The sequence below is a fragment of the Danaus plexippus genome, assembly GCF_018135715.1.
Source record: "Danaus plexippus chromosome 3 unlocalized genomic scaffold, MEX_DaPlex mxdp_25, whole genome shotgun sequence".
Taxonomy (NCBI): domain Eukaryota; kingdom Metazoa; phylum Arthropoda; class Insecta; order Lepidoptera; family Nymphalidae; genus Danaus; species Danaus plexippus.
In genome coordinates this window covers 4,103,649-4,175,737 of record NW_026869844.1, presented here as the reverse complement: position 1 = coordinate 4,175,737, position 72,089 = coordinate 4,103,649, and the positions used below count along the sequence as shown (strand labels likewise).

The following is a 72,089-nucleotide window of genomic DNA, read 5'->3' as shown; positions in this document are numbered from 1 at the left end:
TACATTTTTCTATTGAATTGTAAAGTATAAAGCTTCTTTCCAGCAAATATAAAACAAGTTATCTCTAAAGCTATAACTAACGAGTAAAGAAAATGTCAAACGCTCAGAAAATACCTCATTAGTATTTATTTTTTTATATCTTTTGTTATATTTTTGCTAATACAGATTTTTGTGGCTCTTTCATTTATAAGTATTATTATTAATAGCTGTTATAGTTTAAGGATACTAGAACAAGAAAATGTTTTTTAAATTTCTTGCTTTTAATGAATTTTTATTACGGCTCTGAAAAATAAGTTGTTTAAAACAATACGCCGATTTTACTTCAAAAATATGTTTAATAACTTCACTGTATATATAGTAAAATTAAATGATTGTAACCTCCTGCACATTATTTAATAGGTTTTCCCTTTGAATAATTCAGTAAGGAAGGTTAAAATTACCAGTTTCAATTGAGCTCTTCTCATTATTGAACTGTAGCTACTAGTCGGAACTAGTTACTGTTTGAAACAATACAAAATAACAAACGTGCCCTTAGTATGAGAGTGTGAGAGGTGAAGGTGGGAGAAAAACAAAAAGATTTATAAAAATAGTGCGTTCAATAAACACAGCGAGCAAAACAATGATTTACGGCAGCCATTACTCAGCGAGTCGATAGTTTCAGGAAAGCCCATGACGGTGACAAAACGCCTCCTCTGACCTTCAGTCGACGAATTCAAGTTGAAAAACGAAAAACGCGAACATTATATACATTAAGTATCCTTATTTAAAAAATATATATTTTGCATTAAAGTTATTTCTTTTCTCGTAATGTTAATACAAAGCAGAAATAAAGATTATATGTATTTATGTTTTGAAATAAACAAAGTCAACATGTTGTCAACAGCTTCAGTGACAGTACAACACTTAATATAACGTCGCGTCCAAAGATTCCGTCATTGTGTGTTAAGAAAGTGGTTATTAGTAAAAGTAATCATTAAAACGTATCTTTATATGTCTAACGTAAATTGACTTGATTAGTTTTAATGCTAAATCCTGCTCCAAAACTGACAAAACGAAGTGATTATTAGAGATCTTTGTTATGAAGCTCAACCGTTAAATAAATTTCAAAACGATAACTAATCGGAAAGATTTACGTACATTTGTTATTGAAACACTTTCTTGCTATTGATTGTCGTTGTATAATGGAGTCGGTCTAGTACAAATCTTCCAAATGTATAACAATATATATGTGTATATATTAGGTGGTAATTGATAATTATAGATCATTAATTATAATAATAGGGACTGTGACCAATGAGCTGTAGCTAACAGTTGTCTGATTTCATCTACATACAGCATGTACATATTATAACCGCTTTTCTAGCTTGTTGTAACAGAAAAATTATTGGTAATTTATATGTTTTTTGAAGAGACTGGTGTCCTAAAGAAAGGAGGTGGGAGCGTACTTTAAACCTACTTTTTATACGGCAGATCGTCATAAAGTGCAAGCAGCACTTTATGACCAATGGCTTTTATTAAACATTCTCTAATAAACCAATAGAAAAGTTTTGTATACGTGATCGGTTTGAAAGATTGCTGAGCTGATACTTATAGAAATGGTCTCAAACATATTATACCTGTATGTTTACTGAGGGGCTGCACGGTTGAACTTTTGTATTTGAATACTTTTTAAATTCTATTTAATTCACTTTTATTACTCAACTCAAAGTATAGCTCTATAATGATATAATTTCCGTTACGCTTTAAGACACTTCTAGTCGCTTTGAGTCCTGCACGTAATAGTGATCCTTCATTAACACAAGCGTGTAAATTTAGCAGTAACTGAGCGAAGAGTTATTGTATCGTTTGAAACATCTCCCGTGTCATTAATTACAGGCCTAGAGTTTTAAGACTCAAACGTTTCTTTCCTAGAAAGGATACATTTTATTTATATCCTCACATAGTATAAATAGAATAAACAAGAATATTAGAATGATATCCGTCTTGTAGTCATCAAAGAGCTTAATACGAGTTTGCTTTAAACATACAGAGTAGTTTTAAGATTACACGCAGATGAGGATATAATAATATATTAAGGAAACATTACGATATAATTGAACGAATGGTCATTATCTTTTTACAAATACCTCTTATTTTCTTATATAGATTATTTGAATTACAGCGTCTTGTTTCATCTTTTTAAAGTTAGAGTATTTATTCTTCGTGTATAAATCTTTTTAACTTGAATAAAGTCCTACCATTTGTCCTCTTTAACATAAGTACTCAGTTAATTCAACTTATATATTATTAGTTTCTGTTATTTAAACGATGAAGGGAAATTTAAACTACAAAGACCTATCTCTGAGATCTCAGCTTCTCCAGTAATTGACGTTGTTTGTAAAATTTGCATTGCTTACAGCGACAATGCCTTATCAGGCTTCATTGTCAGTTAAGAGTTGACGCTCGCTTGGAAATGATTTAACGTTTTGAGAAATGTTTAGTTTTAAATTTTATGATTTATGTCATGCTTTCAAATATGATTGCGAGTTCGCTTTGATACTTTCCAATAATAGTATAATGTTGATTTGACATACATTACTTAGGGTCTCGACCTCGGGTTGCTAATGTGTTGTCTCAATTCTCTAGAGGATCGGATGAAGAGATTTTTCCTATACTCGTTTTTGTCTGATAAGCGTATGGCTGGTTAGACTTATGTTTATATTTGTTTAATTAGACTTTCAGTATGACAGCAATATACAAATATTATACAATGCTGACTCCAGGTAACGAAACATAAACATTCCCATAGTAAAACGAACGTGGAAGCAGCGTGACACTATTTGATAGTGAATATAAAAACAAATGTTTATAAATTAACATGACTTTAATATAAAATGAATTTTCTTTTCATAGACATACATTATGCAGAAAAAATTGGAATCTTTATATGAGATTCAGGTTGTAAGGTTCTTTATAATAAGTAGGATCTTTTTTATTTAGAATACGATAGTTTAATGTCGATATGGAATAATTAAATAGACATATTTTGATAAGAGACTACATGATTATTTCGAGGTCAGTAGAGCAATGCCAGCACACACTTGTGTGGTATCAGGAACTTACTGCTTCACACGTGATGTTCGGTCCGAGGAGACAGCTGCGTCGATAGTTCTATAACATTCTATCAATACAACGCTCTTGTCCTGACGATTTTCATAAAAAAATTTAATATATTTATTTCGTGCGTAACAAAGGAAATATTTACTTCACAATCATACGATTTACTTTACTCTACTTTTCACTTACAATGTCTTTAAGAAGACATTTATAGTTTGTAATAAAACCTTATAATAAAATAGTTTGTAATTCATACCTTTACATTGATTTAAATATTAATATATAGTTGAAGTTTTAGTATTCTGTTAACATTTTTAGAGAATTCCAGCAACAAATTTCACGCGTGATAAAATAAGTTGTTACATTTGCTTCCAGTAGGATGTAAAGGAAGGCACATATAAAGTGTAAAGTGTAACAAATGTTCAAGAGTACACAAACTCGTATGAAGTAACTTGGAAAAGTGAGTCTCTCAAACAAACTGCCGCGCCGTCGTAAGGGAGACTAATCTAAAAACTCAACCAAATCTTTACCAACATCACACAGCAGACGTAACACGAGTCTAAAGCTATATACTTTACTATAAGTTTATAAATTATTACATTTTAAAATTACCGGAAGGTTTTGTTGTTATAGGTAAAATTCAATACGAGAAACAATAACAGAGATGACAGGTCACTGCTGCTGTGACAATAATATTAGAGAATCTTTCGTTTTCAGCATCGTCAGGAGCATTTTCAAGAAGGAAAATTTTGCAAGATATTTTCAACGAATCGACTATATTCTTACTCTTATTATTATCTGTATATATATATGTATATATAATTTTTAGAAATAAGTATAAAATTCATATGTTTTTTTGTATAGGTGTTGTAATAACTCGGCTATTTAACTTTCAAAGGAATTAGTTCTAGCAAAATTTGTACAGAGTTTATAATTCGACGTATCTGTTTACATAATAAATCAAATAGAATTTTGAATTTTGTCTGAGATTATGGAGATTTTAAATATTTGGATTTGTGAGAACATGACTTATCATCGTCGAAGTTTCACTTAAAGTAAACATTCTCGAATTAAATTTTGCCACGGCTTTATTTGAAATGTTAAGCAAATCATTCTAAATACACACATTATGTTACTTTGGATTCAGCTTAAGGTTTATTACCTTACCTTATTATTACCTTAGACCGCATGAGATAAAGTTTTGGAAAATTAATTTAAAATTTAGATGATAATGAGTGGGTACGAAAGTGCTTTCGCTCTAAATGTGACATAGGAGGACCAGCTGTTTGGTATTGATTTCGATGAAATGGTTAACAAATGAAAGAGTTGTAAATAATATTACAAATATGATTTCATTCTAAATCCATCGCGAGAGAGATTTAGCCAACATATTTCGTGTAAATCAGTTTTGTGTCCTCCTAGCTCAGCACCAAGACACATTAAGAAGATAGGAAACAAATTCACTAACAAAGTATAAATACATTAAAACGAGCTTTTATTTAAAGATTAAAAAATATCTTGTTATCGTTTAAGTGAGGCCCTTTAATGTATAAAATAAGTGACATAAAACTACTAAATGCAATTTGTATATAATGAGTTCCTGTGAGGCGTGTGATGTGATGAGTATATTCAAGAGAACCTAAGATATATATTAAAATTGATATAGCCTTGAGAAATGTATTGGAAATATGGAAGCAAAAATATATAATATTAGAGGGATAGACGCGTTTAGACACTTACGGATGTTAAACAAGAGTCTTATAAATATTACAGCTTTATATTAACCGTTGGAGTCAACTCTCCCGACATGGAATTCTTGTCTGTTATTTTCCCTCTTTATATAATACATATATACATTTGTTTGAATTCTATTGTATGTGTATTTATGACATATATTTTATAACAAAACAATATAAAAGTAATATGTCATTGTATTGTCAAAACGGGCATAAATTTATGATGCATGATCTTCGAATAGGAAGGGTCATTAATTTCCATTTATTTACACTGACAAGGGATCGCGAACTTGAGGCGCGGCGTCATAAGGCGAGGAACATTTCGTTTTGTTACAAGCAATTTCAGAAACCTCATTGTTTTGTTTGGAATCAATGAAACTAAGGCTCATTGTTTCTTCACAGGATTTTCGTTATGTTTAGTTTCAACTCGTTTTGTACGACTATATGACGCTATATTAAAAATGTTTTCAATATTAATGACTTCGATGAACCCCATCCTATCTCTGGCAGCCATCCAAACCAATCAGTGGATTCGTGGCTTGAATGGTTTATGAAATTAAATTTTATGCAACACAAGACCAAATAAATAGATTACGGAGTTCATATATAGCTACTATATGTCCTTATCTGTTTGAACAGAATTAATTAAACAGTTATAATCACCTTCGTTAATACAAGTTGTGGTCAGTCACGTTTTATTAATTGTTAAATCACTTAACATACTTACCAGCAATCTTTGAGGTTGATCTAAATCTTTATCAGACAAAGGAGGAAAAAAGTTTATAAATTCTAGTATCATTACATCCAGTCCGAAACAATTTCTCTGAGCACAAATGAAATTTAGTGAATTCCCAAACCACAAGACGAGGAGTTTGTTTCAGAAGTTTCTTTCTAAAAGTTTTCAAATAGAATCGTCAAAAATACATAATATTATAAACTGAATCTTTTATTGTAGCATTCTTATTAGAATTCTCAATTTTAATAATACTCTTTCATCTCCTCTCATTGATTTGCGTCCGATATAAATTGAAATGTCAGAACAATATTATTATACGATTCGACCTTTTCACAGTCTCATAGATTTTTGTAATTTAAATGTTGAAATTAAATTCACGCCTTTTACAAAGAAATAACCACTATATTTAAATTTATTACTCATTATATCTGCTATGGAGGAATGGATCTTGATAAATTTGTTTTTTTTTTATACACAGATATAATAAACTTAATTTTAGACATGACCAAATACTATATATATATTAATATGTTAGCTGATATAATAGTGAAGACTACACAGAAACCCTTTGCTATTAATACTAGGCTCAGTCTATTTGCTTTCCAAATTTATGTAATTAGAATACCCTTTAAGGTAATGAGTGATGACGCTTTGTTTCTAAAACTGGTCATTAATTTGATAACGTCTGGAACCTACAATTACTTGAACAAAAGACAATAATATTACAAATTCATTGAACAATGTAAAAACGAAATTGAATTTTAACTTGGTATATCATAAAGAGTTTGTGCCTTTCAACTTAAATTGAAATAAAGCAAACTCTTCCAATTAGCAATATATGTTTTCTGTTTGAAAAAGGTAAGAACATTGTTGATTTCATCATAAAAAATGAAGTGTTTTGTTTTGTTATCTGTATAATATGTGTAAAAGTTTTTTTTTATCTGTATCTGCATATAATATGTGTAAAAGCTTAAAGGCCGGTTAGTGTGTAACTGTTGCGGAATGAAGTTCGCTCAATTGTTTGTTAAATTTCCACTTCGTTTTATTTTAAAACCATTTGGGCATTTTTGTTTTTTGATAAACTGTCCCTGCAACCTACTAAACAATGTTTAACATGCTTTAAATAAATAACCCACCTCTTAATAGTTCAGCTTTAGCCCGTGGAATAACTTAGCGAGATCAAATATGTGAGACGATATTAGCTATTCAGACTAGACGTGCGACGAGCGTTCTTGACACTGTTTTAAACGGGTAAGATGTATTAAATAATGCATAACATTTTTGAGTAGTAGGTCATACGCGTGTAGACAGTCTGTAATACTTATGTTAGTTCAACGTAACATGTACGAGTTGAAACTTTAATATTGAGAGTAAAGTCTGAAAACGAATCAACAATTTCTATCAAACTTTACATCGTTAGATCAAATTGCATATCGTAAAATTTAAAATTGCAAATTGCGTGATCCGGGCAACAGGCGAGGTTTGAATGTGTCATTGCAATCCTAGGTTATAAATAAAAATAAATGTCTTTTTAATATTTAAGTCATAAAATAACAAAATGGTTCTATAAACCAAAAATGTTCAGAGTTACTATAAAATATATATTTAGATAGTTACTGATACTACTGTGTTGTTATCTCCATTTAAATATTACGTTTAGTATATTCTTTCCTTGTATTCACAAAGTACACCTAATTTAAAATACGTTTTAAAATAAGTTAAAATAAATGGATCCATCACTAATTCTACATGTTGAAAGAAAAATGTGATTGTTGTGCATAAGTTACACTTGCTCGGTGTTGATAGATAATATTATGATGTCAGATTTCATTATATGAGGCTCCGTCAGTCAGTCTCGCTACCGAGCACAATACATACATACATTACGAATTGAACATAGTTTTATTGGATATTACAGTTATAATATGTTGACAGAACTTGCTATAGTTGATATATTTATGAATTTTTGGGTTCGACTGGACAAAAGTGTTTATGTCTAAGTTGTTACTTACTCCCATTAAACGATTGTGTGTAACTGTTCAAGATATTAAATTCATCGTGACTGATAAGTATGGGTGGTTAAAAATATGAGAAGCACTGTAATTGATGCATTATGAGATCTGAGACTTTCGCGACTCATTTAAACAACCGTGATGATCTCGTCTGACCATGAGCACGGTTGCTAAAAAGTAACCGAAACATCGGGATTATGTTGCTTAAAACAATAAAAATTCGCGTAATAAATCCGAAAAGGTATTAGTGTTATGAACATGCATTGTTGTTGTTGTCGTAGGACCCGGGTCAATTTGAGGTTGGATACTGAGTATATTCAATTGGAAGTTTCTGGTTTTCGCTTGCGTTCGTTGTTTTTAGGTGTTTTTTTTATTGAGTGTGGTTGAGTGTTTGGAGATGGGTGATAGAGAGTATGATGGTGGGGGGGGGTGCCCGGGGGGGAATACCGGGTATTCCGAGTGTAGGGAGTGTGGCGGCGGATGATTCGCTGTCTTCGCGTCCGGGATCGGAGTTAGGAGCCAAGCGACTCTTTTCGGAGATGTCTGGCTCCGATACCGAGACCGGGGGCGGGATAGTTAGAGGGCTGGATCTGGCGGGAAGGCGAGGGCGGGGTAAAAATCTGGCTAGAGCCAGGAAATTCTTGCGCCAGCGGGAAGAGGAGGAGTCGGAGGCTGCCTTCGACTCCTGTATGGAAAGGAGTTTTGCGAGAGAGAGGGACGGTGCGAAGATGAGATCGAAGGGGAAGGAGGTCCCGCTTGAGCTGGAGGCCATGGGGGCGAAAATGATAATGGTCGAGGCTGAGAAAAGCCTCGACCATATCAAAAGTTTGGTAGGAAAAAGTACCAATTTGAAGGGAGGGTACGCCTCAAAAATAACGAAGGCTTCTGTCTTCCTGAAGGAGGTCCTCGACGTGCTGGTGACGCGCACGGAAGCGGTAGAGACCCGCCGTCTTAGAGCCGACATCGGTAGGCTCCAAAGAGAAAACGCGGGTCTGAAGGAGGAAGTGCGCGCTCACCAGCAGCAGTTTGAGGAGATGCGACGGGAGAGGGTGACGGCGGCTCAGGAGGCTTCAGACGGCCAAACCAGCCGGGACCAGTTCCAGGTGCTGGAGGCCAACATCGCCAGGATGGTGGGTAACCTGGTGGATGGAAGGCTTGCAGCACTGGAGTCCCGGCTGAAACGGGAAGAGGTCTCACGCCCCCCCCTGGCGGGTGACAACTCGGCCGTCGCCGTAGCTGCCAGAGCGGCGATCCGCCGTGCGGGGATGCAAAGGGGGGCCGGTAAGGCGGCTCCTTCACCGGCGTCTTCGGCGCCGGTGCTGGTGGTGTCGGAGGATGAATTTCCCTCCCTCCCTCCACCACCCTCCAAGGGAAAGGGTAGGGGCAAGGACCCCAAGAGAGGAAAAGAGGTGGCCTGGACCGCGTTTGGCCCAGCCATCTCTAGTGGAAGCGTCGAACATGCTGCAGCTGGGGCCGGGGCTGTTGCGGCGGGGTGGACGGAGGTGGTCCGCCGCAAGGCCCCCAAAAAGAGGGAAGTGGTGCCGGTAACCAAAACAACGGCGCCACAGCCAAAAAAGAAGGCGGGCCCTAAGGAGGGCCCCAAGAAAGTGGCGCTCCCACGCTCACAGGCCGTAATGTTGAAGTTACGGCCTGAAGCAGCGGCTAAGGGGGCGTCGTATTTATCGGTCCTCCTCAGGGCCGAGAAAGAGGTCGACAAAAAGGAGCTAGGCATCGGGCCCCTGAAAATCAGAGCGACGGCTACAGGGGCCCGCATCATCGAGGTGCCCGGCTCCACCAGTGCGGACAAAGCTGACGCTTTGGCCGCAAAGCTGAGGTCCGTACTGGCGGAGGAGGTGGAGGTGTCGAGGCCCGTGAAATTCACGGATGTAAGAGTAACGGGCCTCAACGACGCGACGACTGCGGACCGGCTGATAGCCGCGGTCGCGCAGGAGCGGGGCTGCACAGAGGCCCAGGTCAGTGTTCGTAGCGTGCGACCTGGGCCTCGCGGCACAGGCTCCGCCCTGGTGGAGGTGCCGGCTGCGGCGGCTAAAAAGCTGCTGCAGCTGGGCAGCCTGTCGGTCGGGTGGAGCCAAGTGCGGCTCTCGTACATGGAGGCACGACCCAACCACTGTTTCAAGTGCTTGGGAACGGGGCACGTTGCGGCCGCGTGCCCCAGTCCAAAAGACCGCAGCGGTTTATACTACCGCTGCGGCAAGGAGGGCCACAAGTCCGCCCAGTGCTCCGCGTCACCGCGCTGCGCTGTGTGCGCGGACGCGAGCAAGCCGGCGGACCATGTGATGGGGGGTCATTCGTGCCGCCCCCCATCCACCCGTGGGAAAGTCCCGGCCCAGCCACAAAGGGCGGGGGTTTCGAGGCGGGCGTCGGGAGCTGAGATGTCCGAATAATGGCCGGACATCTCAGTTTCCTGCAGGCCAACGGTAACCACTGCGCCGGGGCTCAGGATCTCTTCCTGCAGTCCATGGTGGAGTGGGCCGTTGACGTGGCGGTCATAGCGGAGCCGTACTATGTCCCTGCCCTACCTCATTGGGCGGGAGACACGGGCGGCTCCGTGGCGATCGTCACGCGGCCGGGCGCCGTGCCCCCTCTCGCAGTCAAGGCGAGGGGCCACGGGTATGTGGCGGCGGTTCGGGGGGAGATTGCCATAGTCGGGGTATATTTCTCCCCGAACCGCGACCTGCCAGCCTTCGAGAGTTTTCTCGACACTCTGGGGCCGGTGGTAGGGCAGTTAGCGCCTCTCCAGGTGGTTGTGATGGGGGACCTCAACGCCAAGTCCACGGCGTGGGGAAACCCCCTCACAACACCCAGAGGGAGGGAGCTGGAGGAATGGGCGCTAACTGCCGGGCTGTCCCTACTCAACACGGGGACAGTCCAGACGTGCGTGCGACGGTTGGGAGGTTCAGTGGTGGACGTCTCGTTCGCCACTCCGACCATCGCACGCAGAGTGGAGGGATGGAGGGTTGAGGCAGGAGTGGAGACGCTTTCGGACCACCGCTACATACGGTTCGAAGTGTCTGCCACTCCTGCCGGTCGCCGGAGTCCAACGTCGAGTTCCTCGTCGTCCCGGGGGAGAAGTCGGTTCCCGCGTTGGGCCCTGTCAAGGCTCAATAGGGAACTGGCTGAGGAAGCGGCCGTTGTCGGCCGCTGGAGTCTCCCGGGGAGTGCGGAGTTGGGGGTGGACGAGGGGGCTAGTCGCTTTGGGGACGTTCTTCATAACGTCTGCAGAGCGGCGATGCCCCCCGTTGGACGTCCACCCCCGCGGGGTGCGGTGTACTGGTGGTCGGACCACATTTCCGACCTCCGGGTCGCCTGCAACGGGGCCAGGAGGGCATATACCCGGAGCAGGCGACGCCGCCCCCAGGACGAGGAGCGTGATGGCCGGCTGTACAGGGTCTACGTGGCGAAAAAGTTGATCCTGCAGCAGGCCATCTGCCGAGCCAAGGAGGCAGCCTGGCTGGAGCTGGTGGAGGGGCTCGATCGAGACCCCTGGGGCCGACCGTACAAGCGGGCGCGGAACAAAATCTGCGCCCAGTCGGCCCCCATCACGGAGGTGCTCCAGCCGGCTGCTATGAGGGGGATCATCGGGGAACTCTTCCCCGACGCCCCAGCGGGATTCACTCCCCCCAGAATGGCTCGGCAGACGCTGGAAGAGGGCGACCGCGTTCCGCCCACCGTCACGGAGTCTGAAATGGAGGCGATTCTGGCTCGCCTCCAGAGTAAGAAGAGCGCACCGGGTCCGGACGGGGTGCACGGGAGGGTTTTGGCCCTCTCCCTGGTGCACCTCGGAGGAGCCTTCAGGGAGCTGTTTGACCTCTGTCTGAGGTCCGGGCAGTTCCCGAGGGCCTGGAAGGAAGGCCGGCTATGCCTACTTCCGAAAGGCAGCCGGCCTCCGGACTCGGCTTCGGCGGTGCGACCGGTGGTTGTGCTGAACGAGGCGGGGAAGGCTTTTGAGAAGGTTATAGCCACCCGTCTCGTTCGGCACCTGGAGGAGGGCTCGGGACCGGGACTTTCAGAGTCTCAGTTCGGGTTCCGAGCCCACCGGTCGACCGTCGATGCCCTCAAACGCCTGAGGGCGGTGACGGAAGAGGCGGAACGCAGAGGAGAGGTAGTGTTGGCTGTGTCGTTGGACATCGCCAACGCCTTCAACAGCCTCCCACACAGCGCGATACAGGTGGCACTCGAATACTTCGGAGTGCCCCTGTATCTGAGGAGGCTGTTAGGCAGCTACCTCTCCCAGAGGAGGGTGGCAGTCGAGAACCGGAGGGGGTCCATAGAGTGGTGGACAGTCGACAACGGCGTTCCACAGGGTTCGGTATTGGGACCTGTCCTTTGGAACGTCGGGTATGACTGGGTCCTGCGGAGCCGCCTCCTCCCCGGGATGGGTGTCATATGCTACGCTGATGACACCCTCGTCTTATCCCGGGGACGGAGCTACAAGGAGGCGGCGCGGCTGGCCGAGGTCGGAACTGATCTCGTGGTCAGCCGCATAGAGAGGTTGGGGCTTCGGGTCAGAATCGACAAGACCGAAGCCCTTCTTTTCCGCGGGACTGGGCGGAAAGGACCCCCGCCGGGTGCCACCCTCCTCATAGGAGCCCTACCATGAAATATCTGGGGCTCACCCTTGACGGAGGGTGGACCTTCGTGCCCCATTTCAGAGAGTTGGGGCCGAAGGTCATGAGGACGGCAGGTGCGCTGGGGAAATTCCTCCCGAACCTCGGAGGTCCCAGCGCAGCTTGCAGGCAGCTATACTCTGGGGTCTGTCGGAGTATAGCCACGTACGGTGCTCCCGTTTGGGCTGATCGCCCGATGAGCCGCGGGGTCAAGGCCCTTCTGCGCTCGGCGCAAAGGGCGCCCGCGGTGAGGGTGGTTAGGGGGTACCGTACGGTCTCCTGGGCCGCAGCGACGGCTCTTGCCGGCGATCCGCCTTGGGATCTTGTGGCGTCGGTTCTCGCCGAGGTTTTCTCTTACGTCTCGGGTAGGAGGGCTCTCGGAGAGAACCCTTCGACAGAGGAGATCCGGGCGGTTCGCTGGCAGGGGGAGTCGCGCCTTATGCGGGAGTGGGGGGAGGACCTGGCGGGCCAGCCGTACGGTAAACGTACAACGGCTGCGCTCCGTTCGGTCCTAGAGCGTTGGATGAGGCGGAAACGCAAGCCCCTCACTTTCCGTCTGACGCAGGTTTTCACCGGGCACGGCTGCTTCGGTGACTACTTGTGTCGGGTGGCCAGGAGAGAGCCGGAAGGAGGATGCCATGAGTGCGGCGCTGCGGTGGACTCAGCCCAGCACACCCTCGAGGTGTGCCCGAGATGGGCTGCGCAGCGCCAAGACCTTGTGGCGGCACTCGGCGGAGTGGGCTTGTCGCTTTCGAGTGTCGCGGAGAAGATGCTCGAGAGTGATAGGTCCTGGATGGCGGTGTCCTCCTTCTGTGAGACGGTCATGTCCACGAAGGAGGCATCTGAGCGGGAACGGGAGGTTGCGGTCGATGCACCCTCCCTCCGCAGACGACGGACGGGGGCGCGCCGGGGGCGATATCAACGCCTCCTCCATTAGCGCCCCTGCGCCCCGGGCTGGGGTCGGGCTGGTAACCCGGCTCCTGTGAAAGCCCGGCGTCGTCGGGGCGGTCCTAATTGCCGGGATCACCCCCTTTCACCGAGGGAGTAAGTCCGGTCTTTGCCAGGACCGGCCAGTCGCAGGTGTGCCCTGTCGCTGACAGATCCGGGGTGCACCAACATAGCGGCCGATGGCTCTCGCAGTGGTTTTAGTGAGTAGGGACCTGCCCAGGTCGAGTCTCACACATCCTCTCCGGCCCCACCAAGGCCGGTGAGACGGCTCGTAAAAAGAGTTTCCCTGCGTCATCAAAAAAAAAAAAAATAAATAAATAAATAAATAAATAAAGGACCCGGGTCAATTTAAGCGTTCTCTTTATATGAGCCTCAAACAGTACTGAGACGTGTAATGGAAATCAAAAAATCCTTGAAAATTGAAGGATATTATATTGTTAACAAAACCATGAACGTAGCACAATAAAAAAATCTTTTTCCAAATTGGAAGAGACAATACTATTTAATTTTATATAGTATAAGTTTAAAGTGTTAAGCTTTTTATACGTGTCTTTTTATTGTTGAAACAAATTCATATAAAATATGCATTGTAATTATAATCAAAATAAAATCATATTTTTTTTTCTTATTCTATAGCTTTCTTTAATGAGACCAAAAAAAATCGTTGCTATGTCTGACGCGGCCTCAATAATAAGCCAGAAATGACATAGGTTTTATTTATTGTTAAAAAAAAACAATTGTAGAAAAACTTGGCAAGCGTTTTATTGTTGGACACTTCTGTCACGGGTTGATTTATTATTGTGTGTTTGTTTATTGGATCTTGAGCCGCCCGAGGCTTCATTACATACCAATTGACGTTCCTTTCCTCTATCAGGTTAGCACGGAGACAACAAATACACTTAGAAATGTTTGTCTAATTAACTTTAATATTGTGTTATTTCAAATTATGTATCCTATTTTTTAAGATATGTTATTTGTATTTAAGATACATCTATTATTATTTATGTAATTGTAAAATGATGAGGATTAAAATTACTCTTTCATTACATTGAAGAGGACAATGATTCCTGTCTTTTTTTTTTATGACAACGATAGCAAACGAGCAGAAGGACTACCAGATGGAGCTAGTACCGTCGCCCTGGGACATCCTCAATAATGTTTAGCGGATGCATTGCCACCCTTATTTGGGCTAGAGGGAAAGGAAAGGGTGGGAAAAGGGAAAAGGTAACCGCTCTCTCACGAATCGGACGAAATGCAGCCGTATAAGACTACGTCACGCCGACCTTCTCTGAGAGGGCGGTACTTCCCCGGTCGAGTCAGCCTAAGCCCAAGGTCAGTTTCAGTAATTTGACCACAACTAGCCTTTATCACTTATCCGCTTACAAGCAGTCTAAGAAAAATGTAATCTACAAAAGGTCAGGCATTTATTACTTCATAATCGGAGAAAAGCTTCATATAATTTGTTTCAGGTATTGCTCTTAGATTGTGCTTATACCATTCATCTATAAGCAAATATTAAGGGTGGTGGTTTTATATTAAAATAAATTATACAAAGACAATAACTTGTAATAACAATAAAGGTACCCTTCGAAAATAACATCTTCATCCGATACGTTTTGGATACAGACAGATGAAAAGCGTGCATCCTAAGATTATAGAAATGAAATAAAATAAATAATAACAAAAATGTGTGAATGTAAAGAGCTAGCATTCATCATTCATCATTTAGCCACTCTTGGTCCACTGCTGGACATAGGCCTCTCCCAATTCCCAGTCCTCCGCCTTCCGCATCCAGTCCCCTCCAACGACCTTCTTCAGGTCGTCAGTCCACCTGGCAGGGGGGCGTCCTACCTTACGGTAGCCGAGTCGTGGTCTCCATTCTAGGACTCGTCTGGTCCATCGGCCAGTGGCGTAACTACAGGGTGGCAAGTCGGCAAAATGCCACGGGCCCCCAGCCGGATGGGGCCCCTGGTCAGATGAAATTTCCCAACATTTATATTAACACATCCATACTAATATTATAAATGCGAAAGTAACTCTGTCTGTCTATCTGTCTGTTACGCTTTCACGCCTAAACCAGTGAACCGATTTTGATGAAATTTGGTACAGAGATAGAATAGACCCTGAGAAATAACATAGTCTTTTATTGCAAAAAATAGGGGAGAATGGGTAAAAAGAGGGGATGAATGTTCATATGGAAATTCGTCATTTTTAAAGCTGTAACCCTGAAACTTTGTATTTAGACACTTTATGATAAACCAAAGAACATACGCTACTTTTTATCACAAAAAATGGGGGAGAGTGGGGTTTTTAAATATATATATATATATATATGTGCGTGTGTGTGTTATATACTAAAATTATTGGATATTGTGGTTATTCTGTAAGAACTAAAGGTAAAGGCCTCCTCCAGTGATTAAAGTCTACCAAATAAAAGTGTATAAATGAGTATTATAAAATAAAAAATACTATTATTACACGTTCGCCTTTTTTATAACTGGGAGGGGGGGGGACATCCGATGAATTTTGCCACGAGCCTCGAACAGTGTAGTTACGCCACTGCCATCGGCTATCGATCCTTCGGCAGATGTAACCAGCCCATTGCCACTTCAGCGAGCTATGTCGGTAACATTGGTTCTTTATCGGATGATCTCATTGCGAACTTTATCCTTCAAAGAAACTCCGAGCATAGCCCGCTCCATAACCCGCTGTGTGACTTTGAATCTAGGGACCAGTCCAACCGTTAATGTCCACGTTTCAGCACCGTAAGTCATGACAGGTAGCACGCACTGGTTGTACACTTTTGTCTTCAGGCATTGCGGTATAGGCGAAGAGAAAACTCGACGGAGTTTTCTAAATGCTGCCCAAGCCAACTGAACCCTGCGATCGACTTAGCTATCATTGTATATATTTAAAGCTATCTTTGATAAATAAATTCTTAGTTTCGTTATTACTGATGACACAAAGTATATATTGTTAAAATGTAAAAAATATGGTAGGTAATTAATTACATAGTAAATATCTTTTCCTTTATTTATTGAGAACATATCTCATTATATTAATCAAAAGTTTATGTTCACCCAGAAATATATTTATTATAAAGAAAACAAAGAAATTAAAAAAAATCAACGTAAAAACAAAGTCGTATTTCTAAAATAATATGCAAAATTAGTGTAAAAAAAAATTTGAGCTACTAACTTCATACTAATAACATTTTTTAAAATTTAATATTGCTTTCAACATTTTAATTCCATTGAAGAAAATGTATTTTCAATTTAAAGTCCTGAAACTTTGTAATATTATAACTTCAAGACGTGTTGACTTAGCCATTTGATAGCTGGTGATTCGCCTTCTTTTTAATGGCTGAAGTAAAAAAGTTATAATAAATTAAATTTTCTTTCAACCAAGCTGCCAAATCCAGCTCCTCTATTATAAAGCACTAGCCAAGGACGGCTGTTGTGTTCAAGAGACAAACAACAGTATTTAGCTAGAATCAATTAGACGAGAAACGTCTTATTGTGCCAACTTTAAGTGACGTAAGGAACTAGGACGTCTTTTGTTGGAACATTAGATAGTAGAATAAAAAAAAAATATATCTAAACTCATTCTTAGAAAAGGTTTTATGTAGCAATTAAAATACTATAATTAGAAAAATGTATACAACAATCTATTTATTTTGCATTTTTTAAAATGGAGAAAAAAAGTAATTATTATCCACTAAGTCGAATGTATTACATAGATTACATATTAAAATAAGATTGTTTTAAAACATAAACTTAAATGTTTCACTCCGAAAATCTGCCTGTGTAGAGTTAAACCCAATATTTTTCTTTTTACTCATATCGTGCGAATGACATTATGTTAAATGACAACCTGATGGAAGGTTAAAGGTATTATTACAATCATAACATAGACAGTTTGCTCTGACTGTACTTTAACTCGGTCTGTTTTCACAAGATAGACGACAAACCAACGACTGTATGTGTTTGACCCAATAATCCACAAAGACATCTTTTCACATTTGATCAAAGGTTTTTTGTAAGTTATAAGGTCACTTGTTACATTCAAGCATTTAAAATTGATTGTTTTAATTTGGTATTTATTAGAGTTTTATAGTTTTATAAAACCACTGAGAATCTATCAATAAAATATCTCTCAGATCTCAGCTCCTTTGATAAAATTGTAGAGAAGTTGAAGACGGAATTTATAACAACGACGACGCGTTATTAGGATACTTTGTTGTCTGGGAGATGTGAAAAACTGCGCTCCGAGGTTCGTTTGTTAACCTTAAATTATGTAGTAAATCTGAGAAAAGTTTTATTTCTATCTGTGAGACTATTCAGATACAGCAGCTGTGAAATATGTGACTTGTAATAAGGTTTTTCCAAATAACATTCTTTGTAAGTAATAGTATTTTAAGACATTAAATAAAGGCTAGCTTTTAGTAAAATAGGAAATGATTTTCTCAAGTAAATTTATGAAGCATCAATCGATAACAAAGCTCAATATTCAATTTTGAATTTGATGCACTAATTAGTATTATATTATTATATTTGTTGCTTTTCTTTGATTTCTTTTATTTTCTGTAATCATACCACCTGACGTTCCTATTCCCATGAACGAATCTCGTCCGCTTCCATCGAGTCAACATCGATAAGTCCAATTTCCTTTCATCACGTTCACTCCGGAGTGACCTTAGAGCGCATCGCAATTAAAACACGTATATTTTAATTTTATCACCCTTAATATTTACAAGGGAAGTAAGTGCTTAGTCTTATCAAGTAAAATAATGTTTGGCAGTAGTGTAGTTTCATTTGAGAGGTCTTATTACTTATATTTTTAATTTTGCATCCAATACTATCTGATTTTGTGGGGTTATGTTTACTATAAATCAATAAAACCTTTTTAATACAATCCATAGTCTTTTATATTTCAATATCATTCAGTTATTTATATGCAGATCGCAGATGCATTTTATTATAATAGAAGAGGCAGTTGGCGTGTGATTACAGAGCTCCGCTTCTTATAATCACGTCCTGTCATCAACGCTGCGGCGACGACTCAAATTAGCCGTCAAATAGGAAACGGCTAATAAAATAATATATACGCCGTATCTTATAAAAGAGAAATAAAGTCGTTAATATCCTACAATCGGAAAATGATATCCTTTATTTCTTTGTTAGTATATAACCTTATAAAAATTTACAGGTAATAATGGCAGTTACAGTGAGCTCCTTAACGTGAATGGACAATCGCCGGCCTGGTAGAAATAGCCCTTCTTTTAGTTAAACTCACATAAAACTGTTTTACGTTACTGATTGTTTAGTAACCAAAGGGGCACAACATACTGACAGATATCGATGGAGCTGTGACGGGATTGATGACATTTTTGAAATCCAGTTTGCCAAGTTATTGTCATCTACATGTTTTAAGTTTAAGCCATTGATAATATATATGTTAAAGTGTTGATTTACTGATCGAACTATGAAATAAAATAAAACTTTATAAACTTTTTGTACCGAGGGATGGCTTTTATTTCATTAGAGTTGAATGTCAGCCTAATTAAAAAAAGATACGACACAGAAAGTTGTTTTTAAATCATTGACTGATAAAACCTTAGATCTAACATATTTAAATCTCACAAACTATACAACATAAATTTTATTGAGGTCTAGTTTTAAAACAACAAAATAATTAATTTATCATGTTAAGTATATTTTGCATAATATAATACAACTTCAACAAAGCAGCTTCACGCTTACGTAACAAAACCCTGTAAACGAAGTATATCTTACATAGTTAGCAACTTTCCCAGCAGCAAAGTATAAGCGAAACGCCTCCCCTGTGTGTGTGATGTTCAAATTTGCAACACAACAGAGAGGTGATTGCTTGTCGTGAAGCACAGGCGAAGTTGCGGCTATGTTTTATATATGAAACAAAATAGTTTATGTATAATGCGTTGTGTAGGAGCAATTTTATATTTATTCAATGAAAACATCAAAGAAATCATATTAAAGCTTCCAACAAACTTTTAATAACTCACTAACATGTATCCTCTGAATATAACTACGCGGTTTAAACTAAAAAAATATTGATTATACAAGGTAAAAGAGTGGAGAGTATCGGATATGTTACGGCTTACTTACGATTTTTTTTCTATCATTAATCTTTGATTATAATCCTAGAGAAAGCATCTTTGTTTCATTAATGATACATCTTTAAGACAGCAGCACTAGTTTTTTTTATTATTTTCCACATCCAGACACTATAAAATAAAAAAGACTTTGTCACAGACTTGCAAATTTATAAAACGTCTTTGTTGTCATTACTTGTGATCTTCTTTAATTTTTTTTTTCCTAATAAAAGTTACACTCAAAGGACACGTTTTTTCAATTCCAACCAAAGAAATGATGAGACACTTTTCTTCCTTTAATATTGTAATATTGATCTCAGACATATAATATTCAGACGAAATCATTTCTGTTATTATTTCCAAGAATTATTATATAAAATGTAATTTTACTACTATATACTTTTATTTCGGGTTTCTATTTAATTTGAAATGATAGTACGGATCTTTTTTTGTTGCTGGTCCTAACTTTACAGTACTCGCTGCAACTGGTTGAGATTAAATTATACTTACACATAAAGTTGAATGTTGTAGTATATAAGTAAATTAAATAATACGAACTAACACATTCAGTAAGTTGCTATTAGGTCCTCGAGAATAGTTTCATGTTGAAAATTATCTGATTTAAAAGTACGATATTGATAATTAATAAATTGCAATGAACTATTTTATTTATAATAGCCAATAGAAAATCTTCAATGTGAAGAAATACACACGGTGTAGGGAGAAATAAGCATAGATATTGTGCTCACGAGTCAGGACCAATTTTTATTAGGTAAAACTTAAATGAAAAACGGTGGCCGGTGTGAGTGTACTCTCAATAACTCTATATCTTCAGTAGTGAATTTATTTAGTCTCCAAATTATCTTTAAACTAAAGATCTTGTGATACCTTTTAATGCTAATGGTTGTATAGTTCTTGAATGTTATTCTACACGTCGGTAGGTAGTACATTTGATGTTTTTGTCATCTCCGGAGTCTTATATTTACTCAACGAAGTGAAAATCTGTCTGAAAATTTTGCACGTACTTGTGACGCATTACTTTACACTTCTCCGCATAAAAGCTTTAACTCTCATAATTCTAAACACTTCAACTCATTATGCATCGAGTTTTTTAACGAAAGATTTAATTTGAAAACAGTACGTAATACAAAATTTTAAAACTTTTCTTTTTTCACTCACTTATTTTTATTTTATGTCGTCAATAACGAGAAATAAGTAAGTGTAATTAACTGAAGTCATTAGTTTTAACGTACTCTTACACTGACATTGAAGCAACGTTGAGTTTGTATGAATGGCTTGTTACAGTGTGGTTCATCAGTCGCCGCCGCCTTGATTTGTTTCGATATTTGTATTGAATATCGAACGAAAATTTTATGTTGTTATAATTAAAAATTTGATTCAATACTATTTTATTCATTATACTAAAAGATAAATTTATAAAAACAGATTAAAAATTCCACCTAAAATATTGTCCGTTAACAGAAGTAAAGTTCGTACACATCGTTACCAACAATGTATACGTTAATGTTAATAATACAAAACAGGGAAAAAGAGTTGTCACGCACAATACAGTCAAAACGTTGATAGCTAGGTGGTTGAATATTTTTTTAACTTGTTTTCAAGTATACTGTTGATAATAATATTTATACCAGATTTTAAAATTTAATATATATATAAATAGAATTATATTTTGGTCTTGTTTATCTTCCTCAGCCTACGAGTTAGGATTAAAATTATGTATTTTATATAAAAATTAATATCTAAGAGAAAAAATTGTAAATTCCTCTATGTTCTGGAACTTAGAGGTTTTTTGAAAAAAACGTACCAATATTCATATCAACTTTGATTTATGATAGTCATTACTCAAGAACTCGTTAGATAGAGTAAAAAGAGCATAGGGAAAGTCGTCTAATGGTCTCATCTGTTAGTAATAAAGTGAATGGTTGGAATCATTTTACAAATATCTGCAGTGGGCTTACGTTAATACATTAACGATGATATGACAGGAAAAAAAGTGTTTAATGAAACATATTATTAAGTAATTACCATGGTTAAGTCTTGATCTTTTAGATGATTAACATATTTCTCTCACTCTCAACTTGAACAACAAGTAAAGTATGGGTATATAGAATAGTATTTAGCAAGTAGAATATTTTGGTCCGTGAACTAGGTTCTTATAAGGTAATTTGTATTTATATTAAGTTTAAAATTCACATTTTAATACATTGTTCCTACGTCAAAGAATAATTTCAAAGTTATTTAGAATTTAATATTCTAACCTCTCAGTTCTCCGATATTTCAAATGCAAACAAGCGCTTGAAGTATTTTTGATTGAAATAAATATAGCAAACATAAAAAAGAAAAATAAAGTGTTATGAACAAACTTCAATTAAGTGCAAACACACGTATTGAGCAAATAACTTCAAAACACGTTCCAAAACATTTTGTACTCGATTTCTCGTGAATTTGCTACAATTTAAACACACTATGACCCTATTACGGAGAAATCACTTTATGTACATTTGCTCTTTGCACACGCCATGGCTTGACTTTACTTAATTTTTAACAAACACCGATAACCCGTTTGAATAACATTTGATTGAAAAAAATAATGAGTTTAGGTGTGAGCACTTTCAAATACTTTTATATAACAAAGATTACGAATGCTGAATTTGTTTAAGGTTGTGCAAAATTTTCAAAGTATGATTTTATATCAAAACTGCTTGAGAGTAAAAAAATTAAGGATAGTTACCACAATATAATTAGGAATTATCATTTTAAAACTCCGTTCACACTTAAAAAACTCTTTGTTTAAATTTTTTTATTAAAATTTAAGAATGTTGTGATGATATTTAAAATTTAATACAATGTTAAATTTAAAAACAATTGTCGTCCAACTTAAAGATGATTCTGACCTACATTTCGTCACCTTAATTGGATTAGTAAAGCAATTCGTTTAAATTGGGGTCCAAATCCTTCCCCAGGTTTGAGAAATTAATTTACGAAATGCTCCTGAATTAGTTTTACAATTGTTGAATGGACAACAGTTGGGCTGATAGCTGAAAGATCTGAAGACTTACCAGGGGCATACCTAAAAATTATCTAATGAGATTTTCTTAAATCTTTCTCAAGTATTTATTTAAATAAAACAAATATTTGCGGATTACTAGGCGTATTTTATTATTTTTAAAACTACATACTGCCGACTTTTTACGTATGTGATCACGGTTGCTGCAAAGTAACCGAAACGTCGAGAATATGTAGGTTATTAAAATAATAAAATATGCCTAGTAATCCCAAAATATTGGTTTCATTTAAATGAATTGTGTCTAAATGAAAGACGATAAGAGATTTTAATTTTGCTTGAGTAGGTTGTTGTACTAGATCTTCTAGATTCCTACGCACACAATTTTGAATTAGACTAGGTAAAGGATTTAAAATATCTACGTTGGTTTGATTGTTTTTCATCTGAAATATTGAAAAAAATATATTGATCACAAAATAAACCCAAAACATAATTAAAGGGACTGGAATAAAGCCATTGTCGACAGGAATTTTATATTTCACAAAAGTAAGGTCAGCAATCAATGCGTTCTAAGATTTTCGCGAGTTTTATTCATTTAAATGAAACTAGTATTATTCGGATATACTACGCGTGCTTTATTTTTGTAAAGAAACTACGTACTCTCGACGTTTCGGTTACTTTGCAGCAACCGTGATCACGGGCAGACGAGATGTGTACGCGTAGTCTATCCGAATAATACTAGTTTCATTTAAATCAATGCGTTCTTTTTTTGCGATATGAGACTTGTGTCTAGAATTTTTTATAAACATATTATTTTTATACAAACGAATGAATCACACAAACATATATAAGAACTCTGTTGTATTGAATAAAATAATGACTCAGTTTTAGTGTTATTACAGCTTAAACTAAAAGTTTGTTTTAAGAGTTTTCTTTGGGTACAAATCTACTTATATTTTATTAAGTAGGCTCCCATCGAAGATTTCATAGAAAGGCGTGAACTTTTTTAATTACTCCAATAATAGAAAAGCCAAGTTTTTAAATTGTTTTTTTTTATATTTTTGAGACTGTTCTTGGTGGCCACGTGGTGACGGTAACTTGGAGTTAGTGTCTTCACACGTTATATGATATTTTTCCTAAACAAAGTTTTTGGTCCGGAGATTTCGGTTGATCTTAATTGTTATAGTTACAATTTCATCATGACATAACTCTAGAAATCGAGACAGAAACATATCCATATCATAACTTATTACCATTGTTACAAAGACAATGAGCTGGTTATGTTACATTAATTGTTTGTTACACAATATATAACATATTAGGTGATGTTTGTGGTTTATAATCTATAGTGAAGAATATTCCTAGCAGGAGACGCGTTAACATTGAAATAGGAATGTAGACACGAAAGTTATTATAATATACCATTTACTAATGATCGTAATATAGGACACTAAGGGACAAATGTATCAGGAAATACGGCGTTATTAAATTAGTTACAGGTCGATTTAGTAACATTCGTGTTCTCAAATACAGAAGTTTGAAATATTGTAATTATTTCCATCATATCAAGTCTTAGAACAGAAAACAAAAACCTTCGCTATCTTCACAATCTTTTTGTAAAATGACGTGAACGATATTATTTTAATAATTTGCACAAACAGACGCTGGCTTTCTACATGCGATCATTATAAGGATAATTGCAAAAAAGTACGAATCATCTACAAAAATTTGTGACAACTTATTAACAATCATGAATATACTTCATAATGGCATTTCTAAAACTAGTTATTTGAATTTTTTTTTTATAGTAAGTGGTACTACATACTTTTTTTTAACTCAACCGAATAGAAGCTTGCAAAAGGAATTAATTTTCCCCGAGTTTGCAATACCATTAATTAAATTTCTGCTCCTATACTAAAAGCCTGCCAATACATTGCTCGTACACTTTCTCACTTAATTGGTTTTTTATCACTCAAAAGCTTTTCCTAATCGTATTCATAGATAAGAGCGTTAATATTGTTTGTATGTTACAAAATATCAGAAAGCAGAAATATAACGAATAAAAAAATGTCTCCACGGTCTTTAAAGGTCACATGACCTTATCGATTATAGCCTGTAATAACAATATTCTGTTATGATGACAGATTGATATCATGCTCTTCCCTATTCCCTCGTGACGAGACGACTTTCATATTAAATTCTTCAAATAGAAGTCTATATAAAATAAGACTTTAAATACTTCAATCTGGTTGAAAGTGATTTTAAGCATAACTTAACCATTAACCGTTACACGAATTAGTCATTTCGTTAACGATAAAATATTATATATTTTTTTAATGATTCTGTTTAATGTATGTACAGAACTAGTTATAGTTGTATTGAGAAAGCTCTTACATTTTTTGAGGTAGTAAAAAGTGAAATGACTAAAAATGAAAATATTAAATAAGGTTCATGATAAATTATATGTATTGTTCGTATGGGTCATGGTTTAGAATACCTCATAAAATGTTATCTCATAATAAGATTGAAAAATAAACAAATTTAAAATAAATCGTTGGAATAATATTTTTTCTCTTTCAGTCCTTATAGTAATGAAAACACTGAATCTTTAAATTATTTCACGATCACGTATTTTATGATTATCTAAAGTGTAAAATTTAAACTTTTCGCCACAATGATGTAATCAGTAATTACATATTAAGATAAAACAGATACAGGAAAGGAAACTTGTATAGGAATAAACGAGAGGTCTAATTATTTATGGCGAATTGAAACATTTTCTTGATCCGCCCTTTTTGTGTTAGTCTGGAATTAAAAGCCTATGGACATTTCCTTTTCATTCGGGGCTATTAAATCGTCTTTGATTTCTTATTCCTTGAAATAGAATTACGATTAAAGAAAGATAATACGAATTTAAATAATTGTATTTAATTTTTGTCAGCGAAGGAACACTTCGTTAAATTAGTTTGTCAATACTAAAGTATTAGCTTGTATAGTTGTTTCAAAAATTATTTGATTTTAATTTCTAAATATTTGGTATAAGATAATTCTTATTTAGCCGGGAGACAAGGGAAAAATATCATTGACGTTTCACTATCCCGGCTTATATATATATCAGATTAAAATAAGCTTGATTAAATTTGGTTCAGTTAAACCACAAATTATAATTTAAAAAAAAAACAGGTTTCAAGAAAATACAAAGGGTTTGGTTCTGAAAACGTGAGGTAAGGGCTGTTTCATCAGTTTGGACAACAATAAATTTTATAGAAAAGGATTTTCCGGTAATCTGACATTGAAATATTCAATGAGCCTTTCTTATTATAATCTTAAGAAACATAAATAATATTAATGAAAATAATAAAATACAAACATCATAAACCCCATCGACGGTCTAAGTGATACTTTGATTCTAGATAGGTCTATGGAAATTTACGAAAAGGTCCTGAATTGTTATATGCAAAGTAGTTTGCAGGACAATACAACATTGGGATTCGGGATTATATTATTTGTTAAGGAGTAATGAGTCGGAGGTTTATTTATCGTATCATATAACTGGTTACTGCAGGCGTCTTCGTTCGCTTTTAGTGAGGTTGATATTCAATTTCATATAGTTTTTTAATTTTTGGTTTTAATTCATGCTAAATTTACACAGCACTGTGAACATCATGTAGAATGTTAAAATCATATTTATGTCCTTAATTCAACTTCAGGAAGATTAAAAACAAAACAAATTATTATTTTTATGTTTATGAATCCATTTTGCAAAGAGACTCATAAAATCATTATAATAATAAGCTTCTCAAAGACCCTTACATATGAAACACTTTTTTCTATACTCAAGTCACTGATTATAATATAAAATAAGAAACATATTAAGAAGGCTTCAATGATATAAAATATTAAGGTCAACTTTTTGTAACGAAGAAAATCTCTGTTCTTTATTTTTAATGGAAGTGGTCTCATGCTGTTAATTTTCTTAAGAGCAATCGCATAATGGGCGAAATGTAATCACTTAATTTACGACACAGCTCTCAAGTGACACTGTTCGGTGAGAGGGGTCGATGTGGTTGGCACTTTATATGTAGTTTATAAAATACTTATCAGTTTAAAACCGTATTGAAACAAAATTCAATCTATTCAATTTGAACGAAAAATGTTTCTTCTGAGATTGGTTATTCGGTCTTATGGATGTCCATAAATGACAGACAAACAATATTTATTTGTTGCAAATAACATTATTTTATTGGTCGAATAATACTGCCATAAGAGTTTTTATCTAGCAACGTGGAAAATAATCCAGATTATTAATGGTTACTACGTTGAATAACACTTATATTAGAGTACTATAAAAGCCTTAAGTGATGTTAATTTCCTGGCACATATTTATTTTCTTTAAAATGTGAGTTTTCCATAATCAATAACTTGTAATCGCAAACGTGCCCTCTTGTTTTATAATACTCAGACAGATAGAAACCCGATAGTGGAACGTATAAAGTAACAAGTTACAACTGACTATTTTACAGAGTGTAAAATATTTAGAGTAGGTAAAAATGTATTTGTTACAGTAATAATGTAAACATCGTTATGAACACAGCGGCTCTCGTGGACGTTTCACGATATGAGGAATGCAACATTGACCAAATCACATTAATTTGGAGCGTTCATATTATAAAATAATATATTAAACACATACATAAATATCAACATTTAATATACAGCATAGAAAATTGATTTCATTTAAAATAAACAAAGGTGTTGTTATTTGTTTTTATAAAACAGTTGATAAAATAAGATAAATCTTATATTTTAATAGAGGGTATTGATATTTTTTCATAAAGGTTAATTAAAGCTTTTTATTACGTAGCTTAGATGATATGTCTTTCGAGGAGGTTAACACCAGAATGCTGAATGAGTTCGATTGAGAGCATGTCCTTCCCCCGTCCTACCGAGTATACCGCAGGAGGTGTATAGATTTATCACGATAACTGTACTAACTTTTTCATTACTTTAAGTCACCTAGTTGGTTTATATTTCTAACCACCACAAACACATACAATCCAACTTAATTTTCCAAAAAATGTGATCACCAATACAATTCTTTTTTCTTCTTGACGCCAATTAACGAGTATTTTTTGTATATTTAAAAGAATAAAAAAAAAAATACTTCTAAGATCGTCTGCAACATTACTCTATGTATAAACATACTTTGTATTGTTACTGCTGCACTATAAAAATTTATAATATATTGAACTACCATACAATGTATCTACTGTGGATTGGATAGGAGGGTACAAAATAGCAAATAAACTACTTTAGAAATGAGATTTATTTTATGTACGTACGCACGTAGAGAAAGATTTATTTATTTGCAAAAATTTAGATATACAATATAAAACACTTGTATGTATATTGATTTATTGCATATGTTCTTTATGAGTACGTTTATATTTACAAAGCATCATATGTTATACATAGTTTAAATATTTGCTGCTCTAAGACAAACTCTATGCCTGCAGTCTAGAAGTTTGTCGTAATTTTGTACGTAAACTTAATTTCTCGTGGTCTCCGTCTTGTAAAGCGTAATTATATAACAATTGTTTTTATTAATTCCCAAAACTTGAATATAATTTTAATATAATACTAGTTACGTAAGCTACAGACGGAAGGCCGAAGGAAAATTAAGATGACTCTAAACAATGTACTTGATGTAAGCTTGTACAGTGTATTATGTTGGTAAGATTATAACACTGTATTTATACAATTCTTACGTCTCACTTAACATTCCCGATCAATGGGTTTAATTCTTTGATTTAAGTTTAGACACTTGAGAAACAGGAACGTCATTCCTGAATTGTCAATTTATCATACTTAAATAAATTAACGTTGTTTCTTAGCCACTGTTAACACTTTGGAAATAAGAACTTCACTCCTGAGTGTCAAATTACCATACTTTAGTAAATCAACGTTGTTTCTTAGCGACGTTTAACACTCGAGAAATAAGTGCTTCATTACTGAGTGTTAATTTATCAAACTTAAAGTTGTTGTCGATACTTCTATGGAAACATATTTATGTAACTTCCTTGTTAATACTAAAATTTTAGACAATTGTATTTACTGAAAAGAAAAAAGATTTTTTTTTCCTAAATCTCTAAAAGGAATTTAAGTGTACTTAACTCTTTATTCATCACGCAGGATTGCACATGATCCAGCGAAAAAATTCCAATCTTTTACAGTCTCGCGAATTCTTCGAAACGTCGTATAGGTGGATTTACGAAGACGGCCAATCCGCATAGTGGTAGCTTAATCGGTCAGCGGACGGTCGTCTGTAAAGTGCGTCCCGGGTATCCAAACCCCATGTGGTCTGAGACGTAAGAGGTAAGCGCTATAACAAGAAATATCTGACTTTTTAACATTAATCTCTAATTATATTTTGTTTATTAATTTCAATTTAATTTTTTTCCAGGATTCATGATGGCTAGTATTTCAAATAAAAAGGCAATACACTTCTGAAGAACTGCTTGCAATTGATAAATACTTGGAATCCTTTCATTAAAAAAATATCATATTCAACACCCATAACCTCACTTTAGTGCCTTCTCTATGCAACCAAAGTAGTACGCGAGAATATCATAAAATTGTTGTCAATAGATAGCAAAAAAAACAAGACTATCTGACAGACGCTCTATTTCGTCTGCTGGTGACCGTGATTAGAACAATGTTAATATGTAAATATAATAAAGACACTGAAGTAAATGCATGTAATAAAATTTTATTTATTCTAAATATTTTCAGTTAAAGTTTTTTATTTTTGTTACCGCTTTAATGAAAGGGCAGTAAGTTAGGATTGTCGTCTCTAAGTTATAAAAAAGGATTATTTTTGTATAAATGTCAAAAAATACAAAAGTGTTAGTTATATTTGAAAAAAAATATTATATTTATCTTATTGTAATTAGGAGATAATAATAATACACAAATTATGGAACCATAAAAAGAATAAATGATAATAGGATACAGAAAGCCCCACATAGTCCTAGGTAAGGGTTTTATCAATCGGAGAAGATATCACTCTTATTGAAATAATAACTCTAATTAAATCACTTAAATCTGAAATATCCTCCATCTTAAACCGCTATTCTTCTAGGTTTATCATTTATTTCATAGAATATTTTCTTAGGTGGTAGAGCCTACCTGTAGTCATGTAACTATAGATCGAACAAGGGCTGGCTCGACCAGCTGGCTGGCTTTCACAGAAGATCGGCGTGTAGTAGCTTTTAATGGCTGCGTTTCGTCCGATGAGTGAGAGAGTCGGTTGACCTTTCCTTATATCCACCTTTTCTTGACATTCCTTTATTCCCACCCTTCCCTATTCCTAAATCAAGGTTTACAACGCATCAGCAACAGAGTTGTTGCGGATGTCCGTAGGCGACGGTAGCTACTACCCACCAAGTAGGTCGTCTGCTCGTTTGCCACCTTTACAACAAAAAAAACATGCTTTTAAGGAATAAAGATTTTTATAATATCCAAAACTTAGTTTCTCTTAGTTTAAGCAAACTGCTTATACATTTATTGGCTACATGAAATTAAAATTTCTCTGTTCAGAAAGTTTGTGGCTGCTTTGTTTCTTTGTGATTGGAAAGCATCCCCTTGTTGCCTTAATATTCATTGCACTGATATTTTTATTAATAATTACTGTAAATAATTAGAAGATATCGATGTATGGCCTCGATCGATGTGATACGAGGTTCAATTGATAATAAGTATAGAGTTAATAAAAGATCAGTAAACGATACTTCCCTATACGATCGCTGTGAAATGACCGTGTGCCGTTAATTTATTTTTATTTAATTTAAGGTTATTTTAATTTTTTTTTTTAAGTTTTCTGATTTGTATGTGTAACGAAATCTATTTAATATAAATCCGAGTAAATATTGAAAATTAACTAATGTTTTTCTATGTATGTATTTTTTAAATATTTATATGGGACTACATTTGATAAATAAATATAAAAAAATCATTAAAATTAGATTATACACTAATTAATTCATTTTCATAAACAAAAAATATATTTAATGTCAAGCCTTACTCCATCCTTAAAGCGGCTACGGATTGGACTATATTGATGGATACGTATGAAAAACAATACAAAATCCCCGAGGATATTTGTGCGTCGGCCTCCAGACCAGACATATTTATGTATTCGCGAATTTTAAAGCGCGTTGTGATGATAGAGCTTACGGTTCCTTGGGAAACCAACATCCCCAAAGACCATACCATCAAGATCAACAAATATTACGAGCTCACAAACGAACTCACTCGAAATAGGTTCGTCGTGGGAGCGAGAGGTATAACGGCTAAATCTCTCTACAACCTACTAAAAGACTTGGGCCTGTCCAGAACTCACATCAATTCATTCTTGGAACGTACTTCGAATGCAGCCCTAGTAGGTTCTTTTCAAATATGGTTAGGTAGGGAGAGGAGCTTGGACAGTGGAGGTGAGCGTTTAACGCGCATTAGTTAGGGACCCCTTAGACCTACACCTGGGTCGCAAGTCCCAGGCACTGAAGCTCCTCTCCCTGCAACGCGATGGACTTGTCACCCGCACGGTGAATCCATTGAATGTTAAGAGGTTTCGTTTCGTCTCTATACGCAACCATATTTATGACCTTCTTTCTTCCATTGCTTAAAAATGTTTACAACTTAAGACCTAAAAAAAACTAGTCTCTCTCAGCTTTAAGACAAAATAGAGAAAAGTTAATTAAAAATATTAATTTTATTTAGCTGTTCTTGATATCAGTTAATTATAAGAATATACGAAACTAATAATGTGTAATAATAAAACTTTCATGATTAAAGTCATGCTAATGGTATGACATAATATAAGACAGAATTTCATGTAACAATAACACAATTTGTTGAACGTAAACAGGAATTAGATCGGCATTATCATTAGTGGAATATTCATAGTTCTGTGTACAATGAAGAGAGTTCAGTAACCATATCGTCAGACGAGTTTGAAAATAAACATACGGATTACGAGATAAATGTTTTGTACGAGATAAAGGGATTTATGAAATGCAAAATAGGATTTATGGAATGCAAAATAAGTATAATGGCTTACTCATTCTGTCTCGAGATCGAGACGAGAACAGCTGGATCAGGCTGGGCTGGGCTCATATGAAAAACCGAGATGCTGCATATGAAAAAACATTAACATGAGAAGAAAGAAATAGTATCATCTATTATAAAAGGACAATTTTTTAATTTTTTTAGAACTAATTAATTCTTTTTTAATAAAAAGTGGGATAAAAATCCTGAAACAACAGACTGATTTACTATTATATTGAACCGGCTTTGTCATTCATATAAATCAAGTGGCAGGCACAAATGTTTTCATTTGTCTGTTACGTTATGTCATAGCTTCATAATTGGATAAGACCGAATCATATAATATAGTACCAGTAGAGGAAATTAATTTCTCTTTGTACTGACAGAATTCTGTTTATTGTTTACATTGTAAATAAAATGTTTTATAAAAATACTGATATTATGAATTTGCATCATAGAATGAGTTACATAATGTATTGTTTAATGTTATAAATCTTTCTTTTGTTAACTTTTAGAGTGATTTTTATAGTTAAATAGATTTTCGTCGTAACTTTCATCGAAAATGAGCCACTAAATACTTAAAGTGTGAAGTGAAGGCGTCCAACGAGACTACTCTCTGGCAACACTCTAAGCTCTAATTTATCTCATTATCGCAAAGAGCTCGCTTCTATAAAACTGAACACACTGAAAATACTCTCCTATAAATAGAGTTTTCGTACTTTGAAAACTAACATTTTGTTTATATTTGTCTCGCGTGTTGGATTCGTTGTTTCTTTCTGCGTTAGAAAAAGGTGACGTTTTGAGTTTTGTGTAAATGTATATTTGTATTTTTTAACTACAATATCTTATGGAGACAACGTTACAACAAATTAAAAGGAAGCTAAATAAATACATTGTTCTTTTAAAAAAGGTGAGACAGGACATGACAGGATCTTGCAAGATTTTATGAATAGCCATCAATCACATAATATATGGACATGTTTTATAATAAGAGATAAAATAAATTTTTATATACTATTGCAAAAGTTCCAAAAGACAACATGTAGGGTAATGATTTGATTACCTACTATCTAGAACAGCTTACATTATGTTTTTAACATTTTTAACAACTACTAAGACAGAAATTTGTCATTTTGTCTTTATTACAAGATTCCTCCTGTCCTTGTATAGACATGTAAGTGTTATATAACTATTCAAAAGAGATGTGCTTTAATATTATGTGATTATTCCAAAGTCACAAAGAAAACTGAATAAAATATAACGAGCCATGAAGGATAACAAACGAAGATGTTTCATAGGAACTACAAGCAAAATTGTGTCGTTCAATTTTGCGACTTTCGTCGGAATTCTCTAAAAGTAATTTGTGTTAGTTATATACTCAACGCTGTCTCAACTATTACTCCTCAGAATAGAATTTTCCTATCAGTCTAATGTTAGCGATTTAATTAGAACATAGCGACATCGCAGTGAAACAATCACATAAAATGTTTCCGTTTTCAAAACCTATAATTTTTCAAAACTGAAACGCGTTCCCACGTCAAACGGCGCCATCAATCATTGCGGCGACAACAGAGTAACATTCACTCTGTCGGCACAAACATCATTTGTTATTTCTAAAATGTACTGAACCAGACATAACCGTGTGAAAAAATATACATCCTCCGCTCACGAGTGGTGCTTATTGTTAGATATTTATTTAGAGTAAAGAAAGTGTTATTATACTGTTACTACATGTATGTATACGTATTAGTATTAGTTGATATACCGAAAGCTCTTTCCTTATGTAACATCTTCCCGTCTTAAATTTAAACAAAATCATATCTAAAAGAAAATTGTATTTGTCACACTTTTTATATGTCTTAAAAAGCACAATCGATTTTCATGGCTTGGAATTTATTGCATTTGTCTCCCTCCTGAATACAAGGATTAAAACTTACAAAAAAAAATAGGTAACTTAGAAAATAATAATGAGTTTGTGAACCGTCAAACGTTTAATATTGAAACGGAACTATGGTATCCGGATGTACAACGCGATTTATCTTGTTATTTTTAATTTAACCCGACGATTCGGTTACTTCTACACTACTACAGCAACCGAATTCATGGAGCGACGAGATGTAAGTGGGTGTGCGAAAATATTATATTATAATATATTCTTTCAATAAACACAATATCTTACTAGTGACGTATTTTGCATTTTATAAAATATAGAATAATATGAATAATGAAAAGGGTTTACATATATTATCTAATTTGTATTTGTGTGTTCAGGAACTTTTAGTAAAATCATGAATAAGGTTCATATTATCTGTGACATTACAATTATTGAATGTTAGTCGGTACGAAGGCGCTGGGTCGCGGGGTATGTAACAGATTTAACAATTATAGTTGATAGACACGTGAGAATATTGCTAACTTACTGATTTTCAAACTAACTAAAATATGTTATTTGAAAACAGCCAAAATATAAATTTTCCAGAATGTGTTCATTTTGTCTGCTGTTTAGTTTTTGAAATATTTCTAACTTACAAATTTTCATCTTAAAGCCAGTATTGTTAGCGAGTCGCTTGTTTAAAGGCTTGTCAAATAATGGGTATGATGAAACAGTGTTGAAAATTTGTAATCTTTTTTAAGAGAGCAATTAGTTCCCTGATGGTATCGTAACTAAATATGCAAATATAATTTGAAAGACGGTTCTTAGACTTGATTCATTTTTATTAACGTTATTAGTGTACGGGTTTTAAATTTTTTATTTCTTATAAAAAATTAAACCACTCGATAGAATTATTTTAATATTACTCTACATATTAAAAAAATTACACTACGTAATGAGATCTAAGATTTTCGCGAGTATTCATTTAAATAATACTAGTTTTATTTAATTACACTACGTGTTATAATAATTACAACTATAACTGTTTATCAATAAAGATTTTTGATACAAAAATATGACTGAATTTATACAGAAAATATTGTGAGTAACTCACTTGACTATTTAAATAGTTATATTCGTAATTGTATTAATCATTATATTTATACAAATTTCATGCATTACTTAATAGGTGGGTTCTTCTGTCGCTGGACGCTCGGTTCATTTCTTTTAGACATTTCAATTAAAATGTTTAAACGAGGCAGTTTTAATATATATGAGAATAAAATTTTAATTTGTAAATTTCTGTTATTTTAATTCAGTTTTAAGCTTTGTAATTGCGACCAACTGTCATTTCTCACACGAGTTGAGTGTTATAGAAATTCCTGGGGGCTCTTAAAATGCAGTGAAAAGTGTTTTTTGCGAGCATCCACAAACAAAAAAGAATATATATATGATAGATCTTTTTTAAATAACCAACATTGTTATCATGTTCAATTCGTCATTGTATTATATACTTATATATATATATATATATATATATATATATATATATATATATATATATATATAATAAATCGCGAGTATTAATTTAAATGAAACTAATATTTTCGGATTACTACGAATTTGAATCTATTAGTTTGCTTTTAAATTATGCTTATGAGGCGTGTAATGAGAAATATATAATAAATCAATTATTATTTATTTTATGTTCATCAAAATTTTTTATGTTCTAATCTGTTTTGTGCATTATTAAATGTTGAACAAGATAATAACGACAATATTTCCGGATCCGTAGAAATTGCGGTCGCTAATGAAAAAAGTTCTTATATATTTAGATGACCCCGAAGAAGCTTTATCGTACACTCTGATGCAATAACAGACGAGAAATTAATTTTATAAAGTTTTTATAGTTTATGATGGAAACGCTGGTTAAAGAGATCGTTGTACTTGAAGTACATTTTAGTTTTGCTACTAGTTTATACGAGAATAGTAAACATTTTACTATAAACTTTCATTAATTCCGTTTTCTGTGCGGGGATGTTACTATCACAGGCTAGTCACAAGTGAGGCAGAAAGGCAGAAAATTTGGTTGTTTAGAAGAAATAACATATATAAAACAAAAAAAAATCTCTATTCTCAAAATCATGGAAGAAATAGTGCGAGGAATTCAGGAACATCTTTTCGTTCTGAATACTCCAAGATTCGAGATATCAGTGACATATATGTATATGGCTTACTAATTAAATACAATGGTCAAACAGTCCAAGGTCTCAAGTTGCAACGAAGTGACGAAAGGTCTAAATCAAAGGAATTGATTAGAAGTGTCTCAACACCTACCGGTCTTAAGAAATAACGTCTTAGTGAAACAAAATATTAAATCAAAACAACAATGTAAAACATAGTTTACTTAGTGTAGATACGTAATTGTCTTGTAATATATTTCTCTTGCAAGATAGCTAAAAGTAACCGCTTTAAGTCCGTTTTGCCTTACTACTTCATATAATCCACTTATATTCCTGTTCCTGATTCAATGATTTAACAGAAACTGGTGCTTCTGAAATTTTAAAAAATCTGAGCAAGTACAAATTTTTAGTTAAAGTTCAGAAATTACAACACATATAACTTGAATCTCCTTTTCAGGAATAGTAAGGACAAAACAATTACGCTTGATTCAAAAAACTCACAAAACAGAGACATCGCTTTGTCCGTCGGTCAGCATGCGAGAATTTTCCGCAATCTTTTATTATTTCTTCACTCTGCTCAATATTCGAGACAGCAATTAACTTTCCGTTTCTGAATCAGCAATAGCAATAAAATTGTTACGTAAAAAATATTTTTACTAACATCTTTTATTTAAAAATATATATTTCATGGGTGATAAATAATGTACCTTTAATGTACATTCTGTGGTATTGATAATAAACATTAGGAGAATGTCTCTCGTTAGTAAGGGGTTTGAAGGGATAATAAGGGATCCAATAAACTAACGCATTTATAACACATATTTAAATCGAGGCCTCATTCCATCTGTAGGAAGGATGAGAATATTTATTGTAATGTTTCTTTCACTGTTCAATACTTAATGCTCCGCAATAAAAAATTCCACACAATGCGTGCTAGGTCGCATCAAAGAAGTTATTTTGTTATATGCAGAAGTTTTACTTTATTCTAAGGACCTGGCGTTAACGATCAGTGATTTTCATATTTTTTTGTTTTAACAATGTACGTTTTCAGTGGTGAATTCAAAACAAATCCATCATTTGGGAATGTGAACCCTTTGCGAGACGCTGTGATGGATGAGGTCAGGGCACGAGAAGTGTGAATGTTATGCCGTTTTGGTTTAAAAAAAATAGTCTTCTAAAAAATTGTTATACCTTGCTTTATTTCTATAATATGTCTTAGTTTAAATTTAAATACTTAATAATATGATTGTTATAGAATATAGTGGTCCATTTTATAAAATTACTTTAAATTGTGGATCATCGTCGCAAAAATCTTCTTTAGCACACAGTTTTTACGTGTAGGAAATGTGTGAAATATAACATTCCATTATAATAAAGAGATAACAATATCATAAAATGACTGTATCTTGTAGTTGCAAGTTATTCTGTCGCTTTATTGTAGGAGAGACTCAAATAAAAAATATATAGCCCTAGTTTCCTATCTTAATTCCATTATTCTTTTTTTCTTCCGCTGTCCCTAAGACAATGAAAAGCAAAAACGTACGCCCACGGATATATGTTACTTATAGTGGAGATCTAAAATTGAAAAAAAAAAAAACAATAAATGTCGTTTGTCTGTCTGTGTATACATTTAAGTCGTCATATCGATTCGTATCCTGATTCTGATACGAGTACAAGTATTTAAAAACTTTTATTAAACCTATACAATTCATTAATAAAGAACGTAACAAAGTTAAAAAAAAAATAGTTTTTAAATATCTCCAACAATAATTTCGTACACTGTGGGTGTGAATTTAATTCTTAAAGGATTTGTAAAATGCGATGAAAAATGTTTTTCCTGAGTAATTAGCATCCAACAGACGATCTTTTGACACATATTTATTTTTAAATCGTCTTTACTTAAATACAAGCGATTGTTTGATCGTATTTCTTTAAATTCACTTATAATTTTTTATATGTATATCCTATATATATATATTTTACTTTTAAAATGAGTTCTTATTATAGCAAATCTATTTTAAATACCAGATTGTAGATATAATTTTGTAGACTTAATAAAAACTTCTATAAAAATTAACATTAAATAACAACATTCGATTTTCTTTTTATATATGAATTAATTTAAGATTATTTCTATATATTTTATTCTATACCAGTACAGATATTGAGTGTAAGAATGCGAAACAGATGTAACTCTATATTATAATAATATGGTACAGATAAATCAACATGTTGGTCTCTGACTTGTTCCGTTGGTTACAGATGATAAGGCGATAGGCTTCATGTCACTAATCGTTGTACAGCTACGTTCAGTTGTCATTTAGGTACCCTTTTAACCGTCATTGCTTGGGCGAACTATTTTTCTTAAAATACCATATTTAGTGTCAGTTTCCGGTTTGCTTTAATAGTATTATAATTATATTTATTACCGTCCAGACTTAGCCCATAAAAATATTCGCTATAAGCTCTGAACAAAAATAAACTATGTTAAGAAAGTACACTATTAAAGTTCGTCCAAGAAAACTTTGATCGAGTTTGTTTCGCAATAAGCAGGTGCGATGACATCCAGGAAAGTAAATAATAAATTCTTATGCCATCAACGTCACCGAGGATACTGCCGGCTACTTGGAAATTTAACTTTCATTTAAATGAAAATCAAAAATAAACTCAGATCCTCCGCTTCATTTACAAATATTTTTTTCTTTCTGATTTTTGAATGCGTTTTTATTATGTACTAAATACATGTATTTTTTTATATTTTCGACTTTACATATTGTTTGTTTAACGGACGTAATTGGTTGTCAATGAGCTGAAAATACTTTGATGTTAAAATATATTTTCCTTTATTTGGATTTAAATAATATTCTTAAAACATTCTTAGCTAATTGAATCTTATTGCGGAAAGCATTTTAAGAGAGATGATCAAACTTTGACGAACACTTGCTTATATAAATTAGTTTCTTTACACTTTTGTACAAAAGTATTACTCGATTTTTTCATTATTCGATTGTTCAATCACGTTCCACATTTATTTTGTGTTCAAAACAAAAACCTGAACTAGCCAGTTAATAACATGTATAATATTATTTTTATATTTTTCGTATCCAAAACGTCACTATAACACTGTTGATGTTACACAAACAAAACATAACAAACGTGCAACCGAAAATAAACAAATTTGTTTTTATTTAAATTATATGTTACAATGAGAGCTCTCAAAGCCCACATCGTTGGAGGTCAAACGTATTCATTCCCTTCGTTCGTATGCCCTTTGTTCTTGAAACAATAAATATCGTATCGATTCCTCAAGCAATTACTGTCTCAGCGAGTATTTTGCATTGTTTTCATCATTCCCTTTTTGTTATTTTACCAGTAATAAGAAAAATAGAAAGAGTTGTTTTACAATTTACTCACTATAAATAATGTAAGAATAATTTATTCTAAGTCTTTTTAAATGTAATACAATATTTTTAAAATGTCGTCCGGCTAAATATACAGATATTGCAGTTAACCTTTGTTTAATGTAGGAAAGAAAGTTTAAAATGTTTTTATTTATTATATTTTTACTAAAGCAACTCTTATTAAGAAGTTAAAAACCAGATTCAATGCTGTGACAAAGAAAACTAGGAACGTGATCTAAAAAAACTAAATCTAAGTAAAAAATACTTTTACCATTCACTATACCGAAGGAAAATGGTAGAGAGATGACACTGATAAGTCAAATTTCGTAAAATCACGTTTTCTGCATAAATACTTTAAAATTCTTTTACAAGACTTTACAGGTCTTTTTTTACATGGAGAAAAACTTATATTAATAATATTTAAGTAATTAAAGTAGTGTTTTAGAGTTCTTAGCTCATTTTTTAATCATTATTGTTTTTTGATTGCAACTGAAAATTCATTTTGAAAAGTTAAATGTAGCAGTGCATTGTTCAATACAAAAAAATATTAATTCTCATGCACTGTTTGGGTTTTTATTTCATGTGTATGACGTATGTAATGTGTACACATTACAAAAAATAATCGATGTGGGCACGTTAAAGATAAATTTTGATTCCTTCAGTAGTTGAAATGATTCTTTGCTAAAGTAAGCTAAAGAAAGTAATGTTATTAATAATAACCTAAATTAGTTGGACTCAATTTGTTAGTTATAGTTAATTGAGAAAAATATTTAACTTTTCAATATATTGAAATGTGTAGTTTAACTTTTAAGAATGTTTCCGGCCAGCCGCCTCTTCCTTGGCATCACCAAACTGTAACAAAATGGCGGCCGTGTTGAGAAAGTGGTTGAACAGTGAAGGACACGGATTTGAAAAATATTGTGATATGTATTATAATAAATAATATTCCGTAAAGTGCGATGAATAAGAAAATCAGTCTAGCCATCACACTCTTGAAAGCTTACGTGTTCACTGTTCACGCTTAAGCTGTTTTTGACTTTTTTTCGCATACCTAAGTTTTATTTCTTTTCATTGGGGCTAGCCCTAGAGAAACAGTTTTTTTTATAAAGCATATGCTTATAATAGACTCGGACTGTAGACGTCTACGAACATTAGAAATTACTTAATGTGGAGTAAGTTTTATGAGACTGGTGGATTTACATCCTAAGTTCAACTTCATCTTGGCATTGGAGAGTTGAACTTAGTTACGCGACGCTATGTAAAAATCAAACAAATTTATACACGTTGCATATGCTCAACGGCTGTAATAAAGAATATGTGTCCTGTTACGTAACATCATTCAACCAAATGTTTTTGTTTCATTGAAAGCCTGTTTTTTAAACTGACCGACGTTTGGAACGGTCGGCTTTCAACCCGCATTCGTTTTGTACAATCATATTGACTTATAATATTAAAATAATTTGAATATAAATACGGACAATACAATGAAGTGAAAGGGTTTACTTCATAAATTATATATAAATAAATATGTTGTTACTGATATTCTCGTAACGTTCATATTATTTTTGTTTTATTTACAGTTCATTAAGGAGGTGTTATGTATTCACCAAATTTATTGCAAATATGAGCCATTTTTAAGAATTGTTTCTGTGAGGATAACTCATCCACATATAAAAGAACAAAACCTGGAAAATTAAAGAAACTTTGTGACTGTGCTAGGTGTTCAAATGGATCACATGATTTTCACCATATAGTTAGACCAAATAGGACAATTATTTTACAGAAAAGTAATTTGTAGGTAGCGCTTAAAGTATTGTTTCATACCAACTATTTTATCGTTTGTCTTCTATAAACCCAATAACGTTTGTGTTCATACCAGACCAAACTTGGTATCTAGAGCTTTATGTGAACTTAAAGAGGATATTAAGGTTACCTTCCTTCGTTCTTCTAATTACTTATAGGTACCTACTGGTGCGGGTTAATAATCCTAAAATAACTGTAGCTGTCATAGATTGCAGAACAGTGTACAGGGATGTTGCAAGCAGATTGACCATTTCGAAGATGTTTTTAAAAGAGTTCCTGAATTGACGAGTTGCAAGCTTGGAAAAGCCGAAGAGGGAGACCAGATTAAAGTTTGCATATGTCTGGAATGAGAAGATAAAACTATCAGGCGTTATCAGCATAAGGCACAGATACTGACCGCTAAGCGGACTACCGAATGTTATAAATATGCGGAAAGTAAGATTTACAAGTTGGACGGGCTACAAGTTAAAATGGCGCTTATATGTCCAAGGGATATGTCTTCAGGTAGTTAGTGTCTCATATCATAGATTGTTAAGGGTCTCTGGTGAGTTTAATGCTGCATTAATTGATTTGTCAGCTTATTTCAAATATCTTTATCTTATTCCGTTTTTGAAAACCGCACTTCAGCTTTCATTCACGATATGAGCGATGTTTGGTTGTTTATCCATGTGAGTATGTCATATCCAAAGAAATCTTCAAAGGGCATAACGTGTTTTCGCAAATTCTACTCAATATATAAATTAAGGCATTATGGACGAAAAACAATTCTCTACGAGAAACAAAGCTTCCACCTACCTATATCGTCTTTGTTGAGTCTTTACCCAAACTCGTCCTTAATCGTGATAGTATTCACCATAAGTATTTTCTCTTGTCGTTGGTTCCTGGAATATTTCGTAAACAAAACTCTTGACCATTTTTATAAGACCAGCCCAGCGTATTCGCAGTTTTTTTTTAACCAAACTGTTGGATTAAATGCACATGAATTACTCAATATAATTCCACCATGCCTCTTACCATCACATGTCAAGACGACCAGCTAGCTTTTACTCTTTCGTTTAAACCTAACTGGCATGCGGACCCACTTCCTTCTTTCTCATAAAGCCAGCAAAAGATTGGCAAAATTTGTATCCAGTTGTGATGTAAAAAAGAAAAATGTGTTGCTTTAGTGACAGCAGCCACCTCAAGATAAACCAACTCTAATCCAACGAATGCTGGTTATTCGTGGTTTCTGACCCGGTTCGAAGTAATTTTTATGTATTTTAAGGCACTTTTAGAGGTACAATAATCCCAATAAACTTTAGACTTTCAAAACCACAACTCAAAACACTAAACATAATTGCGCGAATCAAAACATTCTTTACGAAAATGTCAGAATTTAATTAAATTCCAAAACACAAACCAATATTCAATTCAACCATGTTAATTGCTCTCTTTTGGTGAAAGTTAAGATTATTTATATTCACTTACATTAAGATACAAACTTAAAAAGCCCTCGCATGTTATGAGTTTGTTGAAGACTCCGAGCCGCTAAATGTATTAGTGAGAACACATTTGTTTTTGCAGCTTTCGATTTATGAGTTTCAGTTTAATTAATTTGCCTGTTATTGAATCCCTCGGGAATCTCTCGGAACAGAACATGCCTACGTTATATAATTAATCTGGATTTCGATTATTGTTTTTAATCATTTTTACTTCAGGAGCTTAATATTATTAGGTAGAAGTTTCAGAAGTCAGAATTTGGTCACAACTTTCAACTTCGATTTTTTGGAGCACTTTTCTTAATCCTGTATGAATGTAGCTCTTCCACTTACTAAATACTCACAATGTAATGGTTACATTATATATTATTTGAAATCTCTTTTGATAGTAAACATGTCATTCTGATGATTCTTATACATTTCAATTCAGATCAAGGACACCTAAAACATTGAAAAATTTAATAAAAAGCTATGAGAAACTCAAAAATCATCTATTACATGTTCAATAAACTGCTATAACTTGAGGTAAAACAATAAATTAACATATAAAAATATTAAATAATGTTATTTAAATGCTAAGTAACAATCGGTTCAGTGTAAGGAAATCACCTAAAATTTTTCTTGTAACCTTAGTATTGTTATAATAGAAGTACTAGCCTGAAAATAAATGATAATATTTTATATACGTTAAGCGATTCAAAATAAGTGGATTATTAGAATTTTAATGAGTATTTTCCAGAATACAGCATTTCACGGGATTATATAGAACATTGTGGTTTCACACGGGATTAATATACAGTGCACCACACCACAGCACCACACCACATGCAGCACCACAGCGCGGAACATTAGGAAAATTTAAAGTATATAATTGACCAGTACTTAAGATTATTTGGGTGAAAAAATGTGGAATGAAGCTAACCGTTAAAACTGATATAAAATAGTCTTGTTACTCCTAATATAACAGCATTTCCATACACAGTATTTTAATACTGCCAATTATCATATTAATATTTGATGCTTATATAAAAAGTTAATATTTTTTATATTATGGCTATACAAAAACCATTTTGAAAGATGTAGAACTTTTTTTTAACTATAATATTTATTGGAACATTTAAATTGCTTGAACGTTCTCTTAGTGATTGTATAAAAATAGGTAGTTTCGATATTTTGTATAATTAGTTTCTTTGTAATGAGATCTCAGGCTTTCGCGAGTCATTTAAATAATAACTTTTTGGATTTACTACGTGAATTTTTATTATTTTAAACTACATAATCCCGTTTTTCGGTTACTTTTCAGCAACCGTGATCACGGGCATCTAGTCGGTCCAACGCCCAACGTCGGGATTATGTATTTTAAAGTAATAAAAATTCACGTAGTAAATCCGAAAAGGTATTAATTTTAGTTTCTTTGTCTTGAAATAAAAAGTAAAAAGCTGTAGAGACGTCTCCTAACTGAAGTAACACGACTTTAATATCATACTTGAAATAAACTCACCGTCTACATTTTTAAACTATGTGAAAACTCCAAGCGTTAGCTGGATTATAATTTAAAATATATCAAAATAAAGCCAAATTTTCGTTCCGATATTCACATGTTCGTAGCGATAAATAACCTTACCAAAATAAGTGAAGTGAATCCATTCTCTAAACTAATGGATGATTTGTTATATCAACTCGTAAAAGTAACAAACATACAAAGGTAGACACGTTTTACAACACGCTCTGCTTCATGACTCAGACAAGCTTAGCGTGACATTTTATTTTTAAATGAGCGGACATTTCGTTTGAAAGCTTTTTTCTCGTAGTATTGAGGCTTAATTAAAACCCGGTGCGATGGCACCGCTTCCTAAATTGACTTTTCGAAACTTGTAATTCTTTGTCTGAATCTCGTTTGACGTCGGAGCATCTGACTTTATATCTTATGCTATTGTTACGACAGACTTTTCTCTCATCTTGCCTAAATTATTTTACTTTGTAATTTGGAGATATGTACATTTTAATGGTTAAATATTTATTATTGTTTAGTTCTAACAAACTCATTTAGGCAAAGAAGATTTCAAGTATTCACACCGCTGGACATAAAATACTAATATTCTTAAATAGTTGGACTATATATAATATATATGTATAAAGTCTAGTGTACGTTCGTTATCTGCAACTTAAAGTGCAATGAGAATCAGGTCAACCATTCCATTGATGGAGCATACAAACAAAACATCCTTTGTTAAAATAAACATCACTTTGAAAAATAAAGTATGCTTGGAAATAAAATCTATATCTGTAACTTCTAGTAATAATAGTAAATATATATTAAAAATATCAAACAGTGAGACCACTCACATTGCTTTTATTTGCTTTTGCTTGCGAGTTGCTTTTATTTAGATGATTGATGACGTCATCTATATGTGACATTCATAAAGGTCGCAATGACGAAATCATCAATTGAATAAATCTCATTACAACTGTTATGTAAAAAGTAGTGGTAAAATTCCACTTTGATAATTATTACCAGAAAATTTTGTATTATTTTATACTTAAGTTATATCAATCGCTACTCATCTCTTCTAGGTTCGATTCAATAGACTGAGATCTAACTTCAAAAAAAAAAATTAAAAATGATTTAGAATTAAAGAAAAATAATTTATTTTTTTTATGTACATGAACACATCCATTACAAAATTAACAAGAATATGTTATGAAGAAGCAGTTATTTTAAAATATTTTATAAGCCTTTGCATTAATCTTAGTTTAATTGAATTTAAGTAAAATTTGTTTATGTATTTACTTTTATTTTTATAGATTGGTTTGGATAATATGCTAGCCAAAAATTTTTTTTTGTCTCGCTTAGAGGTATATGTGATGACTATTCTTCCAAAGATGAGATGAAATTTATTTTGAGTTCGAGGCCTGAGTGGTGGGTTTACCAACTGCCACTTCTTGGCAACCAAGACTATATCTATTCTACATATAATGGCCCTTAATACCCATCCCTCCTCATCCAAGCAAACAAGGCTGGTCTCATCAGTAATCTCTTTACGATGAATACCGAACACCAAAAACAATATAATTTGAATGTGGCCAACAAGCAACAATCTATACAGCTACTATGCAATACTGGCCACCAAAGCTATCAGTCTGCCACGACCAAAACTGCCAGCTACAGATACAGATAGGTGATGTCAGGTGTCAATTATATAGTATCCGCTACCCCCCAGTTTTCAGTGTAGCCAAAACGGCGTAAAGATAAATGTTCCACTAACTGCTGTTACTTTTATTTAATAAAAGATATACTTGCTTACTACAAAATTGACACTAAAGTGACGTGAAAGAGTGACACCATACCAATCCAGACAAAATTTGAACGGCAATCAAATGACGATGAATGAATGAATTCAGGCTCTGCCGCTTATACTGATCAACTTCGTACATCTCAACTTCATCCCAACTTTGTACATTCAATAGAAAGATATTCTTTGTAACTGAGGGAGAATAAAATAGAAGTCTCTCAGAACAATCATTAAATTGCTAATTAAAAATCAATAGAAACAGTTTTTTATTCTTACGATGTATAAGTTATATGTCATTCTACATGTGTCTGAAGTTTGACATACTTTCAGCAACTCCTACCTTTTATTTTCATTCTGAATAATTAGATTAGTGCTAAAAAAAGAAATTGGTTAGAAACTTAATACTACCAAAAATTACATACTATTCATAAATTGTGCATAACAAGTGTTTTAATTTTATTGCTCCCAAATAAAACTTTAAATACTTCTTTAATCTAATGAATCATAAAATCTTTACAATGTTTCAGTGTGTTTGTTAGCAAATAGTGACGTACAAAGTCGCAATGTAGCTGTTGATAATTTGTTTTATGACTTGAGTTTCTAAAGTGCTTCACATAGTTTATAGGCAACTACAGTGTTCTCTGCATTTGTTGGTTTTCTGTTAACCAACATAGTCAAACTTTTTAATAATTGAAATAATCTTTGGAAATTATATATTGTGTTTGGTGGAACTTTAAATTTAATTTTCAATTTATCAACGAGATCAACAGATAATAATGGCTGTGTATCCAAAGATGACCAATTCCACTCCAAATTGTTTCATGGAACCAACTACCAAGTTATGTCAATTGTCAGTGATTAGTTGAAACTACATACAACACAGAATACTACATACAATAATGGCAAAATATTGTACAAAATCTTTAATTATTCATAATTGAATAAACTTAATTTTTTTTTTCAGATACTGATGATGATCAAATTATTGTCCGGAATAATGTATTCAGTCTTTATACTATAAAAGAGAAATATAATTATTATAATTCATTACAGTTTATGGGTGTTTTGTATGGGGAAGCAACTCCCAAAAAGTGTCCGGCAATGGATAAGGTGATTTCTACATATATCTTGAAGAAAATATAAGAAAATTGAAGTTTATACTTTAATTAATTTAAGGTACTATTTTACCCCTTTACTACTTCTTACCTGACCTATCAAATTTCTCACATTCCTCATTCCACATTCTCAGCTATGTTTGAAAAGTACACAGAGAAATTTTCAGCTTTTATAAAACAACGAAGGTCCAAGCCGTCGTGGACTCTTCGACTATATGATTGCTATTGTGAGACCAAGTCCGTACAGTTTAGTTATCTTATAAGTATATACCTAGCTATGTACTTGTATTAATGTGTGTTTAAATATATTTAATATAATTATGCATACTATCCCAAATCTCAAAGCTTAAAAAATAAAAACAAACTCAAAAACAATGAGACCCAAAAAAATTACTCCAACTTACATTTTAAAATAACTTAATTTTTTTTATTTAAAAAATGAGTTATTTCAATTCAATTTCTAAAAAATATTCCGTTGACATCTAATTAAAATATTAGTTAAATTATATGTTTAAGCTTATAAAGGATTCAATTCAATACCTGGGAAATTTATTCACGTCTTGCCTATTTGATGAATAGCCTAATAATCCTATTTCTCACATTTAAATAGATATTTTCAAACACTCTCACAAACACATTTTGAATATTTATTTAACACAAAATTTACTAAACAAAAAACAGCGGTTAACGTTAACGACTTTGAAGTTTATGAAGTCCTAAACAGACACGCAGCATACAGCATTACATGTAATAACCTTTTTTTGCAGGGTTTAAAAGGGAAAATTATTTACGTATTCAGTTCAAAAGGAAAGTCCGGAGCAATTAAAATTCCATCAATACTTTCCCACAGAAACAGGAAGGATAATATAATTTATAATGTAATATGCAATCGCCAATCACGTTTTCAGGATATGGAGGAAATTAATTGAAATCATAATAATGGTTTTACATTGAGTATTTTTTGCTTGTTTTTAAAAGTCTGTACCGAAAACAAATGTACCGTTAGGGTACATCTACTTATGTATATATGAATTTATTTTCAGACAAAGGCATTCATAGTTATAATTAACTAATATTCATAAACATTCAATAAATTAAACTTGTATTTTATAAATGAACTACATATTTTGAAATTGGTCGTTGATGATTAAAAGCTTTTCCAGCCATAAACCATATTGGAGGGCGTAAGTTAGGTATAATGTTAAGCAACTAGAATTAATAAATTGGGTGAGATCCAGCAGATTAAGTAACTAGGAGTGACGTGGAACTGCAGATGTGATGGAAAGAGGTCAACGTTGGATATCACGCTGTTGCAGTTGTTAATATAGACTGTCCCTACTGGACACACACATTATACATAGCAGATCTACGAATATAAGTTGACTAACTTTGTTATTTACGACTATTTGGACAGCTGGTTGTCCCTTTTCTCAACGAATCAAAATTTTTGCTATGATCTTCTGTTCTCTATAAGACTAGGGAGTGCCTATAGGTACTTACTTATTTTATGAAAAATGTTGATTATGTAGGTACTGCTCCAAAGCGCCTAAGTAAGACTGGCAAATACAATTTTAGTATTGTACTGAAAGAAAGAATAACCCTTTAGCATTCCCATCTAATGCATAAAACGCCCTTGTTATAATCGTTTCATTAAAATCATCTTTGAAAGGGTAGTACTGTATTGGTCGAGCGAGACCACGATCATGCTCAACCTCACTAAGTAGAGCTAGGCTATAGAACCTATAATAATTATAATAAAATATAAGTAATCAACAACACTATAGAAATTAGATATCTTCGAATAAACGAGGGATAGTTGTAAAATATGTTATACAAAGTCAAACGGAAATGTAAAATTATTTTTTTTTTCATAAAGGACTAATGAATTTCAGTCATAAAATATATGTTTTTTTGTGTATGAGGTATCTTTTGTGTAATTTAATAGCCATGGAATCAACGAGTCATGATGGTTTTGCAGATTGACATTCCATCAATCCATCATTATGTCACGGCATTATTAGGGCAAGTCAGAATCGATAAGGTGAGATCAGTAATTTGGAAGACGTTAGGGCAGTTTTTTGTCTAATCCCAACACTGAGGACAAAGTTAAGCAGATATAAAATCTATATAGTATTGATAATGAACTGATAACAACATGTTTTTGTTTTATCTTTTATTTTGAAGGTATTGAATTCTATGAGACTCGGATTTCTTATTCCGTCGTATAATAAATGAGAAATGTGAAAAACGGCATATTTATTTTAAAAATTATTTTTTAATTTACTTTAACGATTCCCAAATAAATGTATGTCAGAAAGTAATATCATATAATAGTTATAATGTACTGTGTTTTAATTTTTCAGAATTTTTCAGAAATTTTTCAGAATCAATATGAATGATTTTAAATATTATTTGAAATGTAAGCTAGTTTAAATATCAATAAAAAATTTATGGACTGGAAGTTACTTCATTTTGTTGTATAAATTCACGACTTTCTTCTATTTGGAAACTTCAAGAGCAAAAGTTTTCGATGAAACATTTTATCCTCTGCTGCAAGAATTTGCGTAATTGTATAACTTGCTTTGAGTTTTTATTCTTTATACAGTCCTCCATTTTCAGACATTCACAAAAATTCTATTTGTCTCTCTTGCAGCGTTTAACAATAATCTGTACCTAACTAATTATGCAAGTATCGACCATCACCAGTTAGAGGTCGAAAAAAACTGTAAAATGTTTCTTAAACATATATTATAGCAAGACTCTAAGACTTCTCGTATGGAATTGGGATTTTTTTGTTTCTCAGGATATTAGTTCGACATAGTGACGTCACACATTAATTAATAATTTTCATACGGCAGTGTTGTTATAGCGAAGTAAATATAATTGTGAATAAATTTTCTCTCATTGAAAAATAAAAAATACACATTACATTTACTTTTTGATTGTTTATTTGTAATTTTGTGGAATGTATTTAAATGTGGGCACACAGACGTGCATCGTCTCAACATTCTTTATTTATTTCTTTAGTTATCTGAACCTTATATCTGAAAAAGATCATAAAGTTGATGAAAACGTTCATTTACAGTTTAACAACATCACGTTAACGTCCTAAGTGAACTAATGTTTTCCGGGTTCATTGTTTAACTGGAACAACAAGGAAATGAAAATATGTACATCGCACATAGTATTGAAATGTACAGTGAGACTTAAATATAACATATGAAAGAAATTATCAAAATAAATTAGATTAGTAAGTTAAAAAATTAAATTGTTTCTTGTCCTCGTTTTAGAAAATATTGATGTAATGACTTTAATTTTTCTTCTTTTTCTAAGAAACATTTTCTCATCATAGATATAAAATAATACATCGTAGAATAAATATTTTAATTTTACTTAAGTCAAAAATATTTGAGACCCGTCCCATGAAAGAAATCAAAGCATTATTTTCAATCTCATCAAACAAGATCACAATAAAGGAATGTGACAGAATTCTAAATATATTTTTACATTTACAAGACTTTTTTATTTATTGCTTTTAATCATCAATATTCTTATTTATTTTTTGTGCGATATTTTAAAATTTATATAAAATAAATTTTCTAAGCTGAATTCATATTCATATATTCATATATCCTAGTCTTCTCATTTCCTTTTTTTCGAAATTTTTCATATAGAGACTCCTTTCCGATGAAATAAATACACATGGATAAGATTAAATTGGTCTGGAATTAAAAAAAATAATTCAAAAGATTTTTAACAATACTATTATCATATGTTAAGATTTAAATTTTATTAAACTTATCGGGACAATTAAATAAGCAATATATAATATTATAATCTATTCTTCATGGTATGCCGGATATATATTTAGGCTTATGAAGTAGTCAGCGTGTGACAAACTTATAACTTGCCATAGGCCTTTTAGTAACAATGTATTTTGTAATTGCATGGGGCTGTTAGTAGCCGGCGGGTTAGGGCTAAGACTATCTGCAAAGCGGATTTAATGTCATCAACAGATCACCAGACGACTCTGACTTGTGTTGACTTCAGCCTAAACTGTTATCAAAATAAGCGTGTTCTAGAAACAGTTTAGGATAATCGCCTATAAAATATATTTTATGAGTAAATTATTTTTTTAAATAATATTCTTACGGATATAATATGTTTTATGATTTCGTTTCTATGTGAAACCTGAGGTGGTCTAATTTTCAAATCTTCGTTTAATTTAATTTGAACTAATAATTTTTTCAATTTATTTATGTAACCAAGGTTACACATCTCGTACAGTATAATACGATGCGAATGAACAAGATGTCCTGATGCTAGTAATTGCTTCGACGTGTTAACAAGTAATCCATTATGTAGAGCTGTCTGAAGTGAGGTATATACATACGTATTGTATCCTGACCTGTATCCCCATCACAACTTATAGGCTATAGGACGTGTACAAAAATAAGAAAACATCTGATTTTAGAACCAACTAAAAACTTGTTCAGAAAGATAAGATAAGGATGAATAAAATAAAATTGTAAGCTGTTCAACTGATTGCAGATTAGAATTCTTAAGCATATGTATAGAGGTTACCATGCTTTTTGGTTATATACACTTTTCAACCATTCTTACCTCTACGAATTTGGTCGTTTGATTTTATACAGCATTGATTCTATATAATTTCAATATTATTTTTTTAAATCATATTAATCATATTCTAAAAACAGATATTTTATCAAACACTTCATTAAAAGTTTTATTGGAATACAGGCATTTAACACTTAATCGTATTCAGATAATGCGGAAAACAGAAAGCACAAAACAAATGGAAGTAATTTATTCAACATTGTAATAAATAACGAAAACCATGTATCATATCGCGTTTCATATAAAACGGAACAAAACCAAAAATATTAAATAAATATAAAAATCTAACGAATGTCGCTGTTAAAGAAATAATACATTATTCATTTTCAAATAACCCCTATATAGAAAACGTTGCCGTCTGCGGCACATTCTTTGATAAGTATTTTACTAAGTACTTATTATTTCAAGTTCAACCTTTAATTCATTATTTTGTAACGGAGTAGCGTCAGGCTTCTCCCTTTTAATTAGCACTTAAAATATAAAACAATCTACCTACAATGACTGCTAGTGTGATATTAGAACCATTTTATTTGTAAGTTGAAGATTCTTAATGATGTATCAACATTGATGGTATAAAAAATAAAACACTGATTGAAATAAGGCTATAGTTGATTTCTTTGTTACCCGATTTCTTTAATCTAAAGTGTTGAATGAATATTTTGGTTGCGAGTGTAATCCTGAGGTTATCGAAACAAAACTTTTAGATGAGCATCAAAAACATTTAGGTGATAATTTAATTATGTTATTATATAAATGCTTTTTTCAGTTACGCGTTTCATATTCATAACATTAGATTTTTTTAAATAACTCTTTTTCATCCATACCTGAATAATTACCAGTATAATAAATTGTATAGTGTTAGGTATTTCAAATAGACGGTGTGTGCTTGACCGCCACAGAAACGGTGGAAAAAAATGTAACTATCTAGAAGACAATTTCTTTGCCTTAGAACAGTTATAGAAACCTTTTTAGGTCTATGCACAAGTTTACTATTGCATTTTTATTGAAGTGCTACCTGTCCAGTTGTATTGCTTTCAATTTAAAGTGTCTGATTGATAGAGAAGCACAATTAAATATAAATTTAAACTAAAATATACGATGAATATTTCATGGACACGAGCAGGGCTCGAACCTGCGGTCTCCGGAATATCGCTTTCCTGTTTTTATACAACTGCAACCAATCGGAATCTGCTCCTGTCTTTGTATATTATTCATTCTATATATTCTACATTAAATTTAAATTTTAATATTAGCTTATCATTGATTTTATGTTAAAAATCATAATTGCATGAACTATAGTTCTTCCCCCTTTGTTCTTCAAATCTTTCACAGTTCAATCAGAAAGTTATTTTAAATCTCTTCCGTAGGGAATTATTTGGTTAACTATTCTACAAACAATGGTTTTAATATCAGTTGGAAAAAACTCTTGCTCTCACTCTATTTAGTTAAAAAAATCTTTGTGTTCGTTCAATATAATATATGTAATCTTACTTCGTTTTTTATATGCGCGTGTGTTTATATAAGTATATTAAAGTGAATACTTGTGTGATTATGTCTAAAATTAAAACTGTTTACCGCCGTTTTATTTAAACATAAAATATATATTTTTATATAATATATATCAGTTCGGCCGCTTGAAGACTTCGTTTTACCTGTCAATACGTAATAGGTACACTATAAATAACAGTTGCAATATTTGTTACAGTCATCTATTAATATTCTTCTTTTCAAACATGAGACGAAACCTCTTAGCATTCAATGGATTCACCGTGCGGGTGCCGGGTCCATTGCGTTGCAGGGAGTGGAGCTTCAACAGTGCCTGGGACTTGCGACCCAGGTGTAGGTTTAAGGGGGGCCTAACTAACGCGCGTTAAACGCTCACCTCCACTGTCCAAGCTCCTCTCCCTACCTAACCATATTTGAAAAGAACCTACTAGGGCTGCCTTCGAAGTACGTTCCAAGAACGAATTGATGTGAGTTCTGGACAGGCCCAAGTCTTTTAGCAGGTTGTAGAGAGATTTAGCCGTTATACCTCTCGCTCCCACTTCTACCGCCTATAAATCCAAGACGAACCTATTTCGAGTGAGTTCGTTTGTGAGCTCGTAATATTTGTTGACCTTGATGGTATGGTCTTTGGGGATGTTGGTTTCCCAAAGAACCGTAAGCTCTATCATCACAACGCGCTTTAAGATTCGCGAATACATAAATATGTCTGGTCTGCAGGCCGACGCACAAATATCCTCGGGGATTTTGTATTGTTTTTCATACGTATCCATCATTATAGTCCAATCCGTAGCCGCTTTAAGGATGGAGTAAGGCTTGACATTTGTTTTTATAGCCCTAGTGCCCTCTCTCACAAAACCTACTGATAGCTCGTTTGTGGTTATTTCCTTTTGCGCTCTGGCTACCGAAAGACTAACCGCTTCACGTATGATTTCTAGAACCCTATCGTGACGACGCGAGTATTGACCGCTATCGAGGAGTACCTTACATGCCACTAACAAGTTCCTAGCAGTTTCAACTGCCTTCCCACAGATATAGCAAGTCTTTTCGGTACCTTTACCCCATCTTACTAAATTACTTTGATCTGGGAGAATCATCTGGAACGCATTGAGATAGAATTTTAGCAGTGCTGGCAACCAATCATGGATTAAGGTGCGCCATTTTAGTGCTAATGGGATGCAAAAATCTCCTATGTCTAACCACTCGTTCTGCATTTCTAAACTTATTGCATGGATCTTATATTTATCATTCTCGTCATGCCGAATAAAAGACTTCAATATATCCGTATCTTGGACCTTCCTACTTGATCCTAACCCTACTCTGTTACTTTGCGCTCCTATCATTTTTAATTCTAATTATTTCACGTAATTGACAACACGATCTTTAATGTCTTATGTTTTGTTTGGGTGTCCCTTAATTTTATTTATTACCATGGACTTCTGAATCAACAGTAGACATGTTAAAACAACCGGCAGAAAAATCTATAATCTAAGACAACACACAGATGTTAAAATGAAAAAAAAAAAAAAACTAATTTCAATTGCCTCGTTATTTTGTAACTTTATTACAAAAACGAACAGTTGGTATAACCTTGACACAGCAAAGTTTGATGTAGTTTGACTTTTAAAATGTATTGTTGTTAAATGCTTTAATTCATTATAAATAATCTGAGCCTACATACATATTTAATTTTAACATTTGTTAACAATCTAAATAAAATATTTTTTATATTTTATAAACCTTCGCACGTTCAAAGTTACGTCACGCGTTCCATCACGATCTGTCAGAAGCGCAATCTCCGAGCGGCCGGGCTGTGGTATGTTTGTATAAACATTAATATCTAATAATTTTAAAACATTAGTCATCACAATATTTAGGATATAATGTTGTAATTTATTTCAAAGGGCTATTTAATAATAATATGTTTGATATTAAAATTGAAGGGACAATTTGGGTCCGAACAACTTTAGAGCAAATATTTTATATGTAAAATTTTCATTATATATCAAATATAAGCATATTCTTATAGATAATATATAAAAAAATGAATTTAATAAAACACGTTTGACTCCCGACTGTCATTATTGTAACGAGTTAAATCAGATCTGGTATTCTAAAGCTAAAAGCAGTCTCTTTTGCAGTTTTCATTTTAATGAGTATAAGTTCCTTAGTTGAATGAAATCTTGTTACGTAAGGCGGAGAAATTGCTTTTAACTGCAAATAAAATTCAAGTACAAAAGCGGAATGCAAAATAGGGTTTTGCTCTATTAATTTCATTTGTTTTATACTACCTTACTATAATTAATCTATCATCTTACTTGTACTTGATTGTTACAGTATAGAAAATAGCAGAATAATAATAGTATTCTGAACCACTTTGAACGGTCTAGTGGTTAGAAATGCTCTTGTTTGGTATACAGATTGAAACAGCTTTTATATTTGAAAATTGCAATAAAGTATTCGATATAGTAATAATTAAATGTTGGGTAGAAATTCATCGAGGTCTTATTTTTCTGGAGCTGTATAGGATCAATATAAGAACCTTGTTGGTTGTTGTTTTGAGCTTGTCTTTTATGTTTTATATTAACATATATTGTGACTGTGTTCTGTACTTTATTAATAATAATAATTTTTCATTAAATTACCAGATACCATGTCGGCAGTTATATAAAATTAATATTTAATATGTTTATAGTAGGTAAGTACACTTGAGTTTTCAAGTTTTCAACTTCTTTCCTACGTTTTATACAGTTTTAACACGTGACAGTGTTTTACAAAAAAAGACATTGTTACTAACGAACCAGCTTTTAGCACCGAAATATTAATAATTGGGCTTTTAACAGCAACCTCGAAGCTAATTCAGCAAATTTATCCTTTACCGCATTTAAGGAACGAACAATCGCTAATTGCTGTGATAATTTGTATCTGGATAAAACATTAGTTAAAAGGTAAGATGTAAAATAATTACCGTATCCAATTAATCATTTTAAAGCAATTGCTCATAAATTTTAATATAATTTCAGCAAGAAATAAAAAAGTCGAGCGAAGTTAAGGATAAAAAATATAATGACGATATTTTAAATATGCCTACATATTTGATAGAAATTTTAAGGGTTGTTTTCCGATGCAGGTCGAAAATATGAAAATTATTAAAGGAAATTCCGAAATATTTCCTTTATAAAAAATGTGAGAGTATTTAGAATTTATATATATAAAATAAGCTACAATCAAAAACACAAATTTGGACTGAAAACATTTAATTAATATATCAAGATTATCTCATAAGAGTATACGTACATCTATATATATGCACTTTCTATATTGAAATATATTGCATTACCGGATTTATGCATGGAAGAATAATTTGTTATAAATTATATACTCCTATATGACACATTATCACTCACATAAAGCAACAAATACAAACGTGTTTAGTAAACATTATTTATTTCCTCGCACTGTCCCAAAATTTGTTACACGAGCACAAACGAGGCATTATTTTATAGTACAACAAAGGTTACAAGTACCATATACTGACGCCGAGTCATCAGTGGGAATGGGAAATGGGTTTAACATATATCCAGTCTGGAGCCGACCGCTGACTTACAGACACCTTGTATTTAGGATGTTGTTAGCTATAAGTCTTAGTTATAACTTTATTGATTTACTGCCATCGACCGTAACGAATTAGACAATATTAATACAAAACTTGTTTTGCTTAAAAGGAATGAAAATTAAAACACAGACAATGAAAGCAGTCAGCGAGTCAGTGCTGACGTCAGGAATCAATATAACAAATGTTTCAGACACAAGGCTCGGAGGAACGCAGCGGACGCGCTTAAACCGAACACGCTCTGTTGTTGAAATCACAAAAATAATTAAAACATTTTCATATTAATCTGTGTTTCGTGAATATTATAAATGAATGAATTCTCGATGAATGCCGACGGCCGTATTTTGATATATTAAAACTGATGGAATGCGTAATCACTATCGACCAGACCCTTATCAATATGAAACATATCACTTATTGTCTTGTTGTTCGCAAAATATGTAAAAATGTTGATAGCCACGTAGCTATTATGGTAGAAAAAACACGTTTAGTTTAATTTTTAATATTTACATTTTTTGGTCTGTTATCTTTGTTGAAACAACGGCACTTATATGTGATTATTCCATCAAGTAGCCTCACAATTTAAATAAATTTCCTACATAGATTTCCTATCTTCTACTTGTAATAAATAGGCTATGCATTGTTTTGAGAATATTCTTCGAATATGTTATATAGAAAACAATTAAAACTTTCCTCTTGGTTGCTAATGTTAATAGTAATATTTAAATTTGCATACCTAATAACAAAAGATTCATAAAATATTTGACGGGTACTCTAAATATGACTATTAATATAACTAGGTATATATATATATGTATAAATATCGACATGGTGTCTGAGGTGACCGCCACGGTTTGATGTGTTCTATGTTTGTGCATAGTTTCCACACACGTTGAGAAAAGCCTGCTTGGGGAATAAATATAACGCCTCTGGCAAGCTCTTGTCCCCTGTCAGTAAAACTTGTTGACACATATTTAGTAGTTGATAGTCATAAGAAAATTGAAGTACCGAATAGTTTGGACAAAAATCTTTATCTATTGAATTAAAAGTACTTTAAAAAGTAACTTAATCAAATCTTTGTGAATGTTATTCAAATAAAATACATTGATGCTATGTTTGAAAACCGCAGGTTCAAATCTGTATGTGTCGATGAGTTGTCATTGAGTATTATCTATTGAATCTATTATCCAATAAAAACATATGTTTTATCTTCCAAGTCAAAAATATTTTAAATTGGTAAGTATTTTTATCGAAACAGTGCTACTAAACTTCTTTAAAGATCTTTCGGAGTCGGGCCCTTCGTAGCTACGACATATTTTATATTGTAATAGTTTTTTATTTTGATAAACAAAATATAACAATTATGGAAAAAAGTTAATGGTTCCAACGAAACATATTAGTTCGTTCGCTCAACAACTACACTTATGTCTGAACTGAGAAAGTAATATCGGACTCAGAATCATTAGTACCTAAAGTTTATAAAAAAGATTGCCTTTTTGAGTCTAACGTTTATTGCACTTCCCCACTGTCACACTAACAGGCCCTTGTGTAATTCAAGTCGTTGAAATTCAATATCTTTCAGAGCAATAAGTTCTCAACATTTAACAATTTCGTTGAGTTCTAACAGTTGCTTGCTTGAAATGCTTCATATACTATGTCCATACTATTTAATAATATAAAATAATTTTCTGGAAAACGTCTTTGCAAACGATAATACGATGGTTATATATTGATGCTAATTATTCATTCATATATTGATATTCTGTATTAAGAATTGTATAACACATGTCACAATCTTATAACATTCTAAATATCATTTAGGGTGCTATGTTTAGTTATTAAAATTCTTGTTATATGTATGTTATAAGTCGTGGTGGCCTGGAGGTTAAAAGGCCCGCCTTTCATACGTGAGGGCGCGGGTTCAAAACCTGGCAAGTAACAATGTGATCTTTTCCGAATCATATGTACTTTGTAAGAGTATTTAGACACCACTGACAAACGGTGAAGGAAAACGTCGTGAGGAAACCTGGTCTTATAATTTCTAATTATAAGATTGAAATCGCCAACCCGTCTTGAGCAAGCGTGGCGATTAATGTCCTAATCTTCTCCATGTGAGAAGAGGCCTTTGCTCAGCAGTTGGTTCGATAGGCTGATGATGATGATGATGATGATGATATGTATGTTCCGAGGTTAGATGAGACGAAACCTCTTAGCATTCAACGGATTCACCGTGCGGGTGCCGGGTCCATCGCATTGCAGGGAGAGGATCTTCAGCAGTGCCTGGGACTTACGACCCAGATGTAGGTCTAAGGGGCCGCTAGCTAAAATAATGAAAACTTCGATAAATAAAATAAATATCGTACGAAATATTCCAGCCATTTTTTGTAGTTTTACGAAATACGAAGGAATTGTTTGCCACCGTCCTATTCATTTTTTTTAAACATTGCCTTCGTTGGTGATATTAATCATCAAAATTTACAAATTGAAAAAAACCAGCTGTAATTATTATTGACCCAACTTTAAGTATTTACAAGGAACCATCATCGTCATCATCATCGTCAGCCTATAGGGGCCAAGTGCTGAGCAAAGGCCTCTTCTCACAGTGAGAAGGTTTAGGTTACGGTTCTAAAAGGAATACATCTGTCTTTATTAAATCAGCTTTAATTTTCTGTTAAATAAAATCAAATCCAAGCTTTTATGTCTACTATTGCACTCAAAAGTTTCAAGCGAGCACTTAGCTGCACTCGCACGTCTATTCGCCGTCGAAGCTCGAAAAAGTTGCTAGTTGACATTGTGTTCAAAAGTGGATCGTTTTACAACTGATTTAGGAATACATGCGAGCATTTATATGAACTTTACTCGAATTAAAATGTTTTTTTTTATTAAAATACATTACAATATTGTATTATGATGTATAAAGTCTTTCAAATAATAGTGTGTGGTTAATTGTAATAGCTTGTTATTATTCCTGTTAGGGAGAGACGCGGGGAAAGTGATAATAAAATGTTATATGATAAGTGTATGTTTTTATTTATAAATATTAAAATAATAGAAATGTACCTAATCGAAGGACGTTTTTTATGTTCCGTGTTTGTAATATTAACGTTTACGTCATTATTTAGATATTTAAAAAAAATCAGTTTCAAGAAAAATAAATAATACATTCCATATAAGGAACGCTTTAAAATGTTGTAATACAACGTAATGACTCAATTCAAATCTTCACAAATATTGTACTAATGCAATCGACGTTAATTAAATCTAAGCACTAAGAAGAACAAAGTTCACATTACTAAACGAGAATTTAAACTTTTACTGGCGTCAGCTTCGAACAAAGAAATTTCGAAAAGTCAATTTAGGAAACGATCCAGTGTCACCGGGTTTTAATTAAGCCTCAATACTTGAAAGAAAAGTCTGAAACGAAATCACCTTTCATTTAAAAATACAATAAAATTAATCGAAAAGTTCTCAATGAACATGGCGTATATTTTAGGTTGGTCAATTAAATTCTTGTCCAGCGTATCAATATCCGAATCCTTTTTTTAACTTAAGAATGTAACAATCGATAGGAAACATAAATTTTTTAGAGTGAAACAGGCAATAAAAATTGATCTTAATGGAGGATTGCTATGTCGTATTGATATAGTATATAGAATTTATTCAAATTTCCTTGCGTTTTCTTTTTATAAATCTAAATTTTAATGAATATAAAATATAGTTAATTTAACTCTCCGAGGACTAAAGTTTAATTAATGTCAGAAAATGCATCTCTCGGCTTTTAATAAGAAATCTAGTGACTAAGAATTCAGGAGTAAAATGTCCAAATGAATCTGTTTTAGTAATAAAGGTGGACATTTTGATAACATATCATTTAGACGGAAAGATTCAAAACAATTTCCAAAGGGATTATCCCAATAATATGACTAAAAGTAATCACTAAAGTGCATATAGTATAAAATAATTTAGTAACGAATTCCCTTATGATATGCATTCCGCTCTCGGTACTTATTATTCCATCGACTTGATGCAACCTATTCGACTTTATAGATTATTAATAAAAATATCACATAAAATTTCGTTTTTATGATAATGTAGTGTGCATGTGGCCGGAGTTTTATTTACTTTATAGCTAATTTCATTAAAAACAATAATAATAATAAGTGTAAAACTAGAAATTTATTCAACTAACTTCAATGGAATAAGTTTTAAGTTCGCGATTTTTTTAAACATTTACTGATCTGGTTTCAGTTGTATCTAAGAAGTTACTTAATTACTAATATTATTTAATATAACCATTCTTTTCAAAAGCTTTTGCTTTTGTTGCTAAAGTAAAGATTTAAATGTTAAGGTCTTCATGTGAGCACGTCTTTATTTTGAACAATACCACGCTGTACTGTAGATATAAAATGTAAAGTAAGAAACAATTGGTAGGAAGTTGCGGTGCAGTGAGTATATTTTATTCCGACCCGAAATTAAGAAGGTGTAAGATCGTTTGAGTTTGAGTAAGCAATAATAATGTTGTTTGTGTTTTAAATGTCTGAACTAGTTTGATTATTTTGATTTCAAACTAGTTCACTTTTTTGCTTCCAAAAATCCAGGGACTTTTTGCCATGAAGAAATATGTTTTTGAAAGTGAATTGTCTATATAGTTTACCTACATTATAGGCGTTTGTATAGAAGCATAACTTATGAAAAATGTTTCAGCTGAATCTATTGTAACATACAATGACTAGATCTATCTAGATTCTAGAATGCTTTCCTAAATTAACATAAAACAAAGTTGACAAATTGAACGGAGTTTAGTAAATCAATTAAAAGCTTAAGCGAATGTGTTAAGAATTAAAAACAAAAATGATAGAAGTGAGTTATAGTCTACAATTATCACTATCCGCAAAGAAAATATATGCAATAGACAGCAGTGCTAGCATATGTTTCTCGTTTAAGATAAATGTAAAATATAAAAAAAAAACTTGAATTTGACAGTATTTTGTCAGTTCCTTTATCAGGATACAATATAAGCTAGGGAACACATTTCAAGCAACTTCATTTTTTTATAACAATATACGATATAGATTAAACTAGAATAATCTCAACGGAAATCTATCATCAGGAGTAAAAAAAGGGAGGAATTGTTAAATGAAACTAACATATTTTCGGATAAACTACGCGGATTTTATTATTTTAAAACTATAGTCGAGATCTGCCCGTGATCACGGTTGTTGAAAAGTAACCGAAACGTCGGGATTATGTAGTTTTAAAATAATAAAATCCGCGTAGTATATCCGAAAATATATTAGTTTCATTTAAATGAATAAAACTCGCGAAAATCTTAGATCTCATTATGGGAGGAATTGTTGTTATGTAATTATTTAATATTAATGTTATTCAGTTTTAAATTAGGTATTCAGTTCTTTGGAATAAAGAATAAAAATTTAATGATTGTCATCATTTTAAGTTATATTTTCCAAGGTAATATTTTTTATCAAAAAACTCGTCTAAACCTGTTCAATATAACAAAACTAACATGACCAGATGACCACATTACTTTTGCGCTACTAGAACTCTCTAAATAACAATATTAACTTTATAATCCAACATAAAATGCGATTGCTAGTAAAATGTAAATAGACTCGAATCAGGTTTTCGCATTAATATTTTTAAAAAATATTGATCAATCTTTAGTCCAGGTCAACGGCAGCATAAAGCTGCATTGCATTCAAAGTAATCGAGTACACGAAAGTTTAAGCACAATTGGTTTTGAATGCCCATTTTAAAATTCAACAAAGTGATTTCTAGTAAATTAAAAAAAAAATTCAAGTGTTAATATATATTCAGGTTTAAAAATTTCCTGACCGCCACGTTTCTAAAATTACAAAATAGTTTAAAAATAACTATCTCGACGTAGAAGACGTCTTTAAAGACGGGAAACTTCAAGTGGAGCACATATACTAATAAGTGGAGAAACTTAAAGTCAGATAAACTAGCCCCTTTATAAGTCCTTAGCAATATTTCAAATAACTCAATAGTATAAGACATAAGTTATTGATCCTCTACACTGATACGACACAAAATTTATTTTTTGGAACGTTAGTTGTGGCAAAAAAATAATTGTATTACAGTATCGTTATCGAGCTTTTAAACCAAAGACTTTTGTAAATCAATAAAGTTACTCAAATTACAAGAAAGCCAAATACTGTAATTAGCCTTCTGTCATAACTAAATTTCCCTTCGGAATAAGTCGTTAGTAATAACCACTTCAGAGTCGCTGTAATCAAATAATCTTCTATTTCTTTTGGTTTTCGAATCACGTAAATGGAGCTGGTGTGTTATGATTTATGAATTCAAATAAACCTCGTCGTGGGTTTCGTGTAAAGTTTTTTAATATTAGAAAGTTTTGGCTAATTATTCCCAAACATTTGTTTTCTGTGCAAAACATGAATATTAATAATATCATTCGTCGTAACTACTGTATCATTTCGATAGCTCGTTGTTTTTATTAACAAAAACATTTCTCTGTAGTTGTCGTTTTTGCAGAAAGCTTTTAAGTAATTAAGTATTTGATTTATGAGAGACCTTTTAGAAAATATTTAACGAGCTATGATACAAATTGACGGCAACGCCTTAATTTATTACGCTGAGTGAAACGTACGATGAATTATTCACTAACGATTTGAATTGTCTGTCAACAAAACAAAGGCTTTACCCAAAATAAAAGTTTGCAACTAAAAACTTTGGTATCTGAAATTGAAGTTCTATTGCAAACTAAAATGCTCGCAGTTAGCAAATCTCTTGTTAAACGACAATATACGTATATTTTTAGAACGATATTCACAGTTCGAAAACTGTAAATTTTTCTAGTAATACACAGGCGACAGTTTTTTTAATTATACTCGGATACTCTTCATGATTCCATTTTCGAGGACTCATAAATATGAATAAATGAATGAACCTATAATGTTTCAATCTTAACGACAGTGGTTTAAGTATTACAATTATTATAACGTTCTACTAAACTAGCCGCATGTTCTCTTAAGTATATTTTGTATTGGGCTTATCTTAATAAACATATAAACAATAAAACGTTCGGGACTGGTTTGGACGGATACAAGTATAGTGTGGTACAAAATCTTGTTTGTCTAATATGATCTCCAAGTCTATGTCGGCTATGCAGGAGGCTGTAATGTGAACTCTGTTTTAATGTTATTGACATAAGGATAATATTGAAACCAGCAGGAAAATGAAATATTATAAATACTTTGGATTAAAATACAAAGGCACTATTTTGGTAAAACAGAATGCCACTTTTTCCTATGGAAATATTACAATTTAAATTTAATTACATGAGAAAATACAGGCCGGTTTGAGATTTCTCTAAATAGTTTTCACATTAAAATTCAATTTTTGTAAATTTAAGAAACCTCCTCAATATTTGATTAGTCCACAAATAACAATATTTCTAATTTTCGTCTTACACTGAGCAATGAAATACTATTTGGTCGCAAACTCACGACGACCTCTATGAATCTGATAAAGTTAGGGCCAAATCAAGTTTTATCTAATAGAGCTCGAGGCGGGTCGGAGATCTAATATTAATTTCGGCACTATCATAAGTAACAAATTTAATAACGGTATAAAGTCAATTAAAGTTACGGTATATTAAACATTACATTAATATTCCTCGCTACTAATATTTAGAAATTTCTTTGTATATTTAATATCATTGCATGCCATAATACAAGATGGAAGGTATTTGAATCACTTTTTTACAAAGACGTTGATTCTGTACCATTATATAACCCGGTAACAATTTAAAGTATAGTTTTGTACAGCGTGCCAGGCTGTGTATAACACTTGCCAACAACGTATTCGTTACCTCCGACCCCCCAAATTCTTGACCGTCTGGATATTGTTGGGTATTTTTGTGTGCAAAATAGTCTATCCCGCAATCTGACTGAGTCATTGCAATTCACATATTGGTAAAAAGTGACGGGTTAATTATTTTACACTTTATTTTTATACAAATGTATTAAAATCCTTACTTATCGGGTTCTTCTGATAAATATTCTCATATAGATTGACATTTTTATTTCTAATACTTTAAAAAAATTATGAAAACGTAACAAATGTAAAGATACAAACGTCCAGATTATTGATTGAGTAACTCTTTAGACAATAAATTGATTATCTTTCTCGTAACTGTTTTAATTGTAGCGAAAATATAAATAGTTTCACTATAATGATTCAAAAATTGTTTTAAGAATAGAATCTGAACTTAATACACGTAATTTACAGACAATGCACCAACAACACATCATATTCAGAACAATATAGTATTAAATCTACATAATAATATAATATACACGTCGTTTGTTAATTATCAAGTCAAGGTTATAATATTATATGGCATATCATATTGGATACTTGAGATTGTGTTCAGAGATCTCCGACGTGTGATGTCGATGTGGTTTCCGCTGTATCAATTATTAACAATCACCCGAGAGATGTCTTCGGCTATGATATCTGACAGATTGATGAATGCTACTGATAATAATTAATTACAAACGAGGCGTAGTAATAAATTGATTTTACAACAGATTCGACAAGCAATAGCTTTATATACTATCAACATGTTTAAAATTATAATCCTCTAGGGCTTTGTTGGGTAATACGAGTGTATTACTGATCTTATTATTTATATTTGTACCAACTTTATATAATTATTGAAACTTACATTTATTCAATGATTTTTTTTTAATTTAATATTATTTTATAAAATATTCTCCTAATCTTATTTAATTTATTAAAAGGCACCCATAAAATATTTAATATCAACTTGACATTTACAAATAAAAAGAAAAATATCGTTACATGTGAAATTTGAATATTAATGATTAAAAAAATGTTTTGTTTTTTGTAAAGGAATAATGTTCTCATAAGCGAGCACTATTATTGGTTTGGATGAAGGCCAAGTATTAGAGGAACCTCGTTTATCTTAACCCAATTATTACAGAAGATCTATTTTACAAAATATTTTATAGCTATTAATTCACATCTATTCATTACAATACATTATTTTATAATGGTAGCTGTGTATTTTACTGTTCTTTCATACGACAAATGTATTTGCGACCTTTGATAATAATAAACACTGTTACGGACTATTGGCTTCCACTAAACAAAATAATAATAGTCGTTTTTCCGGAAGCGAGTCCGTCCTTTATTGCAATGTGTAGCCTTTGGTTAGTTCAGATAGATTATACATATGATTTGGAATCTTATTTGAATTAAATAAAGTTCAAAATGAAATGTAAATAAATAAAAATACTAAAACCCAGCCTTCGAACACGGCGATTTGGCTCGACTTCGTTCACAGGCTGTTATTGCTTTTATGACGTTTGTAACTAAACAATATCAGTTCTCAGAACATATGATACAGATAAAATAGAACATTATGATACAATACACTTCACAATATACAAATATAAACTTGTTGTACCGTAGTTTGGAACTAAATTAATTTAGTAGACTTATTTAAAAAGTAAATTTTATTTTATGGTAAAAATGTGAAATCAAATGATATTTATTGTAAATTAAATTTTAAAAGAGGGCTACTAATGACTACATCTCTTAAGAAACTTGAATCTTGTCAACAAAACCTCTCCTCGTGATTTTATTTGACTTTTAGTTTCGAATATTTAATACAAAAAATATTTATTGAATATATTTTAAACATAAACATTTTTTATTAAATATTTAATGACTGTAAGAGAACATTTATTACCTACCTTTCTTTGTAGGGCACATAGCAACATTCTAATGTTCTAAAAACGATTTCAAAATTGATAAATCAATCAACAAGCGGCGCTATAGAAAACGAATTAGGAGTTAATTGAAATATTAAAGAGTAAAAGTAGTAAAAATGATGAGTGACTTCTCTGATATCAAAAAAAGGAAGAGGACTTCGTAGTATGCTAATTTGCATTGTCCTATTACAAAGCCGCTTTGTGGGTTTTATATAATACAGTTGTATTATTTAATAGATTCAGCATCGAGTTAAATAGGGTTTAATTGAAAGTTTGGTATAAACATTATACTATGAGTAGTTTTATCTCAATGATCCTCATTAATGAAATGTCCATCACTATGAACTGGAACAATTAGACGGCCAGAGCTTAATTACAAAGTCGACAAATGTATTCATCTACTTACGCTACGATACAATTATTAGCTAAGAGACTTAACGACCTTAATGTGGATGGATGTAACCTTTCATTATAGCCTTTGGGGAGTACAGGCACATTACAAAACATATTTTCAGAATAACGAAAAGGACAAGGGTGTTTTAAAAAGAAGACTTTATCAACATATTACGAAAAAGCCAAAGCAAGTGAAATCTATTTTGAATCAAAAATTACTTAATAAAATATCATAAGTTAATTATTCATCATAATTGGCAAAAATAACATTTCTGGATTGAAAATAACAATTTGCAAATGAAATACATAAGTGTTATACTAGAAAAATAGTTTTGATGTAACTTGAAATAATTATATTTAAGTAGCTTACAGATTAGAGAAGTGATAGGTTTCTTGCTTACCGATATTAATCGTAAATACAGATAATTGAAACGCTAAATAATAACTAATGTATTAATAAATAAGTTTCATATTAAATATTGAACAAATAGAGATGTACCCTTAAAATTCATGACATATTGCCATTAAAACTGGAACGTAATCAATTACATGTTAGCAATAGGAAGTTCTTAATTACGTAACGCCTTCTTACACAAACGTATCAGACACTAAACTAATTGTCCATAAAAATACTCACACCCTGACTTCGTCAAACAAAAGTTTCGAAAGCATGCAATGTTTGTCATTAATCCCAAATGATAACACAGCATGGCGGAAAAACACTTTAACACCCAACAAAATTTAAGGTTTTGGTTGTTCATTCCATTGATTCAAGTCAAAGTATAAGTTTTGATTTTTTCAAATCTTTCAATTCGATTAGGCCAATCTGAACCTGAATCTCCTGTGAGGAACTCATTCTGTCCACTATCGTGATGTAAATCTATATTGGAATTATCATAATAGTATGTATACTATCCAACGGGCTAAAAAAAAATAAGGCAACTATAAGGCTGTGAATCGTTAACATGGAGAAGATGTGCAGGCTTTATACAGGATTAAGAAAGGGGCTACAAAAAATCAATCTTCAAAGTTCTCACTAAATTCTTATCGTATTAAGGTCATAAAGTAAAAATGATTTCAAGCAATAATTCGTAAGTAAGATAAAATTATTATGTATATTCCGTTCAAACACGTTCCCGAGAGTTTCAATAACAGGAAACTTAATTAAACTGAAACTCATAAATCGAAAGCTGCAAAAACAAATGTGTTCTCACTAATACATTTAGCGGCTCGGAGTCTTCAACAGACTCATAACATGCGAGGGCTTTTTAAGTTTGTATCTTAATGTAAGTGAATATAAATAATCTTAACTTTCACCTAAAGAGAGCAATTAACATGGTTGAATTGAATATTGGTTTGTGTTTTGGAATTTAATTAAATTCTGACATTTTCCTAAAGAATGATTCGATTCGTGATAGTATGTTTATTGTTTTGACTTGTGTGGTTTTGAAAATGTTAAGTTTATTCTGATCTCTAAACCTGTAACCCTACCTTAAAACACATATAAAGGATTGCCTCATCCTGAAGTTTCTGCTGTCACTAAGGCAACACATTCTTCTTTTTTACATCACAACTGGATAGTGCTAGGATAATATCCTATCTAATGGTAAATTGAAATATAGCCGTAGATCGTAAACAAAATAACTCAGTAAAATTAGTATACTCCATATCTAAATAAATATTCATTTTTAGTGTCGAAAATACAGACACGGGATAATTTTTTGGTTGTGAGAAAGGAGAGTCCACATGTGAGTTAGGTCTGATCCAAAGGAAAGAAACTATCTGTTAGTCTTGTCATCTAATGGCAAAGACATATTGTCGAATTATATGATGCAATTTATGGGCATTCTATCTAAAGTTTATCTATTAAAATCTTGGTTGTAACATGCACTAAAACGGTAGTAAAAGTTTGGTAGCTGTATCTTTAAATCAGCTACTAGCAGTTGCGAATGGCTACCTGGTTTTGTAAATGAAAAAACACTCAACAAATATTTGTGGAAAAATAATTAATTGGAAATAAAGATAACGACATAATGAAGACAGCATTAAACATAGCGGAGAACTTTAACGAGCTACAAAACAGTGCATTGACTATTGAAATTGACATAAAAATGTGACCCAGAGATGTGACCCAGAGAATACCGGATCGAATGCAGGCAGTTTTAAGAACAAGAAAACATAAAAAATAATTCAGATCTTAGTTTAATTCCAAACTCGAGTATTTAATTTTTTACTTAAATTTCTGTAACAACTTGTAAAATACTTATTTGTGAGAGAAATATTAAAAACAAGAAATGAATTTAGTCAAGAATTGGGAAAAAAAATACTGGGTCCCATGGAAAAAAACTGATGTTATTATAATTTTTTTACTTGCCCAAATGTTCATAGCGATGAGAGTAAAACTTATCTCTATATTATATCGATACGTAGGTTACAACACAATTCATATTTATTTATTGCTGTTATTAGTTAAAACAGTGTTTTCGATATATATTAATATATTTAGGATTACGTAATAAGCTATTAACTTTGTTATGATATTCATTGCTTTTGGCAGAAACAATTTACCTGTCTATCAATCACAATACGTTAAACGATGTTTTGGCGGTATAAGTTAACGGCCAATGTTATAGTATTAAATAACACGTAACGAGCAGTAATATATATTGTGTGAATTATTATTAAATTTTATATTATTCTTAATTTTGTCGAATTAATTTAAAAGGTTTGAAGAAGCTGCTGAAGAGGAATCAAAATAAAAATTACTTCTCTTTTCCAAAACTTTTATTTTTACGGACTCAAAAAATGTTATGTAACTTATTTTTTCCCTATGTTGTAATTTTGTAAAATTTTTGCAACGTTATATTATCAATGTATAAACACATGTACATCGCTTGGTTTCACTAGCTAAAAAAAATCAATGTGTTTGACAAATAAAATTTTATATTTAAGTAGTTATAGTGCTGATTCAACACATCCAAAACTTTTTATCCATTCACCGTCTATTATAAATCCCTAAAAGTAGAGCTATATAATATACTTCAAACACGCTAGCTAGGGCGTGGTTAAAATTTTGTTAGTTTATATTCGTTTCAGGGAAAACAAATGGCATTTGTACGAGAAAAGTGAATTTTACTCTGTTGTCGTGGCCATGATTGATGAAGTCATCTAACGTGAGAGGGCGTGTGAGCAGAAACCTTGTGCAGTATTGAAGTTTTATGCAGCTGATATTTTCAAAATAAATAAGAAATAAAATAATAAAATTAAGTAGAAGAACAGTCTTACAGCTGTGGGCTACGGATATTATGACGAGTTTTTTTTTTCCTATTAATTATGATCCATTTTACATATTGAAACGAGTGTTGGTGCTTATAATGTTGGTAAAGAAATATTACAATTAAGATAATATTATAAATTTTATTATTATTGGTAATGTAAATATTACTATATTATTTGGCAATATAGCATTTTCACCGATTTTACATCATGATGATGCCAAATATATGACATATGATGAAATGGTGACTGTGGTAAGGGTACAAAATACTCACTGAAAACTTTTTATTTATATTGGTCGTATCAATCTGGTGTAGGAGTCATGTCAGCTGCTGCTAACAACGCATCTTAATATACAATATCTTGTGCATACTTCAGAATATCAACAATCTTTCTGGAATATTAATTAACTAGATGATTTAAAGTATTTAGTCTTTACCATGAACATGCATCTAAGATTTTACGGGTTACACCTGACAATTTTAACTATCCATAATTATCAATTACGTAAATAAAGGTTTCCGCTCCGATATATATTATAATCTCGTCTTAAAGATCCAGCATTATTTACTTAAATTAAATATATATATATATATATATATATATATATATATATATATATTATAAAATGTAAATATACAATACATATAATTGCAAATAATGTAGACACTTTTTTCTTTTTATTTACAACATCTAAAATTGCAGTTGAGGATAAGGTTATAGGTCTAATTTAAGATAAACATAATTTATCAGCTACACTACAACACTTAACAATTTTTTATATATGTCTTTTTTAATGTTAAGCTATTGCATAGCTTCTATCGCGGGCCTTGAGCGCGGAGACCGAATCCAGAAATTCCGTAAAGAAAATTCTTAACACCTATCGTCGAACGTCGTTTCAGTTCGGTAAACTTCGGCACGGTGTATGTTTGCGTGCGACTACACTATGAAGGCTAACTAGCTGCTAACTGCTCACAACTGATTCTATCTCTTTTACACAGAACGCTAGGTGCTTTTTGTCTTCGTCCACGAGTAAGTTTAAGCCCGCAACTAGTTAGACCTTATCGTGTATGTACATGGTTTTAAAATTATACAAAAATAATTACGTGACATCACGTGCTGATAGACCTGCTATCGATAAGGTAGTGATCTAAGTACAGTAATGGCATCACACTAAAGAGTACACTTCCGAGCTAATAGTTCTCTCAACCGTATATATAGTATGCCAGCTGAAGCAAAATACTGATAGCGCGATTCAGAACTCGACACTGAAACGTGTGCTGCTTTCGTATCCAAGTGGCGATTTTTCATTTAACTTCGACAGTTAACTTTTTATGATTTTATATTCTTGTTGGTTTACTTTAGATTTGTTTTTGAACAATAATAACTTCTCATCTATTTAATAAAAGAAAAAAAAATGTTTTTTATCAGTCACCACGCTCAAAGTGTAACTTGAATCAATATCAAAGAAAAAAAAAATACTGCATAAATAAAATAAATATATAATTACTAGCAAACCCGGCGAACTCCGTTTCGCCACCAGATGGCTTCGTTTTATGTAACGTTTCGTTTGGTGATTAAAAGATGAAGAAAAAAAATTTTTTTTTGTTTTATATTTGAAATGAAAAATTTTATTTCATTTCACAACAGTAATGAATTCATTTCGATTAAAAAAATTAAGTGTTATTTAGTTGAACTTCTCTAAGTAAATGAAAGTGAATCTAAAGTAAATACTGAATCGAAGCGTTATACGTGTCCGCAAATTATCCGTTTCATTGAAGTGCTCTTTGGTAAACCACATTTTTTGTTTTTTGGTCTGACGTTAACACAAACAAAGCGGATGGTTTCCCAACTCGTGAACACGCAACGTATAACTGCCCATGTGAAAAACAATGATTTTCTAAATTTATCCCGCAAACACTAAGCGATTGGCCTTGCGACTTGTTAATTGTCATTGCGAACGCAAGGAGAACTGGAAATTGCAATCGTTTGAAGTCAAACGGAAGATCAGTCGGAATCATTGGTATTCGAGGAATACATACATTTTCACCTGCGTACTTTCCGTTAATAATGGTTGCCTCAATCAAATTCGGCATAAGTCTTTTTACCGCAAGTCGAGTACCGTTGCAAAGTCGCGGTGGATTCAAATTACGCAATATCATAATAACTGTACCAACTTTGAGTTGCAAGTTATGTGGTGGAAATCCTGGTAACTCCAGAGAGTTCAAGAACTCCGTTGGATAATGTACTACATCATGGGGATTTGTTATGGAATCAACGGATTTGTATGTCACCAAA

General features: G+C 33.1%; 1 protein-coding gene and 2 long non-coding RNA genes across 3 annotated transcripts in view; 2 read left to right on the top strand and 1 right to left on the bottom strand.

Annotated features, from left to right (window-relative positions):
- The first annotated feature begins 16,977 nt into the window (after positions 1-16,977).
- Positions 16,978-18,678, top strand: LOC133320057 (uncharacterized). Its single transcript, XR_009753509.1, has 2 exons — positions 16,978-17,519; positions 18,365-18,678. It is a non-coding gene; the product is annotated as an uncharacterized LOC133320057 (long non-coding RNA).
- A 27,541-nt stretch (positions 18,679-46,219) lies between these two features.
- Positions 46,220-48,356, top strand: LOC133320051 (uncharacterized). Its single transcript, XR_009753505.1, has 3 exons — positions 46,220-46,300; positions 46,415-46,626; positions 47,333-48,356. It is a non-coding gene; the product is annotated as an uncharacterized LOC133320051 (long non-coding RNA).
- Positions 48,357-71,563: 23,207 nt separating this feature from the next.
- The window catches only part of LOC133320034 (ATP-dependent DNA helicase pif1-like), a 1,080-nt gene continuing 554 nt past the window's right edge, over positions 71,564-72,089 (bottom strand). The window contains exon 1 of the mRNA XM_061526644.1: positions 71,564-72,089. This exon is cut by the window's right edge and continues 554 nt beyond it. Coding sequence (XP_061382628.1) covers positions 71,564-72,089 — 526 coding nt within the window.